General features: G+C 35.0%; 2 protein-coding genes across 2 annotated transcripts; both read right to left on the minus strand.

Annotated features, from left to right (window-relative positions):
* Nucleotides 1–35,054: 35,054 nt before the first annotated feature.
* LOC149572227 (protein NRT1/ PTR FAMILY 4.6-like) lies at nt 35,055–36,487 on the minus strand. The gene is made up of 3 exons (XM_089815793.1): nt 36,373–36,487; nt 36,039–36,262; nt 35,055–35,486 (listed from the first exon to the last, which is right to left on the minus strand). The coding sequence occupies exons 1-3, from the start codon at nt 36,485–36,487 to the stop codon at nt 35,055–35,057; spliced, it is 771 nt and encodes a 256-aa protein (XP_089671919.1).
* A 5,803-nt stretch (nt 36,488–42,290) lies between these two features.
* Nucleotides 42,291–43,661, minus strand: LOC149572228 (non-specific lipid-transfer protein 1-like). The gene is made up of 2 exons (XM_089810889.1): nt 43,182–43,661; nt 42,291–42,471 (listed from the first exon to the last, which is right to left on the minus strand). The coding sequence occupies exons 1-2, from the start codon at nt 43,535–43,537 to the stop codon at nt 42,465–42,467; spliced, it is 363 nt and encodes a 120-aa protein (XP_089667015.1). The 5' UTR covers nt 43,538–43,661; the 3' UTR covers nt 42,291–42,464.
* Between the last annotated feature and the right edge of the window lie 28,428 nt (nt 43,662–72,089).

A 72,089-nucleotide genomic window follows, 5' to 3' on the forward strand; every position in this document is an offset into this window, starting at 1 on the left:
CTTGATACTCCATTCCAATATCTTTCATAACAGCAGATAATTCTCGATATGAGTGAGGTAGAATATTTGATAATGGTAATAGAAACTCACCTATCAATCTACAACAAAAAATATAAGTTGTTAATATAAACAATATTAGTGGTACATTATTCACCCTTTGTTAACTATAAAGACATATATGACATACCTTAACATACGTGACATTGTTATGTTGGATAAACCATTCATAACCTTCAAGTTCAACAACAACAATACAACAAAGAGAAGAGTTGTTTGGGAGTCTTTGTATAGGGGCTTGTATGCCTTCTCAAGTAGAGGTACATCGAGGTTATCGTCATCATTATCATTAGATATGCTTGGACTAAATGTGTCATGGATCAATGTATTAATACCATCATCTTCAATTGTGTTTTTAGGCGCATGATCGTCATCTTCCATGTGATCATTATCTTCACCTTGGATATTTGCACCTCCATGTTCCTCCACTTCGAAAACCATATTCTTCGAATTGTTGTGGTTCATATCATGTACTTCCCTGGGGAGATCAACCTATATAAAATTGATTAACATAAATAAACCATGATCATCAACTCATCATCAAGTGATTTCATATGTATATAAATTGTTAAAATGATATAATGAACGACTTACCAGTGGGTGATAGTTATGCCCCCCTTCAATGTGACCATTCTCCCTACAATGTCTCTTAACTATTTTGATTAGCAGTCTTCTACGGTTTAAGCCCTTACAAATTTTGCAAGGAAAATAACATTTTTCATCACCTTTTCTTTTCAAGTTAGACCACAATCTAGCGATTGTCTCCCTATTTTGTTATTCACTTATATTATCTGACATGATCGTTCTTTGCAAAAATAAAAAATTGGGCTATGAAAACTTCAGTCTACAACTTTCATAAACTAAGAAAAATTGTTGAAAGTACACAAATCTTCTTAGACCTAGCTAAATACTTTAATATTTTAAAAATACTTTCTTTGACTTTATTCTTAAGACATTTAACCCAATCACCTTTTATAACATTCAATCAATTGCTCTAGGAAAATTTGTGGATAAGATTATTTGTAAAACTTTGACCAATCGCCTAAAGGTCTTATTTGAAGAGACCTTACAGGGCATATGCACCGAGTTGTGGTGCCAAAAAGATGACAAGGTTTTTTTTTCTAATTTTCAATAGCGCGTGCGCGCTATGGCTTGGGTCACCCAAGCCATAGTTCTGATATCCAAAAAGTTATATGATGGGCTGCAAACCTGCAGCCCATCATTTTCATTTTGCTTTTTGGCTCTCCAATAGCGCGTATGCGAGTTTGATAGCAAAAATTCACCACCATTTTCCAAAATGCCTCCTCATTGATGAAATCCAAGACAACGAGCACACTGATGACGATGAGGTAAGTGATATAAACTTAACTTTACATTGTTTAATATGTTTTTCATATTGTTTTATTGATTTTTGATATTCTTTTGTAGGGTTTTTACAAATTTCATTTAGATTTGTTTATTTAGTTGGATTTCAATTGATTTTTTATTAGGAAATGTCCATAATCAACTGAAAAATCCACAAAACCCTCAAGAACCTCAAAATCAAAACCCTCCTCAAGAAGAACAACAAATTCCACAACCCAAACCAATTGCAAGACATCCGCCAGGCACACAAGAAAATATAAGAAATGAAATACAGAGAGGCAAAATTGAATTAGAAAGACTCATTGCTCGGTTGAAAGAATCTGGACAAACCAATCTAATGAGGGCTCAATTGGCATCATCCCTCAAATCCATTAACACTCCGATAGGCTCAGTTAGTGGTCCGTAAGATATTTGGCGGGCTAAGAGGGATGAACAAAAAAGATTTTATGCAAATAAATTGTCATATGAAGATGTTAAAAAAAAAAGAAATATCAAAAGGTAGTATATGTGCATTATTTAGAAAACTCGGTGAGCCAAATACTGTTAGAGAGGGTACTAAATGATTCCCCATCCATTGGTGTATACATGATGCTTTTAGAAATAATTTTTGGGATAGATGGTGGATGGTTTTTCATGCCCCTCCTTGCAACAATCACGAGGTCCCCATGTATTTTTTGAAGAAATTATATTGTGAGTTTGTCCTTGGGGAGATCCCCAATTATTTTGATATGTTAGACTCCTAGGGTAGAGGTGGGGGGTCATCATTTGAGAGGCCAGGAGCACGTCGTGACCCTAATGTAGTTAGGGCACCTGTGGTCCATCCACATCACGAGCATGTGATTATTCCTTTAGTTGTGAAGGAACATGTAGAGACCAGCACTCTAGGGACCATTAATTCTTTGACGCAAACCCTCATCAATTCCACGAGCCCATTAGTTGAGGGGGAGCCTTCTATGCATCGTGGTCACATGTGCACTTCATGTGGATCCCTATGCACATTTGGCACTCATGTCGAAGATGTTGCGGATGATGGGCTTATCACCGATGAGTTCCTGAATGAGACATTTGGCATTGACACACAGGTAAATTACTAATTTGATCACATTTCATATGTATAGTGAATGATTAATTCATTATCATTTATTGACATTGTTCAAAATTTAGGGTCAAAGTGTTGCTGGGCCTAGTAGTGATCCTCCAGCCCCATTTTTTGTCCCTTCGACGAGTCCTGAGATATGTATCATTTTAATCATTTTAATTAATACATATATTTATTATGTAATCATATTAAGGATTGACAAAAAAAATTATGCATGTGCATCAGTTCTCCACAAGACCCTCAACCTTTACCACAGACATAGAGCAGAGACATCATACGAGCTTCACACAAGTACAGTTGTTTCATGTTAATTTAATTCATTTGATTATATTTATTCCATGTTTCATGTTAGATATAACGTGTATTGTATGACATGCAGCTCATGATGTCGGACACACCTCCTCATCTGCGATAGTCTGTTGATAGTGGAGTGGCCGCAACTGTGGCTAGCTCACAGCTACTAACGGAGGTATGAAAGAATTTTCTTCATTTTAGTTGTTGTCTATAATAGTTAATCTCAAAATTTCTAATGTTATTTATAAGTGATTATATTTATCGAATTGTTGTAGGGTATTGTCACGCCTGATCGTCTACGAGCATTTGAGGTGGACTTATAGAGTGACTATTTGTTGGCGGTAAGAAAATAATTTATTTTGTGTGTACATATATTTGATTTCAACGTATAATAAATATTGATTCATATCTACTTTCTTTGTATCAGTTGGACCTGGAGAAGAGCCTCAACAAGAGGTCAAGTGAGCATGTCAGGAGGGCCCTGTCATCTCTACTATCTCCCTCCACACGACGACAGAGGATGTCGAGAGACTTCTTTCCTTCCCCTTGTGGGAAGGAAAATATGTAGTTGAGATATTTGATACATATATATATATATATATATAAAAGAGAGAGAGAGAGAGAGAGAGAGAGAGAGAGAGAGAGAGAGAGAGAGAGAGAGACTTGTTTCGTTCCCCATGTATATATATATAGGCATCAGAGAGACATATTTGACATACATTTGATGTACATATGACATTATATATTTGATGTATGACATTTATTTTATTTATGACATTATTGGTTAATATATGATATGTTTGTTCATATATGACATTATTGGTTATTATTTTATATTATATGTTTGTTCATGTATGACGTTAAATTAGATATGTTCGTGTATGACATTAAATTAGATATGTGCATATATGAAATTAAATTCAATTTATAGAGAGTTTCCATTATGTCTACCAACTAGTAGATGTTATTTTTTGCTTTATTAGTATTTCTCAAAAACTGCAAAGAATTTGTTTCTGGTGAATAGTTGTAAACAATTGTGATCATCGACTTCATGTACTCATGGCTTTGGCTGTGAACACTTGTAACTTTGGCTATAAGCATCCATGGCTTTGGCTATGTGCATTAGTGGCTTTGGCTATGAGCATTTACGGCTTTGGTTGTAGGCACAATATAGCCTTGGCTGTAGGTTGTCTTTCTTGCTGCATGTCAAAGTTACCTTCAAGAATATCATTAGTCTAAGATCATTATAATTAAAATACTATGACATAATACCTTGGAAATAATAGTCTTTAACCCATTACTTTATTTGTTAAAACATCATGTAGTATCTACTATAGTGCTTCTACTCAAATATATTTTGAAAAATACTTAGTACAGCAAAGAAATGTCTATGGAAAGCTTGTCAAATAGGATATTGAAGAACTAAATGTGAACAGTCATTAGTACCCATCAATAAGAACACAGACATCTTTCTCAAGGAAGCCATATGACATTAGCTTAATTTATAAATTTCCTTTGCAAATAACTAGAAGATGCTATGAATCTTAATACAGAGTTAATCACGAACTCATTATTCCATCCAAGAAGAATATATCACCCTAAGCCAATTAACCGACAAGATAAAAATTAATTCAATTTCAACAAAATTTTGAGTATAACAAGCATCTTAGGGATTCTTACAAGAATTAACACGATGTTCACAAGAGCATTACAAGTTCTCGTAATGCTATTTCACATATTGTAATCATATTCAATTTTGAATGGCCATTTTTGTTACAAGCATAAATTTTCTTTAAGGTCTTTTAATTCTAGACATGAATTTTATTCTGAAGCTTTTCTATGACAACCCACTCAATGCATATATTTTTGTTCCACATTATGCTGATTTGACTTTCATTGGTTGATTTGGGTCTAGACATGACGTTATTCACTACCTCTTTATATATTATTTTTTTGTAGTGAGGTTCTAGCCTGAATGAATTTATTAATCATCGAAGTTGTGAACCTTGGTCGAGATCCTTACAAATATATTTTCAAATTGGACCTCAAATAGTTTTCTCAATCACCCCCTAGACACAGATACTGAAATTGTAGTTAATTACAAAATTAATACAAGTTTAATTGAGAAGTATTATGTACCTCAATAGGCTAGATTGTTATTGACTGGGAAGCTTTATCTTAGAGTAGTTCGTTTCCTAAATCTTTAGCGCAATGACACTCTTATGGAATGTGGAATTAGGTATGCTAGCTAAGGAACGTTCTTTAAAAGGCAGAGGAAACTCAAGACTCACATCTTTCCAATCAATATAAATGTTTAAATCGCTTCTCTAATTTTTTCTATTTATGATCTTCTTAAAACTTAACTTTCTAAATGCATTGATGGGGAAATAAAGATCTTCTAGGAACTAAAGGCTAATCATGTTTAATACTTACAATTCTTTGTATTTATCTAATAATTTAAAAAAGATTATACAAGTGTTTTCAAAGAGCAACACTTGTCACTAACATCATAAGAAGGAATATCCAAGGAGAATTACCACTGATCTCCCACCACCAAATTCAAGAGAAAACAAAAATCCACTACTAAAGAGATAGTAACAACGATCATCCCTAGTCTCTCCCTTATCACAAAATGATTACCATCAAAATTTGCATTTCCAATTGTGACATGTGCGTTGAAGCGATAGTAACATTTTCACTCTCTTACCTAATGTGGGAAGGACAAGGCCATCTTCTCAGTACTTCAAAATACAATGAGTTCCATTTTTTCCCATATTGATAATCGTTGACTTAAAGTATAGTCAAAGTATTGACAACCCATAGGAACTCAACCTTTGAACATCCCATCTGTAAATGACCTCATAAAGAAAGTTAAATAAACCTACATGAAATAGTGAAACAAAAGTTGCATACTTGTGAAGATGATCAGGCTGCAGGTGATCAATATGCCTCAAGTCTATATTCAGTACTTTTACTATGGATATAAATGGTTTGTTATATAAAAGACTTATATCCACCAGATAAATAATCATTTTCTTACTATGCTATCCTTATCCTTGGCTGATCTCTAGTCTCTGCAACATGCTCCTATAGGAACTGGAATCTCATCCGTATCTCGCACGAGCTCCGAGATATGCCCCGTCAAAGATTGCAGCCCTATGGCATTTAGTGACCTTTAGGGACATTTCAGTTGAGCGTGCCTGAGAACATTCGAGCACTGAAGGGGACAAGATGAGGTTGGAGATAGGGTTTACCTGGCCACCCAGAGATAATGGAGCAGACAGTTTGATCCTATGATGAAAGATGAGAGAGATTTGGCAGTTGGCAACTTTGTACTGGCCAACACTGCAAGTTTCAACATCACCCGAGATGGCATTGTAGAATGAAAACAAAATGTGATCTCCAAAAAGTGAGAGAGGTTATTGTAGGTCTTTGCAACACGGTCCTGTAGGAACTAGAATCTCATCCATATCTCGCATGAGCTCTGAGATATGCCCCGTCAAAGATTGTAGCCCTGTGGCATTTAGTGACCCTTAGGGACATTCCAGTTCAGCGTGCTTGAGAATGTTCGAGCACTAAAGGGGACAAGATGAGGTTGGGGATAGGGTTTACCCGACCACTCGGAGCTAATGGAGTAGGCAGTTTGATCCCACAACGAAAGATGAGAGAGATTTGGCAGTTAGCAACTTTGTACTGGCCAACACTGCAAGTTTCAACATCACTCGAGATGGGATTGTAGAATGAAAATGGAATGCGATCTGCAAAAAGAAAGAGAGGTTATTGTAGGTCTCTGCAATTTAGTCCTATAGGAACTAGAATCTCATCCATATCTTGCACGAGCTTCAAGATATGCCCCATCAAAGATTGCAGCCCTGTGGCATTTAGTGACCCTTAGGGACATTCCAGTTCAGCGTGCCTGAGAATGTTTGAGCAGTGAAGGGGACAAGATAAGGTTGGGGATAGGGTTTACCGGCCACTCAGAGCTAATGGAGCAAATAGTTTGATCCCACGATGAAAGATGAGAGAGATTTGGCAGTTGGCAACTTTGTACTGGCCAACACTGCAAGTTTCAACATCACCCGAGATGGCATTGTAGAATGAAAATGGAATGTGATCTCCAAAAAGTGAGAGAGGTTATTGTAGGTCTCTACAACATGGTCCTGTAGGAGCTAGAATCTCATCCATATCTTGCATGAGCTCCGAGATATGCCCTGTCAAAGATTGCTGCCCTGTGGGATTCAGTGACCCTTAGGGACATTCCGGTTCAGCGTGCCTGAGAACGTTTGAGCACTGAAGGGGACAAGATGAGGTTGGGGATAGGGTTTACCCAGCCACCTGAAGCTAATGGAGCAGACAGTTTGATCCCACGATGAAAGATGAGAGAGATTTGGCAGTTGGCAACTTTGTACTGGCCAACACTACAAGTTTCAACATCACCCGAGATGGCATTGTAGAATGAAAATGGAATGTGATCTCCAAAAAGTGAGAGAGGTTATTGTAGGTCTCTGCAACATAGTCCTGTAGGAACTAGAATCTCATCCATATCTCGCACAAGCTCCGAGATATGCCCTATCAAAGATTGTAGCCCTGTGGGATTTAGTGACCCTTAGGGACATTCCGGTTCAGCGTGCCTGAGAACGTTTGAGCACTGAAGGGGACAAGATGAGGTTGGAGATAGGGTTTACCCGGCCACCCAGAGCTAATGGAGAAGACAGTTTGATCCCACGATGAAAGATGAGAGAGATTTGGCAGTTGGCAACTTTGTACTGGCTAACACTACAAGTTTCAACATCACCCGAGATGGCATTGTAGAATGAAAATAGAATGCAATCTCCAAAAATAAAGAGAGGTTATTGTAGGTCTCTACAACATGGTCCTCTAGGAATTGTAATCTCATCCATATCTTGCACGAGCTCCGAGATATGCCCCGTCAAAGATTGCAGCCCTGTGGCATTTAGTGACCCTTAGGGACATTTCGGTTCAGTGTGCCTAAGAACGTTTGAGCACTGAAGGGGACAAGACGAGGTTGGGGATAGGGTTTACCTGGCCACTCAGAGCTAATGGAGCAGACAGTTTGATCCCACGATGAAAGATGAGAGAGATTTGGCAGTTGGCAACTTTGTACTGGCAAACACTGCAAGTTTCAACATCTCCCAAGATGGCATTGTAGAATGAAAATGGAATGTGATCTCCAAAAATAGAGAGAGGTTATTATAGGTCTATACAAAATAGTCCTGTAGGAACTAGAATCTCATCTATATCTTGCACGAGCTCCGAGATATACCCTGTCAAAAATTGCAGCCTTGTGGGATTTAGTGACCCTTAGGGACATTCTGGTTTAGCGTGCCTGAGAATGTTCGATCACTGAAGGGGACAAGACGAGGTTGGGGATAGGGTTTACTCAGCCACCCAAAGCTAATGGAGTAGATAGTTTGATCCCACGATGAAAGATGATAGAGATTTGGCAGTTGGCAACTTTGTATTGGCCAACACTGCAAGTTTCAACATCACCCGAGATGGCATTGTAGAATGAAAATGGAATGTGATCTACAAAAAGTGAGAGAGGTTATTGTAGGTCTTTGTAACACGGTCCTGTAAGAATTGGAATCTCATACATATCTTGCACAAGCTTCGAGATATACCCCATCAAAGATTGCAGCCCTGTGGGATTTAGTGACCCTTAGGGACATTCCGGTTCAGCGTGCCTAAGAACGCTCGAGCATGAAGGGGACAAGATGAGGTTGGGGATAGGGTTTACTCGGCCACCTAGAGCTAATGGAGTAGATAGTTTGATCCCACGATGAAAGATGAGAGAGATTTGGCAGTTGGCAACTTTGTACTGGCCAACACTGCAAGTTTCAGCATCACCCGAGATGGCATTGTAGAATGAAAATGGAACGTGATCTCCAAAAAGTTAGAGAGGTTATTGTAGGTCTCTATAACATGGTCTTCTAGGAACTAGAATCTCATCCATATCTCACACGAGCTTTGAGATATGCCCCATCAAAGATTGTAGCCCTGTGGCATTTAATGACCCTTAGGGACATTCTGGTTCAGCATGCCTGAGAACATTCGAGCACTGAAGGAGACAAGACAAGGTTGGGGATAGGGTTTACCTGACCACCCAGAGCTAATGGAGCAGACAGTTTGACCCCACGATGAAAATGAGAGAGATTTGGTAGTTGGCAACTTTGTACTAGCCAACACTGCAAGTTTCAGCATCACCTAAGATGGCGTTGTAGAATGAAAATGGAATGTGATCTCCAAAAAGTGAGAGAGATTATTGTAGGTCTTTGTAACATAGTCCTATAGGAACTATAATCTCATCCATATCTCGCACGAGCTTTGAGATATGCCCCATCAAAGATTGTAGCCCTGTGGCATTTAGTGACCCTTAGGGACATTCCGATTTAGCGTGCTTGAAAATGTTCGAGCACTGAAGGGAACAAGATGAGGTTGGGGATAGGGTTTACCTTGCCACTTGGAGCTAATGGAGTAGACAGGTTGATCCGACGATGAAAGATGAGAGAGATTTGGCAGTTGGCAACTTTGTACTCGCCAACACTGCAAGTTTCAACATCGCCCAAGATGGCGTTGTAGAATGAAAATGGAATGTGATCTCCAAAAAGTGAGAGAGGTTATTGTAGGTCTCTGAAACACGGTCCTATAGGAACTAGAACCTCATCCATATCTTGCACGAGCTCCGAGATATGCTTCGCCAAAGATATTTGAATTCACAGTGTTTAATGAGAATATAGTTGAGGCTTGCTTTACTTTTCTATGTTAAGTTTGGCTTTCAATTTTGGTTTCCCTACTTATCTATGTGAAAGTTCCACTTTCATAAGTAACATGGATGCAATAATACTAAATTAAGTATAGGTCCATGGTTCTAGAAGCTTCACATAGCTTCTCTTCAACTATGGATCTTGTAAGCATTGTACCATGACTATTGGTGTTGTGAGAATATACAAAGCATATATATTGTTTGACCAAATGTCTTCAATGAACATGAACTATATGGAAGAAGAGAAGACATGTTGCAAAGTCTTTGCAAATTTTCTTCAAGAAATGTAAGGAGCCATGGGTGATTCAACCAAATTATTTGGTAAAATAAGAGGAGGAATGAATCAACCTTGATGATAGAGGTAAATGTTGAATAATATTTATTTAATCACATTGTTTGAAAAAACTTTAATGACCTTTAAATACAATTGAAAGAAATAGAATTGATCTCCCTTACTCATGTAGATGAATAAAATTGGAATTTAAAAAAGAGAGGGACATCCACCATAAAACCATGCAATCATGCACTTCTTGATGGGAGTATCATAAGTTCATTGTTAGATGGATATGCCAAATGTGGAAGAATTAAAAGGAAAATATGTTGATTGATTGAATACAAGCATCAAACCAATGTGATAACAAAAAATCAAAGTTGATTCCATAAGGTCTAACAATATCATATAATTCATTTATCAATAATTTGAAACATCATAAGCATATGTCTAATAATGTCATACATGAAATATATGTAAAAAATGACATACATAGAAAAAATTATACAAAAGATATGTCCAATAATGCCATATAGGTGTAAAATGTACATCATCAGATATATACTCTTTCCAACTAGGGGAACAAAATAAATCCCTAATTGTCTTAAATTGCCAACAAGTGGGAGATGACCAGTGTATATAATGAGGTCTTCCTAACATGCTCACTAGTCCATTAGTCTAGAATCTTCTGTAACTCGACATGTTACAATCAAAATTATATATGAATAAATAACTATTTTATATAAAAATATATATATATATTTACACATAAAACTTAATATTTTCTTACAGCTAGCTGATAATTCCTCTGTATATACACCTCAGGGATACACTGATGGTCAGGAATAATAAGACCCTACAAAAACTATCAAAGTTACCACTCGATTGTGCCTATGAATTTTATTGAATTTTAGTACTAATGAAATTTTAATGTAAACTCTTTCATACCTTAGTCATTGGCTTAGAACTAGTGAGTGCAATAAGGACTCATTGATCAATACAATGATGAAGATGTAAAGGTATCTTTGATGTCAATAGCTGAAAATGATAATACATGAGACTCAAATGCACTTATGAAGAATACACATTTTCTTTTGTCTCCATATCAAATAAAATATTTTGGTACCTCTGTGAATGTAGTATGACATCCTTCATTTTATAGTGTTGATCCCAAAGCTACAACACTTATTATTTATTACACATGTATGTAAATCTATTAAGCATCAAATTCAACACCTTTGTCTACAAAATAATGTACTATATGTTAGAGTAATAAATTCATTTCCTTAGTAATTAAATTATATTGATATAATTAATAAGTTACTTATTATATTGATATAGTTTACTTATAATTCCTTTCGAGTTACAACTAATTGAAATGATTTCCCCAATTTTCCATCTAGTCACTAGAAAATTGGATTTTTTGTCTCTTTCTCTTAAAGAACCAGATCTACTAGTTCCTTTGGTCTAGAAGCCTTCCATTGAGATTGTGGTTTTGAAAGGTTCAAGGGTTGAGGAACTTTTTATAGAATATCTTGAAAAAGGAGAGGTCATGTATAATGGTTTTGAGGAAGGCTAGACTTCCATCCAGATGGTGTTGCGAAATGGCCAAGCGAAGGAGGAGGTAGAAGAATAAATAGAATAAATGCATGAGAAGGAGGGTCATGGGGGCAATGGATTCAAACCCACAACCAAGCTTTTATACCATTATACAAATTACAAATTATAAGATTATGCCTTTCATGATAGTCGCATTTTCATATTGGCAAATGAAGAATGACTTTTGGAACAAACATAATAAATACTTCCAAATAAAAATGAAGCCAATGTATTCTATTATAAGCTTTAATGGTAAAGACCAAGCCCAAACATTTATTAAGGTGTAGCATTTATAATTGTCAGGTTCATGTGAAGAAGTCATTATTCATATTCTCATTGTTGTGTAATTTGATGATAAGAAGAATACAATGATATAGAGGTTGATAGTGACTTAAAACTTTACAATATGCAATCAATGAGAATTTTACATTGAGGGGGGAGTAATAATCAATGTTTCATTCTCATTGTTTGAAAAACTCTTATATAAAGAGGAAGTAGACAGATGATATGGTTTAGTCTTCTTTTGAGAATCTTAGTCATATTGGTTCAGAAGGATCCATGATACAACTACTATACTTAGCATGACCAATTGATGCTAAAAACCTTAGTATTGATGATACAAACCTTAGTATTGACATAATTTAACCTCTGCAATTCCACGCATAAGATGATTATCATACAATGGTACTTGAACAAAGAACACTAATAAATATTGAGGATGTGAATTGATAATACCATTTTGTAGATGATTTTGGCATCTCACCCTTTATCACTTGTGTGTCAACTTTATTAGCCCTCTTATTTGGTGACCTACAAATGAAGAATTAGCATAGTAACAAATCTAAGATAAGATTAAAAAAATGGGTCCTACTAAAGAATCTAATATAAATTCAAATAGTGTATCTATATTCTAAACAAATCAAAACTAAATCTCATCACTTACACATCATAACAATATAGTCCACCTTAGTCATGTGATAGTCCTGGGGAAGAGGTTGTAACATTGTATTTGGATCCAACTGATCACTTTTTCTCTCTCTCTCTCCCAATTCAATCTAATGAGCCAACTGGATCTGCTTGACATTTTAATGTCTCAAGTATTGCCTCATGGTCTGACTCACAAACTTTCCAAAGAATCTTATTATGTGATTTTCCACCATATTTTATCAAGTGGACATTTTATGCGACAACAAGGTTTGAATAATGAAGAATCTTCCTCTCTATTTGCCAATCGTCAAATAACCACAAGTTAAGATTCTTCATAGGATATTGTCTAAGCCATGTGCCTGTTACAACCACCGCACTGACATGGTACTCTAAACCTTCACCATCTATAACTGAGTGATCCAATTTTTGTTTGGCTTCAACACAATGACACAAATAATAATCTGTCCCTTCTTCATTGTCTTCAGGTGCAATAACAACAAAAACATGGCCTGCAGTGACAAATGTACAAAATGCGGTCATTAATTCAGAAAATACTTGGGTAAAAGTTATAAAGTTACATATTGAAATTACAAAGATATATATATATATATATATATATATTACCAAGTTGCACTAAATCTGACAAGCAGTCAAAGTCAATAGATGAATCCATCTCTACCATTTCCAGTGCTTGTGGGGGATGATAGGTGTCAATTGGGTCCAAAACTCGTATATCCCATTTGTCCACCCATTCAATTGACTCACAGTCATCCCAATTTTCCTCTGCACATGATGGACAATAGCATGCCATTTTTTGTGTGTGGATACTCCATGAACCTACATCAGAGCTTCTAAAAGAGTGTAACTCACTAGATCCTATTAGTGTGCAACAATCTTGATATGGTGCAATGTTAGTATTCTATCAACCAAAAAAATCTATGAACTATAGACTCACCTTCCTTACCTAGACCCATTGTAGCATTACACCATTGGACGATGGATTTTGCATCTATCAACATTGCTCCATCTGTGTACTTTAGTTCTTCATGAGCCAAGGCTCTTTTAATGCATGTGCCTGCACCATCATGCTCTCCCTTACCATGACCAGCCTCTGTGAAATTCCACATATATTGAATTCTACACAACATGTGCATCCTGCTCAACCAATAGAACATCTGTGCATTCTTGAATTGAGATGCACAATTGTCTGACCAAATAATGTGTTGAAAATATGATATGCCCCTGTTAGCCAAATCTCCATAAAATAGTTGAAAACAACCATGTACAAACTTCGTAGAATGTGATCAATCATCGCTGATGTAAAAATGGTACTCCCTCAAAATCTTCCTGTCATCCTCTGTACTTGTAGGTGAATGCATGAATGTTATGTGAACAAATATAGAAACCTATTGAGATGTATAATAATTTTCTTGCACCTCATTTTGTGGTTGTAGTGTGTAGTTCTCTGCAAAATCTACAACCGAAATAATGGTATCCAATGGAAACGTATCCTTGCACAACTTGAATTGCAAATCCAACCATCAAGCTCTATGGGTATGCCTTGCATACTCGTACATAATCTTTTCACGAAAAATCTTCATGAACTCATACACTAGAATCTTTTCAATAACTAGATCACGTCTTTTACCATGTTTCCCATCTTTTAGAGCATATGTCACTGTCTTGAATTTTCCGTAATCTACTATTTCATTTCTAATTGCATGTGTACTATACATATGTTGACAAGTTGATAAAAGTTGCAAAGAACCACAAAATAAGCATGTACCGTCCAAGCATGATGTCTTGTAAAATTGTTGGTTGTCCCCTATTTCACATAAAATGTTGGATATGAATTCCCTTGAAGATCTTGGTGGCTCTTTAATGTCACAATCCTGCAAAACAAACTGAGAATGCAAAACTACACATATGTGCCTAAAAACATCAAAATGGTTAGAAAAATCAATATGTATCCTACAACAACAAGTTGTGCGTGTGTGATTTATTTTCACATAAAAAGGTTTACCCATCTCAAAAAATCTTTGACTTATTCAAATTTGAGGATACATACCAATAAATTTTGCAAAAAAATTGTGTCTAAGTTGAGTCCAAAAAATGTTTCGCATGTGGCTCGCGATTTTGGCTACCAATCCTCCTTCTTACAACATCTCTTTGATTAGGAGAAACACGTGTGTTATTTTTCCAAAAATCTTCGATCAATGATTTCAAGGCTTCACTAATTTCTTTATCCTTTCATGGTAGTCTACCACTAAATGTCCATAAATCATTTTTTGTTGGATCTTCTAATCTCTCATGCCTTAGCATGGCTCTCCTTAAGGTACCTCTACCAATTTTTAATGTTTTTCTTGTCTTTCTCATGAGTCGAGCTTTCTTCATTTGGCTACTTACTATTGTCGATGTGAGTACTCGTCTTGTGATATTACTATCTTTGGTGCATGATTTAGAACCCACTTTGTCATAAGCACTTCAACATTGGAAGATGGTGTAGTGGATGATATGACTCCAACATTCGAAGATGGTGTAGCAGATGATATGACTCCAACATTGGAGGATGGTGTAGCTTCAAAATTCAATTGTCTTCTTGAGCATAACAATCTCATTTGTTCTCTTTGTCTTTCTAATTCTTCCTCCTTGTTTCTTTGTACTGGTGGTTATTGATCCTGTTCAAAAGTTAATTCTTCATCATTGCTTTGCAATTTTATTTGTTCACGTATTAATTTCATTTTATCTCTTTTAATTGTCAAATCTCTCTCCCTATCTGCATTTGTTTAAATATTTGGTTTCTTCCTTGACATGATGATGATTTCTACATGTCAAATTATTCAAACATCCGAATTACTTAAAATGTGTAAATTACAAATTATTCAATTACATATAAAAATTATAATTATTTGAATGAATACACAATATATATCAAACAATTTGTCAAATTTCTAACCATTTCGAAATAACATTTCATTCAAACATACAATTTTTAATGAATTCACTATATATTACATAACATATCAAATTATAATCAAATTTGTATCTATATATCGACAAACAATATTTAAAATGGATTGCACTAACCTTTTCTATTAAAAGAATATTCAAAAATTCTTCAAATCACGTATCCAATGATTGAATTTAGTGTTTGCTAGCTTCCAAAAGTGTTGAAATAGTGTTTGCTAGATGTTGAAACCCGTGTTTTCTGTCGGAATAACAAAGAGCATAATAGACCAAAAGTTAAAAATGGATGAAATGGGCCCCAAGGTTGGTTTTTGACCATTTTTTGGTGATTTAAGATAGTGTGTATGCACTATAAAGTGTGTACGCACTATCTCAAAACACATCACTCTCCATCCTCCCTACTCTCTATCCTCCCTACTCTCTCTCCCATTCCCTCCCTCTATCTCTTCCTACTCTCTCCCATCATTTACTCTCTCTCACCCTCCCTCTCCCACCACCTACTCTCTCTACCTCTCTCACCCCCTCTCCTCTCCTATCCCTGACTCTTTAGATCTCTCACACACACTCTTATCCCCCCTATCTCTCTCACTCTCCCTCTCCTACCACCTAATTTCTCTCCCCCATCCCCTACTCTCTCTCTTCTCTCCCATCCCCTACTTTGTCTCTCTTACACACATTCCCATTCCCCCTCTCTCTCCCTCTCTTGCCGCCTACTTTCTCTCCCCCATCATCGTATTCTCTCTACCACCCCCTACTCTCTCTCACCCTCACACTACTACTACCTACTATCTCTCTCTTTCAAGTTCTCTCTCTCCCTCCCTACTCTCTCTCCCCCATCTTGTACAAGCTTTCTCTACCTCTCCCACTCTCTCTCCCATCACCTACTCTCTCTCCCATCCCCTACTCTCTCTCTCTCTCTTGCCTCCCATCCCCTACTCTCTCACACTCTCACACTCTCCCCCATCCCCTACTCTCTCTCTTCTCTCCCATCCCCTACTCTCTCACACTCTCACTCTCTCCCATCCCCTACTCTCCCACACTCTCACTCTCTACCATCCCCTACTCTATCTCTCTTACACATACACCCCCATCCCCCCTCTCCCATCGCCTACTTTCTCTCCCCCATCGTTTTACTCTCTCTCTCTCTGCCACCCCCTACTCTCACACTCTCACACTCTGTCCCATCCCCTGCTCTGTCTCTCTTACACACACACTCCCATCCCCCCTCTCTCTTTTCCTCTCCCACCACCTACTTTCTCTCCCCTGTCATCTTACTCTCTCTCTGCCAACCCCTACTTTCTCAAAACACATCACTCCCCATCCTCCCTACTCTCTCTCCCATTCCCTCCCTCTCCCTTCCTACTCTCTCCCATCCTTTACTCTCTCTCTCACTCTCCCTCTCCCACCACTTACTCTCTCTACCTCTCTCATCCCCTCTCCTCTCCCATCCCCAGCTCTTTAGATCTCTCACACACACTCTTATCCCCCCTATCTCTCTCCCTCTCCTACCACCTAATTTATCTCCCCCATTCCCTACTCTCTATCTTCTCTTCCATCCCCTAGTTTGTCACTCTTACACACATTCCCATTCCCCCTCTCTCTCCCTCTCCCACTACCTACTTTCTCTTCCCCCATCGTCGTACTCTCTCTACCACCCCATACTCTCTCACACACTCACACTACTACTACCTATTATCTCTCTCTCTCAAGTTCTCTCTCTCCCTCTCTACTCTCTCTCTCTCTCTCCCCCATCTTGTACAAGCTCTCTCTGCCTCTCCCACTCTCTCTCCCACTGCCTACTTTCTCTCCCCCATCCCTTGCTCTCTCTCTCTCATCTCCCATCCCCTACTCTCTCACACTCTCACACTCTCCCCCATCCCCTACTCTCTCACGCTCTCACTCTCTCCCATCCCCTACTCTATCTCTCTTACACATACACCCCCATCCCCCCTCTCTCTTTCCCTCTCCCACCGTCTACTTTCTCTCCCCCATCATCATACTCTCTCTCTCATCCACCCCCTACTCTCACACTCTCACACTCTCTCCCATCCCCTTCTCTATCTCTCTTACACACACACACTCCCATCCCCCCTCTCTCTTTTCCTCTCCCATTGCCTACTTTCTCTCCCCCATCATCGTACCCTCTCTCTGCCACCCCCTACTTTCACACTTTCACACTCTCTCCCATCCCCTACTCTCCCACTTTCATAGATACACACACTCTTATCCCCCCACTCTTTTTCTTCTCTCCCATCCCCTACTCTCTACATCTGTCAGACACACTCCCATCCCCCCTATTTCTCTCCCTCTCCCACTCCCTCTCCTACTGCCTACTATCTATCTCTCTCAAGTTCTCTCTCTCTCTCTCTCTCTCTCTCTCTCTCTCTCTCTCTCTCTCTCTCTCTCTCTCTCTCTCTCTCTCTCTCTCTCCCATCCCTTACTCTCACTCTCTCTCCCATCCCCTACTACTTTCTCTCAAACTCTCACACTCTCTCCCATCCTTTACTCTATCTCTCTTATAAATAAATACACATTCCCATTCCCCCCCCCTCTCTCTCTCACAGTCCTTGTCCCACTGCCTACTCTCTCCCATCCCCTACTCTATCTCTCTTAAATTCTTCCATTCCACCTCTCTCTCCCTCCCACTCCCTCTCCCACCACCTACTCTCTCTCTCTCTCTCTCTCTCTCTCTCTCTCTCTCTCTCTCTCTCTCTCTCTCTCTCCCTCTCTCTCCCATCCCTCTACCATTGGCTACTCTCTCTATCTCTCTCTCCCCTCTCTCATTCTTGACTCTCTCTCTTTGACACACACACACCCATCCCCCTTCTCTCCTCTTCCATCCCCTACTTTTTCTCTCACTTGCTCTCCCTCTCCGACTCCCTCTCCCACTGCCTACTCTCTCTCTCACTCTCACTCTTACTCTCTCCCTCTCCACTCTCTCTCTCTCTCTCTCTCTCTCTCTCTCTCTCACACACACACACACACACACACACACACACACACACACACACACACACACACACACACACACACACACATTTCTATTCCCCTCTGTCTCCCCCCTCCCACTCCCTCTCCCATCGCCTACTCTCTCTTCCATCCCCTACTCTCTCTTGAGATACTTTGTCTTCCCCCTCTCCCATTCCATACTCTCTCTCTTTCACACACATGCACTCCCATCCTCCTCTCTCAAGTTCTTCATCTCCCACTCTGTCTCCCATCACCTACTCTCTCTCTCCTCCATCCCCTACTCTTAATCTCTCTCTCTAAACCTGTACTCTCTCTCACACTTCCTCTCTCTCCCATCCCCTACTTTAAATCTCTTTCCCCCATCCCGCACTCTCTCTTTTCCACCCAAACTCTCTCTCACACTTCCTCTCTTTGCCACCCGTACTCTCTCTCTCTCATCCTATACTCTCTTTGCCACCCCTACTCTTTCTCACTTTCTCTCTCCCATCCTATACTCTCTCCCCTCTCATATCCCCTACTTTCTCTCTATCTCTTTCATGCACACACATAGCCATTCCCCTATCCCCCCCACCTAGTTCTCTTTTGCAACTTACATCTTAATAGTGTGTGTGCACTATAGTGCTTGCACCCTATAGTGTGCACACGCTATTTAGAGCTGAGGTTTAAATAGTGCATACACGCTATAGCGCGTGCGCGCTATAAGGCGCATGTGCTATTTAAAACTTAATCAAACCCAAGCCTAAGGCTTGGTTTTGCCTTGGATATCCAACCCAAAGGTTTGGATTTGATGAACAGGCCTGAGACGTGTTTTCCAGCAAACATACAAAAAATGATTTTTTTTCTTCTGTGCTCCCCTTCAAGATTTCTAGTGGTTGGGTATCAATAAGATCAGGTTACATAGCATTATAGGTCTCTATGTTAGCTATCTAACCATATAATTTATTTTTAATTTGAACTATTTCAAGCCTTTCATCTATAATTTCTTTTGAATGTATGTTCATTTTTTGTCAAAAACCACCACGTACTAATTGGGCTATAGATTTTAGCTCGTTCATCAAATTTTGTAACAACTTAGTTTTTTAGAAACGAGACTCCATTCTGCACACATTGAAAAAAAAAAAGTTTTGATATTAGATTAGTTTTCAATTATTTCTAGGGGGAGCACATAGATTTTCACATTTTTGGGATGTGTCTAGTTAAAAAATTCGTTAAAAAAAAAATAGACATTATAAAATTACTCAAAAAATCTAGGATAAACTACATAGCGTTAAGTAACTTTTGACAAGAGTGATTAACAAATTTCCAAAAAAAAGTTAAAATTTTAAGGGGGCCACACTTTGTATGGTGCTATGTTTTTTTGGAATAAACAGTACCACTTTTTGTGGCCCCCTTTTTTGAGGACCTAAAACTAAACCATTTTGAAAAAAAATTAGTAGTTTAGAAACTAGATTCAAAGGACTATGACTTTTGTTTTTGTCATATCTAAAAATTTTGAGCATAACTATCTTCAAATTCTTGTTGAAGTTCAAAATTTGTAGATTTCAGGAAAAAGGTGTCCACTTATACCCCCCTTTTGGCACCACAACTTTGTGCACTTACCCTACAACATTAAGCCACTAAAAGAAATTTCAAAACATATAAGCTAAAAGTCTAGTTAAAATATACATTAGATTAAAAAATATACAATTTTCATACCTGAGTGCGCGGCTATAACTCGTGCAACGGCCTTCTTGCTTAGCTATAGAAGCTCTCCAACAATCAAATTATACAAACTACAAGGCCTAACAGAAATTTCAAAACATATAAGCTACAAGTCTAGTAAAAATATACATTAGATTAAAAAATATACAATTTTCATACCTGAGTGCGCGGCTATAACTCGTGCAATGGACTTCTTGCTTAGTTTTAGAAGCTCTCCAGCAATCAAATTATACAAGCTACAAGGCCTAACAAAAATTTCAAAGCATATAAGCTACAAGGCAAGACATATTACATGACATGGCAAAAGGAACAAAATTTACAAGCTTTAGCAAGACATATTAAACGACATCATAGTGCTAGAGAGATCACAATTATATGAGTCAAACATAGTCATGAAAAAGCACATAAATTAGTTATTATATGCAATTAAAAGATATAAAGTTAGATAGGGACATCCATAGGGCATATTGAAGAAATGAAATGGTCATATAGATTTCATATGGGATTTTGAAGATGATAGTGTTCTAAGGCAAAGAACAAAGAATCCATTCATATAACCATAATGGCATTAAATGTTAAAGCATGGACAATCATCAAATACCAAAATAGAGCAGCAATAAATCATTAGCAATAGTATTTTCTTGAAAGTTTCTAAAGCCTTTTCAAAAAATCCATTTTGTTCTTTTAACTCTTAAATCATTTGCTTTCATTTCTGTAATGATACAATAGCAAGCAATGTTATTCAGAATTAGATTCAATAAACCTTAGCAGTGTAAATAGCCATCTCCTCTAAACTGGACTCTAGACACAAGGGGGAATTCACATACTCTTCCCCTAAAGGTATCCTGAAGAATAAAAGCCACTATTCTTGAGTTTGTGAATTGCACCTCGAGATGAATGAAGCTTAAAAGGAATGAAAATTGTTTTCATACATTTAAATTAGGATGTAATATTTATTCATAAGTATATACCTTGCAAGCACTTATAATTGCTATTATATGTGTTGCAAGAAAAGAAGAAGTTTCAAGATAAGTTTACATTGATGCTATATGTGTTGCAAGAAAAGAAGAACTTTACATTGCTTTAACTTGCCATTGATGAGTATCATCTAAGACTTTTAGCAAAATTTTCCTAGAAATTTTTATCAATTTTGCCTCTCCATAATTATACTTATTAAATAAAATAAACCACACAATTATCATTTAGTACAGGAGAGTTATGTTCATATGTTAAGAGACAATTCATTTTCTATTACGAAAATCTGGGGATGCCATATGCTCTCAAATATATTATATTTACTTTTGTTCTAATTTTATTACAATTAATTTCAATGTAAATTAAGGTTATGTTTTTTTTGAAGAATGATATTGAATGGCAAGTATGTGCTTCATCACTTGGTAAGATTTTTACTAAGGCTCAATTAGATGAGAGAGCCATGATTGAAGAGGCCTCAAATTCTGTAGCTGTTGATATGCCAACCATTCGTCCAAGTGCTATTGAGGAACATGGTGAAGTAGAGAAACCAGAGTCTTCAGAAAAACCAAAGGAAACGAATGAACCACTTGAGGAAGATGGATGCTAGTTAGGTAAGGTTGATTCTAGTGAAAAAAGATTTGAAAATTTTGAAACTCCCTTACAACAAGATATAAATGAAGAGGTTGAGATGCACCTAGTGGAAAAGTAGGAATCTCCAACCATAGTTCAATCATCAATTGAGATCCTGTCTCAGAGTGATGATATTGTGAAGCAGCAAGAAGAAGGGTTGCTAATTGTGGAGCTGGTTGCTGGAGCTGATGCTAATGCTTTTGCTTTTAAAGAACTCGAGTCTCAAGGGGTTTATTCTAGTGTTGATGTACAGAATGAGAAAAATTTAACAGATAACAGTGATATTCAATGGAACAGTGATATTCAATGTAATAATGATATCAACAGTGCTTTAAGACAGGACACATCTCTTAGATAGTGAGATATCAATAAAAGGCAGTGATGCTGAATAGATGTCACTGCTATGACAAGCAAGGTCTTTTATATTACAGAGATCTCGAAGATGATAAGAGCAGTTAGGTGCAACATTATGAAGAGTCATGACAAAAGGAAAGAAACTAAGAAATGAAGACAATATCAAGGGCATTGATGAAAATATCAAAAGAATGTGATAGCTATTAGAGAAGATACGAAGCAGATGAAATATATTTTTACACAAATGTTTCTAGTATAGGAGTTCTTATAATAGTTTTCCATTTTTATTAACTTTCATTATATAAATGAAGATCTATCTAGGCTGCATTGCTTGCAAAGCAAATCTTTATGATTCTGGTAAACTTACTATTGGTAGTTGGGTAAGAATGGCACCTTACATCAAATGTAGGATGATTAGGTTGATCTAGACATCCATGGAAAATATTGTGACTCAGAGGGATTTTACATGAATATTAGGTTCTAAATGATATTTACCACTATACAATTTTGAAAAAAAAAGTGATGGTTATGACAACTCTGTAATGCCCCACCAAGGGATCCAAAAGAATTAACCTAAAGTTTTACTAAGTTTGCTAAACATCTTTTTTTTTAAAGCAAGAAAGTATAACATACACATCAAACACATATTAGCGGAAGCAATAACATGTAATTATAAGCATACATACATAACAAGTTACATTCCTTAAGGATCCCAAGCCGTTGAGTCACATTTAAAAATAATTAATCCTAAGTCTAACAACTATCATATCCACATGAAAGAATAATAAGAAAGCCCAATGTCCATATAATATACATTTGTTTCGAATGCCTCTTGGCAAATTAAGTTCGGAATGCTCATTCATCCACTATACATGTCACAGGGTATGAAAGGCTTAAAAGAATATACATTTGTTAAATTAGAAATACATCACCCTCTAATCCATGATACAAAGTACAATAAAATAAATGAAACCATATACCATACATAATACATCCATCCATCATAAAAGATAAAACGTCCATCATAAAACCTAACCATCCATCATAATAATCCATGAACAAAATGAAAGTAAATGCCATGCAAGAAAGCTCCAGCCATGGTGACCACGGATAGATCTCAATGGTAAGAGTAAAAATCACTACCACCCGACCGCGTGGAACCTAAATGGCTCACTTCCACTACACTGAGGAGATAGTCTTAAGTCCCAAACAGGATATCAAAACACAAAACACAAGTACTCTCTACGTCTGGAAAATCCTAAAAGTATACTAACTCAAAGGTTCCAACATAGATAGACATCTAGACCCAGAGGCACACAAGACACGTAGGAAACCTACTATGCAAGTGGGAAAGTGTCATCACAGAAGTCATGTCGAAAGTTATATGAGCAATCCCTTAGGAATCTCGGGTCCCCTGTGATCCTTTGGCCACTAGTATCCTCTCGTACTGATGAGGCATACTACGAAATGCAAGGTCATAACCAAGTATTCTCTCTACCCCATCCTAGTTTGTACTAGCACTCAAGGCATGGGAGAGAACATACAGTTATCTTATTAGGTTCATTTAAGTCAGTATTTAGGTGAGATGTTTTCACTTATTAAAACAACTTACAATGGATTTCTCCAGGTAGCCTCTTAGGGCCCTGACCCCCATTGCAAGCCACTTCCTGACACTACACATAGATAACCTACCCTAGGCTCATGAACTCACAAATCAAAGAATCATAATAAAATCACCTTAGTCCTATACAAGCGACTGAAAACATCATAAATATAATCCACAATCATCACATCAGCTCTCCATGAGCAACTGAATAGCATCAAATAATAATCATAATGATCACAACAAATCTCTATCAGCATATGAAGGCATCAATGATAAATCACAATATCCAATGGTTCTCTAATCAACAACCAGAAAGAATCCCAATAATAGAACACAAAACTGATCGAAGACTCCAAAATGGTCAAGTCAAAACATGTCACAACATGACAACATCAAGAACAAATCACTTAAAACATCTCAATCCTCTCAAACAACTGGAAGGCAAATCAAATATAACTGATCGATGACTCAAAAATGGTTAAGTCAGGTAACTCGAATACATACACCTCAGCTTCACACAAAGAAACTGGAAAGCAATAACAACTAGTAAAAACATCAATATCATAGAGCACTGCATCACATTACCATGGTCGGGTTAAGAAAGATCAAGACCAAATCATCATAACATCACATTCACAACCCCAAGCCTCTGGGAACAACCTAAACTGGCCAACACTAGGACAAACCCTAAAAACTCCAAAACACAAACAACATACATAAAACAGAACGTAGGTATCAAGTTTGGTTTGATTGATAATATACTATTGAGATGTAACATTTCAGTTTTAGTTTCAAGGTATGATTCTAGTTCAAAAGATTTCTAGATTACCCTATAGGTTGACCCATTTACTTGTTCGAATGAAAAAAGAATTACCCTCCCATCATATTTTAAAACAATAATTCTACAATTTATTTTCAAATAGAATTCATCATTAATTAACTTTAATTAAATTAATTTTTATTAAAGTAATTAATAATTATAATTCTAAACGATCATATTAATATCTTCATTGATGATCAATTTATTAATATTTAATCAAAAATTATTAATAAATTAATATTTACATAACTATATTTAAAATGCATTAATAGTTAAATTATTAAATATTGATAAAACTAATAATAAAACATTATTAAATATTAATAAAGCTAATATATATTAAAAATTATATATAATATAAAAATCTTTTTTATATATATAATATTAATTCAAATAGCAATTAATATTTTTAATAAAAATCAATGCAAAATTTATATTATTACAAACCAAAATCGAATTCCAACTATATTGGAATGGGCACAAATTAATATATATAAGCAATTACATAAATCGTTGTCCCTGCAATCGTGTGAACTGTTGTCGCTGTCATACTGCGACCACAGTCGCAGGTACGGCTGCACAGCAGCCTCCAGCTTTTATAGCTGTCAGTCAATGAAAAAGGGAGTAGGGGGGGTGGCTAAGCTGCCCCTCCCTATTTTATTTTATATAATTTTATTTTGAAAATGTTTGTTATTAAATAAAAACAAAACTTTGCTATCATACAATTTTTTTTTTAAAATTTTAAAAATGAATTTTATTTATTTTATACAATTTATAAATATTTAAATTCATTAACAATATTTATAAATATATATATATATATATATATATATATATATATATATATATATTTTTAAATATTCTTTTTTCATCTTTACTCTGAAGGAGAAAGTATTTTTAACCATCCGAGTTTTCAATCTATAATTTTCAATTTTACATTCCAAACCCTTCCCAAAATAAATTCTAATTTTCTTTATTCTAGAAAATGAAGGTTTTTGATAACTCTACTATTCTTCACATATACAGAAATTATCGACAAGCAATTAATAATTCACTGTATTGAAAAGTTTAAACTTTCATCATAGAGAAATTGGATTTACAATCCACAAACACGAAGAAGACAGGAAAGAGTAATTGTGTATTTAATCAACAATCAAAGCACAAGACCCTACTTGGTCCTGATGGTAATATGAAATCCCCGAAAAACTATGAGAAAATTTGCTCCTCTTCAATTACTTTCCTTTGAAAATATTTCCTAGAATTCTTCTTCTGAAATTCGCTTCAAAAAGTTGTCTCCCCAAAATTTTGTGTCTCCAAAATTCACCCTCCCTCCAAAATGAACCCCCAAAGTTGTAATAAGGAGTTTTCTCCTCAAATTGGGGCACTAATTATGCATTCACCCGAAAGGACTCTTTGCTCAACTGAGCTAACTCTAAAATTAACTTGTATTAATCTTTGCTTTATCTCTTTAATGCACATTAAATGAATCATTAAATAACTTTATTTAAATTTTCCACTTGACTTCTATTTTTAATCATTATTACTTTTAAACTCATGCGCACTTCATGAAATTAAAATAACATTATTATTCCCACTTATTTTATCTTTTAATTATTTTATTTTATTTTCAACTCATGCTCGCATCATGCGATCTAGAAACTTTTAATAATTTAATATCTTTTCCACTTTAATTTTTATTTTAGAAACTTAATTGATAAAATATTTAATTAACTTAAATAAAAATAATATTTATCATTTATTTAGAAATGAACTCTAAATATATTATTATTAAATTAAATAAATATTATCTCGTTCTAAATTTATCCTTGAACTTTAATCTCCAAATTTAATTCTTTTTATTTAATTAATTTCTCAATTAATTATAATTAAATATTAAAATTTCATAATGATTTTTCATTAAATTAAATCATTAATTAATCTTTTAATTAGACTTAATTTATAGAAAATACACCAAAGACTCATAAAGACAACATACGAAAACCCATCATAGCAAAAGACATATTAAATCAATTAAAGGGTTATAATCATGAAATTACATCATTTGATGCACTTGGAGGGTACTTAACTCAGATACTTGTCCTAATTATCAATTAGGACAATTGGCTAAAGGGTTTAGGATTTGGACTTAAGAGTTTATCTCCCCTCTCTTACCATTGAGATACTGCGATAGGGTACGCTCATCCTAGCAATTTAGGGAAGTCGATACCCGATACCTGCAACCTGCATAAAATTCACGCATGTATAGACACAATATTCTAAGCTAAACAAGCAATGGCAGGAAGTGGTGCATCGTGTAGATCCTGACTAGCAGGTGACAACGACTCCCTTCCTTAACCACATCAGAAACACCATACATAAAGAAAACAAATACGCACACCATACACATGCAGTATGGGGTAAGTATCCATAAGAAAGCACATGTGATTATTAACCATCTAACTAATCATCATCAATAACTAAAAACACTAAATAATCATCATACATACATGAAATATAGAGTACCAAGTAATCTCACTATATAATAAACTAAATGTAAAATAATATCTGATAATCTGAAAGTAATGCTACTAAACATCAAGTATAAAATTGGCCTAAAAGAGTTTGGCAATTAAAATAAAATGTGAACTAGGGGTAGGCACTACAAACTCAGTCAAAAGGATGTTCAACAGAGCATAAGGTCTGGTGAATATTATAGCAGTAAGAAAGAGATAAAAAAGGCACGTGTCTTAGAGACAAAGATACAAGTTTGTCTAAGAGAAAAGCATTACATAAACTAAGACAAGAACATTGTTGTTGAAAAGAAGAATACTGAAATCTAAAAGGAAAGCCCAAAGAACGAGAATTCTAGTGCAAAATAGTGATCAACAAATTACAGGACAGCAGCAATCAAGAATCATGCAATTAAGATAGTAAAAAGAAAATTAATGAACAAGAGCCAAGTCATTAAATGTTGCTCATTCAAAGACAAACACAAGTGCTGCAAAAGACTAAAAACAATGAGAAGGAATTGGAGACATCTTGAGCAGAGATCAATCAGAAGTCATCAAAATCAGTCACTGTTATCTAGGAACAATGTTAAAGGACAGTGATAAAGAAATATGACATTAAAGGACAGTGATGAAGAAATGTTGACACACTTTTATATGTATGTTCAGTGAGTGCAGATCAAGAACAATGGTAAATGTTGAAAATAACAAAATAGATATGTCATCAAATGGAATCCATAATAGTGATGACGAGACAGTGAGATGGACTGTTATAGAAACTCAGAGATGATAGGACATGACAAGATGTACATTTACCATTGTCTAGAGGAGCATCATCATTAGAGGTTACAAAAGAGCTATCAACAATGATATGAGTAGATTTAATGACATTAAAATAGCATGATCGCAATTAATTTTAATGAAGAAGAAGAGAAAAACTATGATAAATATTAGAGAGCATGATTCATATGATGAGGGGCAGAAAGAGAGATAATTTCACCTTTTTGTTATAGGTATTTAGAGTGTTTGCAAGGCGATTCACTATCCTTGGATACATTCACAGCTTTTATTTGAAGGATATTCACCATATAATGATCATCAATTTATTGTCTTGTCTAAGGGGTCCAAGCACTAATGTCAAAGACCATTTTCTATTAATAATGATAAACACTTTTGGTGAAGATACAATATCTGCAATTGTATGAAACGATGTTCTTGGTTACACAAAGTAGACCTAGAAATGTAGTAAGAATATTATGATGGCCATCAGACAACAAAGAGCAGTGAGGTGGCCAAGGGTAGAAACAATGTGTGTGCCATATAAAAGCAGCAATAATATATATATAAGAGAAAAAATAGTGATCAAACAATGTAAGGAAACAAAGAGCAGATATGCATCCAAATAGCGCTACTGCAATGCAAAAAATAGTGACATCAGAGAGAAAGATAGTGGTGAATATACATGCAAAACAGTGATTGATGTTATGAATAAATTATAAAAAATGAATGTGAATAATAGTGACATGGAAATAGTGAATAAATAGGAATATCGATATCAGAGGATAGGAAGATCAAAAACAGTAGTCAGAGATTAGTAATACAGCAAAATTGGGTACATTATCCAGTTTTTGAAGTTCTTGATTGGAGGTGTTTAGATAATTGGCCTATTAAGTTTTATGCTACTTGAGTTGTACTTCCTAAGAATCCTCCTTTTAAGTTCCAACCAATGTGGCTTCATTTCATGGCTTCGTGGTTCTGAGATGGAGGCCTGCCATATGAGCATATGATAGAAGTAAGAAATTGCAATATGTTTAAATGCCATATCAAGAAATGGTCATGTACTGGTAATATTTATGCTAGGAAGAGGTAGGCACAAGATCGTGTGTTGTCACTTACAAAAATTCAAGATCTTGTCTTTTCATAGGATTTGAGTAGAGAGGAGTCTCAAGTTGTTTGAGAACTTAAGTAAGTAATGAGAACTATTTTTAGCAAGTATAAGGTAAGGGTTGATTGGCTTTAGGAAGGAGATACAAATATAGTCTTTTTCTATAATTATGTGCAAACTTATAGTTAAAATAGGATTTATATATCTACTTTGGTTAATTTAGATGGAATTTATTTAATATTTTCATATGTTTTGTCTCGAAAAAATCTATGTGGTACTATTTAGAAGATTCATCCCTACTAAGGATGAGGGGAATGATATAGAGATGGGTAAGGGCTCTTTATCAACTATTAGGCAGTCTTGCCAAAAGATCAAATTGCAATACAAACTGACAATGTTCCTTGGGGCTACTAATGGCTCACATATACAAATACAAGGACTCAACTTCACGAGGGTTCTACTATGGTTTCCAAGGTCCTCAAACACCTAACCCAACCCAAAAAGTTCCCTCACCAAGTTAATGGTTATAAAGATTAATTTGAGCTTGAAAACATTGTTTCAGGTTTACAATTTTTTGTTCTCTAAATAAATAAACCCTCTATGATCAGGTAGTTGGAGCAGGAAAACATCAAATGCTTGGAGTGTATTTGCAGCGTTCATGTTTAATACTACTAGCTACATTAGTGCTCTTGAGTTCTATTTACATCTTTGCAACTCCAATCCTGAAGCTACTATGGCAGGAGGAGAATGTATCAAATCTATTAGGAGAATATGCACTTTGGATGCTATCAAAATTGTCTGCCTATGCATTAGGTTTCCCAATGCAAAATTTTCTTCAAGCACAAAGAAAAGTCATGGTAATGGCTTGGATTGCCTTGGCGGTGTTGATGTTTCATGCATTTCTGAGCTGGTTATTAATCTTCCAAGTGGGTTTAGGGTTAGCTAGAGTAGCTATTACATCAAACATATCATGGTATATTATCGATATTAGTTAGCTTTTGTATATAATTTACTTTTTCCAAGAGGCTTGGAAAGGGTTCTCTTGGCTTGCTTTTCATGATCTATGGGCTTTTCTTCAAATGTTAGTGGCTTTGAGTGTCATGATATGGTTAGTAGCACAATCACTCTTTCTATTTTGTGTTCTAAACTCAATTTCTAGTATAAAACCTAATTAGGATATGCAATGATGGGTAGTTTTAAAAATACAACAATTCAAGTTTGATGCGCTACCTATTTGGTAAGGAACTCCTCCACAAGTTTGTTTCAAAAATCCAAATTTTTCCTCAAATGCAACTTATCTAGTAGCAATGGACTTAGATCTGGGTATTTTATAGGTGTAAATGTTTGTTACCAAATTGGGCGTCTCATGGTGTATATGATTGTTTAAACCAATAATAAGTTACAATAAGTAGTTAAATGTTCTCCTTTTGATAGTTCACTCTGTTCTATTTACAACATGATTTTTGAATGGATGGAAAACCATGATCTTCGTCGGTTTCAATGTTCGAATTACATATGAATTATTCTTATAGTATATATTCTGTGATGAGTGTTAGGTCATTGGGCGTTAATAACACGATACTGGCTATAATAGAAATAATTACACTGAATTCGCCTGACCAATCAATCAAAATATATTACTGGTGGTGTTGTATACTTAGAACCTATGTGTATGAATGTAACTAATTTATCATTTAGCAATAAAACTTCCACCCACACAAATTGCTAAGTTGTGGACATTTCTCACCTGCAGAGCCTGATAATATACCCTTCTTCAAATGAATATAATGCAAAATGTCGATGCACATACCCTTCTCCAAATGCATATAACGTATGCGACAGCCCCTAGTTTTGTAGGTAAGTTTGAGCATTTTTGAACGCGGAAGAAGTTGGAATAAAATCCACGACCTAATTTAGTGCCAATTAAGTTTTATTTGGGTTTGGGAGATTGTGAATGCGGATGAAGATGAGGATGAGCCGGCATAGCTCTCCCTTTCCCAAAGTTTGCAAAGAGATGTTTCTCCTTTTGTTCTTTCTAATAATTCTCCCTTCAGTCTTATGTGATTATCGATGGTCTATCTGCAACAATGCCTCAACTTTCATAGAGGGGAGTGCATACTCCACAAACTTGGATCGAGTAACTATCGATTTGTCTTTCAATGCACCTCAAAGTTCAAGTTTTCAATGTTTGGAATGGCATATAACACGACTTGATATGCCGCAGAAGAAAACTCACCGAATGACCAATGCGGGCTTCTTTTTTTCAATTATAGCCTGACGACGTTGCAATTGCAACACCTATGTTGCCTGATGTCGCAATTGCGACGTCGTCGGGCTATAATTGAAAAAAAAAAGGCAAAAAAAAAAACATTTTCCCACCATCGCAAATTGACCCCTAATATATTAGTGAATGGGAAAGTGGATCCTAATGCATTGGAATGGTACCAAGGGATTTGGCATTTTGTACACTACAAATAATGATTTCAAGTTGGTTGGGTACACTATTAGTGATTGGGTTGGAAGCCTAAATGATAGGAAGAGCATTTCCAGATATATGTTTCATATGGGCTCAGGTGCAATTTCATGGGCATCCAAGAAGAAACCTATTGTTACTCAATCTATAGCTAAGGTTGAATATATAGCAGCGAATGCAAAAACATGTCAAGCTATTTGATTAAGGAGAATTTTGACAAATTTGAATAAAAAGAAAGAGAATGGAACCACAATCTTTTCTAACAACATTTTCTTAATTGTATTGTCAAAGAATCCAGTCTTCTATGGGAGAATCAAGAATATTGAAATCAAATATCACTTCATTAGAGAGCTAGTGAAGAATGGAGAAGTTAAGATAGAATTTTGCAAGTCTGAGCAATAGCTAGTAGATATATTCACTAAACCATTAGACATAGAAACTTATGTGCACCTAAGAAGTAGTCCTGGCATAGTTGATTTGGATCAGGACTGATCCTTGCATTGTTGCTTTGGACAAAGAGAGAGTGTTGAAATCTATTGGTTGCCCTTTGAGCCAAGTGCCCACCTACCCATCTAACACATTTAACTCGTTAGGTGAGTTTGAATTTGAAAAAGAGAGGAAAAGTTTTTGAGATAAGTCAAATGGAAAATATGCTCATTTCATTCAATAGAGTAGAATGAGAAGAAGTAGGAAGGACAAAGAATATCATAGCAGAGAACATTGCATTAAGAAAATAGAAGGAATAGAAAGATGATCAGAGTTGTAGCATCACAAGATGAGTTCTTTTGTTCTATCTAAGCTCATTTTTGTCTGTCCTAGGAAGTAGTGATTTCTCTAGGCATTATTGTGTGTAGCCTTATAGTGTTATAAGTTTGTATTACAAATAGAAGTTGTAGGTTAAAGTATTTTGTTTTTGGTTGTAGCCCTATGTTCCTAGTTTTGTAATAGTTGAATTAGTATATGAATAGAAAGAAAGCAAAAGGGCATATTAGTTGATCCAGTTATTTTGGCTCATTGTTATCTTCATTTCTATTTATTCAGTATTGTGCAAAGTATTTGTGGAAGTCTCTATTATTACCTCTGCATTTTAATGGTGGAAATGACTAGACAACATGTTTGTTATTAACTTGCTTGGTTCCCTTGTTAATCGAGTCCTCCTTGTGCTAACTTGGTCTACAAATTTTTATGTTGTGTCCACTAAGATATAGTTGAGTCCACTAAGTTCTTTTCCATTCTTACCAACCTCACTCAATCTCTTCCCTAACTGAGCATACTGAGCTCACTCGATCCCTTCGTCTACCAAGTTCACTCAGTGTAGTGTTGACTAAGCACATTGTTGCTATCGACCTCTCTCCTTTGGCGAGTGAGTAACTCTACACCCATTTCTACACCTATTGGTGCCGAGTAACTTGACATTGTTGTCACTCATCTCCTTCAAGTGTCGAGCAACTCTGCACTCACAGCATTGTGCTGAGAAAACTTTTGTGAAGTCATTTTTCTCATAGGATACATAAAAGAAGGTTAAAACATAAGTAATCTTACAAAGTTTGTCAAGTTAAGCAGAACAATCAGAGGCATTTTTTGCAAAGAGATGGTGTTTTGTTAGTTTATGGGCATTAAAGTCTCCACATAAATAACTAGTAGATTGATCAACATTTTAATCCTCTTTCGGTGGGTCACATGAGTTTTTCCTTCACTTCGTTAATGATTTTCTACTATGCTAATTGTTTATCATGATGTCTTTATGCTTACAATCCTTGTTTGATTGATTTATTATTGTACTTGCCTTAGACAAATACTATTGCATTCATATTCCTGAACACTTAATTAATTTCTATCATTTCAATGAATAAGATGCAACTATTTTTCAATAGTTCAAATAAGTCTAAAGTTATATTGTTTATATTTCATTTTTTTATATTAAACAAATTATATAATTGGTTGAATTATTTTTGTGTTATAGGAGCCCTTTTTTTGGAAGCATTTCTACATTGCACATTTTTAGGCTAAATTTTTGGTAATGTGACAATTTCTAATATTTATTTTTATAAATTTTTATTGTTTATTTTACTACAAGATTACTTTTATAATTTTAATTTTCCTATCATGTACATGATTTATTTTTTAATTTCTTTTTTAAATGAAAATCATTACTTTATATTCCAAATTTTTTAATAAAATAGTATAAATTTATAAAACTGAATTTTAAAATTTAAATTCAAGTACATTAATTATCTCATTGTTTCGCTAAACAATTTTAAATTACATGAGCTCCGTATTAAAAGATATCATACTTCAAATAAAAGAAAAATTTTAAAATTAAAATAAACAATTATTGTATCAAATTTTGACTATAACAAATAACAAAAATTTAATCTTATAATAAAAATTATTTCATACATTTCAATTCACTAAAAAAAATTTAATCTTGTTATACAAATCTTTACTATGCTCACACATTTCTATTTATATTGCAATTCACTAAAAAAATTGCAAGTACACACCACTATGTGGCACTTGTTTTTATTGTGATCATAAATTCAATCTTAATGTACAATTCAATTTCATTGAACTACCCAAGTTAATTGTTTTGGAAAGAAATCAGAATGAAATATCCATGTTACACTTTAATCTTTAATTTATTTTTTAAAATCATTATTATTTGATATTACAATTGTATTAAAAATTACATTTATTACATCAATTCTATTAAATAACAAAATTCATCATTAATTCACCATTTTTTTCATCTATTTAAAAACATCTACCAAAAAAAATCAAAACAATTATCATTCACAACTATTATACCTAATAATTCTCATCCTTGCCTATGTGAATCACATGACAATTGTTAAATAGTCCATATGCTTGTTTGAAGCTTACTATCAATTCATGTAATTCTAAACATCATTTTTTTTTAAAATGGGACAAAGATTGTAATTATGTTATTGACTATTTCCTAAATGTTCAAATGTAAGATGGAGAAATCTATGTTTACTTAAAGAAAAAGATCAATGCCCCGAGTATTTACTTAGTTTTCATGTTATATTATTTTTCAAATTAATATAATATATTTATTGTAGATCATGTCATTTTTTCTGATTATGTGCATTGTTTCTGGTATAAGATGCTTTAATTCATTTATTTTTAAAATTAGACTATACAATCTATTATCAAAAAATAAAAGGTAAGAAAAAAAAACATTGAACTTATTTTTATATTGCTATTTTGATTTAAGTGTGTAGTTTTGAGTTAAACTCATTGACCCATGTTTCATGAGTAGTGATTCACAAGAATCCATCTCTCATTAAAATAAATGGAACACTTAGTACTCATTGGATCTAGGTGATTCTTTCAATCCCAATACTACTCCAACCCTCTATGGTTAAACAATAAGTGTGCTCAAGCTGGAGTAGTGTCGGATTGGGTGGCCTCCAGGGAAGTTCTGGTGCTTCACCTCTATGAGTATCACCTAAATCCAATGAGTGCTAGATGCTATATTTATTCTCATGAGAGATGGATTCATGTGGTTCACTACTAATAGAATATGGATCAATGAATTTGAATCAAAACTACACTGTTAAATCCTAATAGCAATATCAAACATTGACTTACTGTGAAAAATGTCTCCAACTTATCAACATAAAACCTGTTGTCTTTCTTCTTAATAATCAGTCATAGAGTTTAATCTGAAACAAAATATAAACTTACACAACTATTACCAGAAATTATAAATAGTTAAAAAATACTTATAAAATAAAAGGAAGCAATCATAATGATGGTAGTTTAACCTGTGCAATGCGGAGACGGGGACTGTCCTGAAGCAGCTTGTAGCGGTGGGTTTTTATACCAATAATAATACAAGTCATACCAAGCAAGATGCCTATTGCAGAGAGCAAATATCCAGAGAAATAGTCTTGTTTAATGATTTCAAGCCAAACTAAAAATGTGACTCCCACACTCGCTCCTAATACAATGCTAAACAATAACCAGTTAAAATAACTAGACATGTGCTTCCTCTCCGTTGGATCCTTTTCATCGAACTGATCTGCTCCGAGTGTTGAGCCTGTAGGTAACAAACCACCAGTGCCAAATGCAATGAGATATAAATCCATAAACAGTATTGTTTCCTCTCGGCTGTCCACTTCCTCTTTTAGGTTTAGAGAACGGATATAGGCTTGGAAGGCCAATACTGTATATCCCTGGAAAATCCAATCATATGTTAAAGGATTAATTGTGATGGTAGACAGAATAAGGGTATAAGTTTTATTATCAATTGAAAAATTGATAGTTTTTAAGTAAAAGATACAGTAAATTATGTCTATGTATGTGACTAGATTATATACTATCTTTTTTCTATTAGAAACGTATGTGCTTCTAAAATTAGTTAAGAATAATATATTGAAGCTTAAGTCGCTTCATATCTAGATGAAGAAAACGGTCTTTCTTGTAGGTAGACCACTTGCATCATATATTACGTTTTCTTCAATTAGAAACTTATGTACTTGTAGAGTTTGACCATGTACCACATTTTTCTCAAATAGAAACTTATATACTTGTGTTTATTAACTAGTTAATATAGTAAAATTTAAATCGTCTCATATCCTATAGCTCTACTATAATTGATAAAAATAACATGCTGAGACTACGTATCATATTTTTTCTCAATTCCAAACTTATTTACTTATAAACCTAATTGAAGATAATATATCAAAACTTAAGCCACCCAATCTTTAAAAGAAACTAGCTAATACATATGCCATGGAAGCTATAGCTGCGGAGATGGTTAAGGTGCGCAATCTGGAGAAGTATGTATCTGAAACAAAAGCACCCACTAAACAAAGCAGATAGGTTGTTCCCACGAAATTTGTTACAGTTGTTGCAGATTTGGAAATGTCAAAACACATAATCAACATTAAATATGTACTGAGATTGCATGCAAGAGAAACAAATGCCATGTTTTGGAAGCCCATCAAGACTGCACCATTACACACACCTCAAACATTAGTATATCAAAATGATCGAATCTATATACATCTCATAATAATATATATACACATCTAGAATATAGTCTTGGCATAACATTACCAAAAGTAAACATTGCTGCTCTAAATCCGCCATGATTATCTCTGCGAGCAGCTTCTCCCTTCCAATTGACATATCCTTGCACTGTGTCGACGAGTTCTCCCTTCTCTAACTCCATAGCCAAAATGATTTTCTACGAAGCCAACGATATTTCCCTGAGTAGGTAATCTGATATTATTCATTTGGGCCTGACGCTCATGGTTGACATAAGACTTCAAAAGGATATACCCGTTAACAGCGACAAATTTGCACGTTGGGATTAACAAACTGACGACAAATGAAACCTGGAAATAGCGAGTTTCGTCAATAATAATATAGCATTGCTGCGGTTTGAACCGTATGCAGTCGTTGTTATCGGTATGGTCAGGATTTGGTGTCTTGTAATATAGATGATCGCTAGGAATCTATAGGGGTGACTATTTGATTCAAGATATTTACCAAGTTTTAGATGCTTTTGGTAGAAGAATTTATCATATAAGAGGAATATCTCTTTGTATTTATGATTGTTTTTTTTGGGTACGTGGGGTCATATATATATGATTAGATTTATGTGCTTTTGTTGTATGTGGTGTCATATATATAATCAGATTTATGTGTTAGAATTTCTTGTCATTTTGAAAGAGTTTTTGATAGGGGAGATGGTCTAGTAGTTGTCTAGGATAATTTTGGGTATCTAGAATTCCAAATCTGTACATTGAAATCTGTCAATTTTTTTGGCGAACCTTTGTAGGTTAGTGAAGAGCTTAAAGCTAACCTTTCAGTTTTTCTGCATTTATGGAGTCCTCTATATAACTTGTACAATGTGAGGTGGTCTAAAAGTGTCATTTTAAAACATTCACTTGGAACCCATTATGTTTACACCCAATAGCCACTCACCAAATAAGTAGTACTTTTGCACAAATGGACCAATCAACAACCAAGAAAGCTAAAAAGTGATAAACTATTAGTACAAGTGTTATCATTTTCAAGGCCTTTTTTATTAGTGGTAATTGGGGGGGTGGGGGGCGAGAGGCGGGGGGGATCTATAATGGTAGATGTAGTGCTCATTGGAGCAATGGGTGGCTACTAGGCCATCTCCCCTACAGTAGATAACTTGAACATCATATTTTTAACAGGCTTGATTCCTAGGCTAAAAGTGTTAAATAGTTAATTCCTTATTGTGTGATGTTTAAGAGTGGTCTTGGTAGAGAGGTTCAAAGTGGGAATCCTTTTCAAATATCACTTCTCAATTTTATCCCTTACATAATGTTGTCATTTTGTACATTGCCTTGCCAAATGTTGTTACTTTGGCTCCTCCTCAACCTCTCTCATTTCTCTAAAGTAATGGGTAGTCAAGAAAAGAATAAGGATACATAATCTCTATCTAAGACATAATTTCCTTTGTCAATAAGCTAGTTGAGTTCAAAACTACACCAATGAAATCAATAGTTCCATTGAATATTACACTAAAGGTTTGTGAATTGGGTGGTAGTTTAGAACTTTAAGTTCCTGATGATTTATTGAATAATGGCTTGAGGAAGGTTTGGATCTTTTCATTAGTAAATTAGTAAATTTTAGACCTAATGTTCACCAAGTTAGGAAATGGATTCAAGATGTTTAGGAGTTAAAACAAAGCATTAATGTTAGTTTTATAGCCAATGACTTGTTTCTCTTTTGTTTTCTGACAAAAGAGGATCTCAACAAAGTTCTCACTTGGGGTTGATAATATTTTGACAACATCTTCAAGAACATTGTCTCCCTTTGTAAGTTGAACTCTAGCTTTGATCCTTCTATAGATATATGACATGATTTATGTGCATAGATATGTCTCTTGGGTTTACTCATTGACTTTTGCTTCCAATTTTTTTAGGTCACTACAAACTCATTTGGTCATGTTTGAATTTACGATCTTAGGATACTATTCATTATAAACAAGATATAAATAAATAATATGCTAATCACATATGCATAAATGTACACATTAGACAAGATATAGTGGCACCAGGATAACCATTTCAGGTAAGAAAACACACAAATAATCATTTTTATTAAAACATTAATAAAATAGTCTATTAAATAGATTGAACATACAAACACTTCTCCTTACTCCCACATGACCCAAACTACCTTATTTGCATAGTGATATGTTACTATAAAGTTCAAAATTCATATATCTTTCAAACATGAGGGAGAACCTCCTTAAATATAGGAGGAAGGGTGACTCACCAATCACACCTTTCTAATAACCCCCATTCATAAGTAATTATTAATCCAATCATCAATAGATTATAATTGTTTTGGTTGGGATACGCTTACAAGGCATATAATATTTAGGGTTTTATAACCTTATATGAAAATATTATATATTGACACAAGGGAGGATGATAAATAGGGCCAATGGCTCACCCGACTACCATTCAACTTTTCTTATTACATTAGAAACTAAATGTTGTAGCACATAAACCCATTACTCTTGTGAGTTTTGGGCACTGTTCAACTCCCTCATGTTGGGATGGGTATCTTTCATGCCTTGAAATGTTCTAAGGGAGCATAATGACTTTGTGTTACTGTGATAAAGTGATCTACCAATTCTCTCACCAACCTTATCTTTTAGAGATACAACTTTTCATGAGTTTTTTTTTGGGTCTTATTACATGGGTCCATGCTATTCTCATTATATTTGGCTTGTGGTTTAGAATAAGGTACATGATTCCTTATGCATAGAGTTTTTATCAACATATTTTCTTTATCTTATTGTAGAAATAGAATTACATGTCACTAAAGTTGTGTATTGAACACATGATACTGAAAATATTTGACAATGTGTAATTTTGTGAATTATTGAATTATTATTATTATTATTAGTATTATTGGTATTATAATTATTGTTATTGTTGTTGTTATTTTACTATTGTTGTTGTTGTTGTTATTGGTCCTTGAAGTTGTGAAACCCTAGTCAACATATAGTTTGTCTATAATATAGCAACCACCAATTATTTGTCGATCTAGGGTAGTCCATATCTTATTGTTGTTTGTACCAATCTTCACAATGTTTGGGACATAGTGAGTTATAAATACTAAAAAAATATCTTGGCATTATACTAAGACTAGATTGGAAATAACTTCTAACAAAAATCTTTTAGCCAATCTCTTTTAGATTTACTTTCAATTTAGATTTTTAAATTCTCTCCCAAAACTCTCATGTATCATGATCAAATATCCCCTAATTTTCATAAGATATTTTCCAAAAACTATTTATACTTCATCTTTAATTTTATCCCAAGAATAATATCTTCAAATCTAGAAAAAAGTTTTGATAGAGTATCTCCTTAGTGTCTCAGTTTAATGTTGAGAATCAATTAGAAGAAAAAAATATTGTGAGTGTGGGATTGATTTGTGAGAAAGGAAAAAATATATATTTATGATTGTAATAAATATTTGTCTTGACCTCTACATGTTCTCTTTCTTTAATTCTTCTTCCTGAGGGCCTTATTTCCTTTTTTATTGCTTGCAATTTCCTTTGAATCTTCCTTTTGTCAAGCTTTAAATTTACCAACCTCAACTTTGAGAATCATAAATGCAACAACGCTTGATACAAATTCAATTTTTCTTTGGAACATGTGTCAGGTCTCTATTCTTCAAAACTCCATTAAGGACCAATAAAGGTTTTGAAAATTTAACATTTTAGATCATATGTTGACTATTGACAAGGTTGTGGAAACTGTGTTGCATCCAATGAGGTTCTCACAAATTTCAAGTTCTCCACTTTTGAAAACTTTCACAACTTATCAACTGGCCAATACTTGAAGAGAGAAGTAGTTTACAATAATTTGAAACTAATTTGAAGGAACAATCATTTCATCAAGAATTGGAAATATTATGGGAACCTTGTCAAACTCCAACATGAGTTTCAAAACTGTGGATTTGAGGTTTCACAAAAAAAAAAAAGTGATTGCTTAACCTTATCAAGCCTTGAATGACTCATGAGAACCTTGCTAGGGTCAATTTTGTAGCCACTTGTAACACTTAAATAAGCATAAAAAATTTCCAAATGTTAAGAACACCCAAGGGTGTTTAAGGGATGGCATTATTCAATGACCACTAAAACTTTTAAATATTTGATTAGACTAATTAATGAGAAAATTAATTGTTTGTAACTAGACCTTGACCATAAACATTACACATTAATAACTAAATACTTGGCCAAAAGTATAAAGTTGCAAAAGTTTTAACTTACTTTTTCAAGTTTAATATTTTCCTTACTGTGTGATGTTTACGGGTGGTTGTAATTAGGATTTAGAGACCACCACTTAAAATTCCAATTCAATATGTCACATGGAGGATTCACATATGAATCTCAATTAAGAACCTTCATAACCTTGTCACTAAACACAATCTCTCTCTCTCTCTCTCTCTCTCTCTCTCTCTCACACACACACACACACACACACACACACACACACACACCCATAGAAATAAATAATAAGTAAAATACAAAATAAATATCTAAAAATATAAGTAAATTGATGATTCAAAGATCCAAAATATATTATTTGGTGAAAGGGCCCTTGGTCTACCAGTGAAGTTGAAAGGCTCACAAAGAGCCCACCAGAGATCAAGTCTTGGTCTTGCTGAGTGCAAGGCCCCCGACATTTGGAAGGGATGAGGCCAAGATTGTGCCCTGGGCAAATTTGGCGGAATCCATGATTCTTAACCAAAAAGACTAGGTAAAAATGCTGAATTTCCATTTTATATATATATATATAATTTGTTGATAAATCACTACATTAAATCATTTAAAAAAATAATTAATGTATGTAGTATACAATAAGAATTTTACTATATAATAAGAATAGAAGAGAGTCGTTGATTTTAAGAATATGCATCATGGGCTTGGAATCGTTAGGGTTTTTGGGAGGATAATGATATGAATATCATTTATTTACAAATCATTGGTGCTTTATACAACTTTATTAAGAAAACTAATCGTGAATTGAAAGAAAATTGCAAATGTAGAAAATGATAACGTATGTACCTATACAATAAGGATGGAAAACAGTAGTTCGATTTTATGAATCCGATTGATATACGTTTGAGAGATTATTACACGAATATCATTTATTTATTTACAAAGTATTCATGCTTATACAATTTTATTAAAGAAAACTAATTGTACATTGAAGAAAAACTACAAATGTAGAATATTACCATTCCAATCCACTGTACTAAAAGTTATACAGATAATCTCGTTAACATTTTTATCAGCTTAAATTAGCTAGATCTAACTTTCCATCATATTCTTATTCTATTGACCTTATACACAACTAATCCATCTCCTTTATTATGAGGGCTTTAAATTATACTAAAAAAAATGCACCAAATACAGTCTGAAATACAAAGTGATTGTCAAATGAATAATTGTAGTTTAATTTGTTTCACATAAATAAAAGTGTCAGTTGGTCTCATCTACTATTAATATATTCTGTTGATATTAATTCACCAATATCATGAACTATTAAGAAATTCAATATAGATGACATTTACAGTAAATATCTGAAGTCTGGCGAGCACTTGATGATCCTGATGATGTCAATTTGCAATTACTTGTATCAGAATATCTGCAAGGCTTAAGTTATGGACTATTATTCTAGAAAAGAAAAATTTACAGGCAATCAAATTGTGTTAGAAAACGAAGGGAATAGTCCAACAGAGATACTAAACACACTATATATTACTAACTGAAATGAATAATTTATGCTGTTAACTGAAAAAACTACGTTCGACACATAAATAAAAGTGTGAGGTGGTCTCATATAACATAAATTCAGTAACAGATCGACAAATCATCTAACATCATAAGACTTTAAACAAAACCCATCTCCATTCGCTGAGAGGCAAGAGAAGCCATCAAAGGGTCTCAGAAAACGAAAGGAACACTCCAATAATAACAATAATATAGATTTAATATATATTTCTCCAATACAAAACTCGAACAACATACATAACAAAAGATGATGGATTCACTGAGAGACCATCCGTCCCCAGAGATTTATTTATTTGGAACAACCTACATATAAGCATAATATTAGAAAACTTCACGCCGCAAGGATGATCACCTACAATCTGCACATCAAACATCAGATAGGAAAATATCCCTCGTTATTAAGTATCACGCTATATCATGGAAAAGATAAAAACACATACTCTTATCATTAGTTTGTACGGAAAGGGTCCGAACCTACTAAAAACTAAGATTTAAGTCATAGAGAGAAGTCAATTCAACCAGTTCTGTAAGATTAAACATGCAAGTTTTCTTACTTAAAGAAAGATCAAAATTAAATCATGAGTTAGTTGGAGGATCATTCTTAAATACCACACGGTTAAGCAAAACAATAAGTTTGGAGAAATAAGTCAACTTTGACTATTTAACACTTTTAGTCTAAGAATCTGGACAGCTTAAACATCACACACTAAACTTCATTCTAAGACTAAAAGTGTCAAATAGTCAAAGTTGACTTATTTTGTCCGAGATTAATTTTCGCCTTAGTGTGTGATGTTAATCGGACGACTTAAACATCACACACTAAGCCTTAGTTTGTGATGTTTAAGCTATCAAAATCAATTCATTTGAGAAAGTACACCTACTAGCCGTCCCATCTCCCACATTAAGTCATAGATCATAGACAATTATAATAGCCCCAGTGGTAGATCGTGTTGGGAGTATATGTTGTCATAAGAATACACCTTAATATTTGGTTCTTAACTAAAGAGGCTGTCAGAATCACTGAATTTAACCAACAAAAAGGCCAAAAAAATTATGAAAAAATTCTTACTTGTCGCAGTTGATATTCTTGCTGACTTTGAAGCCAAGGCCAGCCTTGCATTTGAGAGGAAGATTAGTAATAGCAGCATCATTGGCTTTTAAGCCACCACTGAGTTGGGGTTTGAGACACTTGCAAATCTGCTGTTTGGCTAAGGAAGTTTTGGCCATTCGCGCCAAACCTTGCACACCATTACAGCACTCCTTTGTGGGAATTCCCTGTCCATTTGACTGCAAAAATGACAAACAAGGAGCCAAGCTCCTCACTGCAGTAGGACAGTCCACTGCAATTGCCATTGGCATCAATGTTGTCATCAACAACATTGCAAAAGCTCCCACTGCAAAAATATTCTTCATGCTTGCAACCATCTTCTCTCTAACAAACAAATGCACCAATTTGCTCACTCTCCAATCTCTGCGATGAGCCAAGGAATGATGAAGTGAAGAGAGGGAGGGAAAAGTATATATAGAAAACGCTAGGCAGATCCTTTGGGTAAACAAAAACACGTTACCAATGATATGCAAAGGTTGGTTAAACAAACCATATTGCTTGGGTTAAACAAGAAAAAGTTGTTCATGTAATATATTGTTGCGTGGGTAAAGAAAACATATTGTTTGGTATAAAAGAAAAAGAGTTATTCTTGAAACATATTTTTGCTTCGGTAACTCATGATATATGTGTTATTGACCAGTGGATATGGATGATTGGGATAATAGAAATTGGGCTAAGGATTACATGTTTTTTTGGTGACTTTGCCTAGAGCAATTCATGGAACCCGAATGTTCGAGGGATATTACCACGTGTAACTTTTAACTTTCCTTGGTATGTTCTCTAGCATTATTGGCCCAGCTACCAATTTAAAGTTTTAGTTGTGCTTTTAAATGAAATGATGTGGATAAGAGTGCAGCATTGAATTGGGCGAGGTGCTTTATGGGCAGCTGCATGTTCTCTTCTGAATTTGAACGTGATTGTTGCAGAGCTATGTGTCTTTTAATGCAGAGGGCCACGTACTAATCAACTGGTATTATTGCCTTAAATAGGACTGGCGTTTTCTATGACATGGCATGGCTTTAAACGTTCCCCAACTATACACATTTATGAGTTAGGATTTGATGTGTTTTAGTTTCAAGAGGATCTGTCATAGGAAGGGTGTAGATTGGTTCATGGTGTTTTGGGTCGCATCTACACCGTCGAGTACCTGATCTAATCGAGCCAATTTCTGCATGTTTAAGCGGTGGACATTGGTTGCAACAGGCTTTAACATCGATGGTCGTCGTTTTCATCAGAAATTGTTTCCAAATTAATGAAGTCGGTAGACAGATTTAGGGAAAGATCTAGTAGCTGTTTAGGCCAATTTCAGCTAACTAGACCTCTCAAATTATAGGTCGAATTTAGTCAAAAAAAAAATTTGTGTGCTTTCACAGATGAGTGAAGAGCTTAAAAAAGGCTCCATATTTATATAAAGTCGGTGGACAGATTTAGGGAAAGATCTAGTAGCTGTTTAGGCCAATTTCAACTAACTAGATCTCTTAAATTATAAGTTGAATTTAGTCAAATTTTTTTTGTGTGCTTTTGTAGATGAGTGAAGAGCTTAAAAAGGGCTCCACATTTATATATGTTAGCCCTTGTTTTTGTGTCCCATTATTTCAAAATAGCTCTGCAATATTTTTGAAATTTCAACAGTCATATCCCTTGTATAGGACTGAAAATTTGAAATAAACCCTAGGTGCAAATGTGAAGTATCTTGATAAAAACCCTAGTATTACTTTAAAAAATCTTTGGTAGGGTTATTTCCTTGTTAGCTTTAAATTTGCGTAGAATAAAGGTTACTTCTTTAAGTCATGTTTTTGCTCAACCCATGGTTCGGTCCTAGTTAAGACACTTTCTAGTTATAAATGTTGTCATTTAACCCAAGTAATAAGTTATTATTGATAACAATTGATCTTCCTCAGATCTACTACTCTCACCTTCTTGCAATTTGAAGATGTTGCTTGTTTAAGAAATGTGAGAATACGAGCTTTTGACACCTGTCCTATGGGACTAGAGGAATGTAGGGATCCTTACGTTTGATCTTAGCCCTTAGATCCTGTTAAGATCAATGCATGTCGCTTTGTTGTTGAATAAAGTCATGCATGGTTTAACGAATGTGACATAGAGACATTTTGACACATGGACATCGTGGGCCCATAAACAAATTTCAGAATGCTTCGCCATCATGTACTAGCTATCACACCATGATTGGTTCTCAATTCAAACTAAGCTTTTTCTCTTGGTAAGCTACTACTCATTGATCAAATTGCAGACCACAGGCTCTCGCTATCTCACAAAATAGAAGTCTTCGATGTTTAAGAAATGTGAGAATACGAGGGATTACCACATGTCCATGTGGCTCCTTAAAAGGATGGAATAATATGCAACATTTTTGACCGTTGATCAAAGACAAGATCAATGATCCTCACATTGTCATGAAATCAAGATGCAAGATATTTAAAATGTGTGAAAATGCAAACTTTCGACACGTGTCTTGGTGGGCCCATTACATTAAACAGTTTGAAGAACAAGCACTTTTCTTAGTCATAGATTAAGATGAAGATCTACTGTACTTGTATTCTCGCAAAAGAAACATGAAGGAATTTTAACCAAAGCGAGAATGCGAGGGAGTGACATGTGGAGTTGAGGGGTCCAGTTTTGTGTTGTGAGTTTCAAAAGTAATGATGTCAACATGAAGTACCATGTGGCATGTTTTGATTCACTCTAAGTGTTATGCATAACAACACTATCATCTTTTTCCCAATCATCAAATCAAAGGGTGATCTATGCTTCTCGCTATCTTGCAAAATAAATATGCAAGATGGTTAACCAAAGAAAGAAATCAACAAAATGACATGTTTCTTAATGGGCCCATTTTCTAAAAGGAATATTAAGAAAAAATGGTTATTTCATGATCGTTCGTTGCAAGGTTGATCAAGGATTGTCGCAATTTGACAAAATTGAAGTGCAAGTTGTTTAACGAAAGTGACAATGCATGAAGCTGATGTATGTGTCCCACTAAACAAAAGGGTGACGCAGTATCAAGTTTGAATCATAGTCATCAGATTTCTTGCGCATCAACAACCAATTTTCAGGTTCTTCGCATTACATGCACAATTTGAATGTTAGAGCATTAGTGGTGTTTCAAGGCAACCTCATGCGAATGAATTTGGCATAAAGTTTTTAGTTCATTCCATGATTTGGTACAATGGGAAATATAATTGAAGTAGAGTGAACAGAGCCTGGATTTCTTAGCCTTCATATTATGAATTGTTGTAAATGAGCTTTCTTGCTATGATCAGAGTTTTCTGAGTAACTGCCCTGACATTTACTTTGAAGATTTTTTCTGTTTAAATTGTCTGAATTGATAAGATGCCTCCTTAAAGGGACTTTTCTGGAAGAATAGACTATCAACATAGGAATGTGCATGATGATTTCCTTGAATAATTGCATGCTTCCACAAATGAAACTGCAAAGGGATAAGAATTGGTCCCAAATAGCCCTAGACTGAAAATTGATGAGGGTTTCTATGTCAACGACAATTGGTTGAGAGATGTGGAAACATCAATGGGTGGTTTGGAGTTTTTTAGTAAATGGATTTCTCAAAGAAAACATGATACACCACTAAGCAATGTTTGGGAATTTGATATTGGAAAGCTAGTTTCGCTGGGAGTCTTCATGGATGACGATTTGCTGACAATGTTAACCAAGAGGTATGACTCTATGTTGCAAATTGTGAAGAACCATGCTAGAGACAATCTATTTAGGGTAACAAGTGAGGTGATCATAGAGGTTTTTATGTTAAACCCTAACCTTGCTTTGCATGAGAAACTTTGATGATTTGCAATCCAGGTATGATGCTTAGAGAATATATCTTTGAGAGGGACCACTGCAAGAGCATTTTGTAAAGATATGACATCTCGCACTAGTAACACCTTCTACCCTAGAGCCCTTATTGAAGAAATATTTCAACCCTAGGGCACATGCCATCTATATTTCCCTTTGCAAGATTTTTGGGCTAGATGAGTAGGAGCACATCCCAGGGTCCTTAATTTTTATGATGGCTCAAATTTTGCAGTATGGAATGAGTTATATATTTTTATTTTGCCTCCTATTTGGCTAAAGAAATACATAATGGAATAATTGGCATAAGCAAGTGTAAGGTTGACAAACCCTTTAGATGGTATTTTTTATTTATGTATATGTGTCTATATAAGGGTGTTTCTATCTTTGCAAAAGACATGGAAGTAGAGAGAGAAAGGGATGGAGAGAAGCTACTAGTCCAACTTTGGAGTGCAAATATGACTTGGGAAGTCACAGATGCTAGTTTTGTTCATTTTGACAGATATTTTACATCCAAGATGAGGACATTGTTGACTCATGACAACCCTTGAATTCCTAGACCTTTACTGGAGCTGATCATGCCCGAGGATCATGCTAAGGGTCTAAAGGTGAGCCACAATTGGGGAGACATCATCCCATATTCAGTGTCTACTATTTTTAGAGTGTATGGTTTTCAAGGGAAGCCCCATTTCGTGCCCTACCAAGTGCCTTTGAAGGTAGGAATTGCTAAGTTCTTATGGCAGATTGGAGGACTTGAAGAGAGAGAGTTGGTGGGAAGATCTAGGGGGACAACCTTTCCAAATTTTATAGTTGTCCACAATTTTGTGCTAACCAAAGGAGGATGGAGACACTTGGGTAAATTCCTTGATAGGTATCAAATGACCCAACCAAATTCTCATTTTACAAATCTAGGGGGATTTTTTGAAATGTTTAAAGAAAGAACTAAGGCCCAAATATTGTGATCATATATTTTAATACTTTCCTAAGGATATAATTAGGAATGATTTCTCTTTACAAGAACATGAAGTAAAGAAAGAAAAATGGAGAGTTTATAGTAGAGTACGGGAATTTATTAATGCTCTAGATAAAAAAAATATGATCCTTTGGGTGACATCAAGTTTTTCGGAAATAAGGTAAATAAATTGATGGCACCTTTTGTTGGGATAATGCAAACCTTGAATGAAAAGGTGACATTGATAAAAGCATACCTAGACCAGGCCAAGGAGATAGAAAGAATAATGGTGAATAAGAATATCATCAGTCTAGGACAATATACCCTCCAAAGGAATGTTGAATATGTAGTTTCTAGGAATGTGGGGGCACATACCATGTTAGTCTATAAAAGGCCACATTCATAGAGCCCCCTCTTGAAGCTAGCAACTAAAAGGAAAAATTTGGAAGAGGGATCTTCATCAAAGATGGAAGAATACTCTCCCTCCCATACCCCCATTCATTTTTATAATGAAGACTCTGTGAGGGAGAAATTGAAACAAATAGGAGGCCAAGATGATGTTCTAATTTAACAACATCAAAAATAGAGGAGGGGATGCTAGGAGAACCCTCAATGTCATTCTTAGCCCTCACTATTGAGGATTTCAAATGAAAATGGATGGACCTTGTTGTAGATTAGGCTACTAGGAAATTTTTGATTGATGATAATTTGTCTAATCTAGGGCTTTTATTCAATTTTTATGGAGATGCAATATATCTAATTTTGAGGTGAAGTGCAAAAAGGTAAAGGCAAAGCAACCTAACAAATAGGACTCTAAAATTGACGAGGAAATAAAAGCTGAATTGATGTAGATCTTCAGTCAAAAAACCCTAAGGGGGGAAGGCAATTATTAAAATATTCAAGTGTCTTTATACTCTCAAAATGGGACATTGCTAATCCAATGGTTTTTTATTCTATTAGGAAAGAAAAGGAGACCAAATTTAACACAAAAGAAGAGGTCAAGGAAGCCCACATAGGGATAAAATATAATGATCAGAAGGCTTTAGTTATATGGCCTATTCAGAAGAAAGATAATTCCATACTCTAGAAAGCTTCAAATGTAGAACATATAGGAAGCCTAGTAGTGTATAGAGTGGGAGATGTAGACAGTGAGAAAGTTTCTCGCACAAATAAAGAGGTAGATGATTTTGGTGTGGAAGTGGTTGTGAAAGATAAAAATAAGTTTTTGGAGCTAAATGCTAAATTTGAAAATGTATTAGAGGCTTATGATGATAGGGGAAGGAAAATTTATGAAATGTAGCAAGTCATTTCAAAATTGAAGAAGCAACAAGGAAAGAGAAAAGTGGGGGAGAAATCTCGCCATCTTATGATTGCAACTTCTCCTACTTTGATTCCTTTGACTAGGAAATTGTTGAGATTCCTGATACACCTCAGCATCAAGAATTTTATACTGCAGATGAACCGAGTGAAGAAAAGGCCAAACTCAGAGCAACACAAGTAGAGGTGCAAATTCAATATAAAGACACAATTAGAGATGTTGGAATTTACAATAGGAAAGGTAAACTCTAGGGGGGGTGCTAAATCAGTAGTTTAAACTTATACCCCAAAAAAACATTCACCACACATCCATCTCATACATTTACTAAGTAATTTGAAATATCATGTAAAGGATGTACATCTAAAACATGAAAGTAAGTAAACATTCACACATGCATGACACCAGATCAATGATTACTTAGAAACCTCCAATGAGAAGGTAAAATTGGGGTGGGGATGTTGACATTCTAGTCATGTTTTTTATTAGTGACATACACTTATTCAGATTGTAAGCTTATATCGAGCATATTGTATAGTTAACAATGTTAACCAATCATTTCAGTTGTTATTGAGTTCTATAGTTGCTACCAATTCCTTTGGATAGATTTCAGTTTGCATTGAGCAGTTACTACAAAGTTGATGATCAGTAGTGTAAACTAAGCATCTCAATGTATGTTGAGTTTACCAGTGCAAAGCGAAGTTGTGTAGTGCTTACCAAGTTCGTAGTTGATGTGATGTGAGTCTAATGTTAACCAAGCTATTCAATGTTAACCAAGAGACTCAGTTTATACCAAGCTCGAAGTGATAGCATTGACTGAGCTATGCAATGTGAATCAAGTGACTCAGTTTATATGTTGATTTTTGTAGTATTCATTGAGTAACCAATGTAGACCAAGTTCAAGACTACTTGGAAGTGATCAATATAGACTAAACTTCTACATCTACCAAGTGCATGACAATGTCAAGCATTGATAGTGGATGTTGAGTATTAGAACCTCACCAAGTTAGTCTTCAAAACCTGAGTTTCTACACTTTGGCTGACTTTGTAATATTTGTTTAAACTTGTATTGTGGCCGGCTTTGTAATTATGTAATTGGATTGATATATATATGTAATGTATTGTATCACATCCAAATCATCAAAAAGAAGTAATGTAATCATTAGAGAAGAGCAGAAGAGTGAATTACAAAGGCTACAATAGTATAAGGAGCAACAAAAATTTATCTATAATAGCAAGGTGATTTGTACACTCAGAGGAATCTCATTTAGCAAACCAAGTTGTAGATCAGAGATCAACTACTACTTGATCCTAACAGGTGGATTAGTCAAATCCTTTAACAAGGTAGACCTAACAGTCTTATGTAAATCTCTTTACCAAGTGCGTACTTCATTGTATGTTTGTAAATCCTTTTGCAAGGTGGATGTAGCAGTCCTTATTGCTCCTAATAGGGCAGACCATCAGAAGTGATCATTGTAAGCCTTAACGGGCCAACTTTATACTATAGTACTAAAGCTTGTGGGTATCATCCCCATCCCAGTTTTACTTTCCATTTGGAATGTTTCTGGGTCACCACATCTTGTGTCAAAAGTGTCGTGTATGCTTTTATGTTTTCAGTTTCTCATGCATACAACTAGATCAAAATTTATATAAAGGATTAATTGCTAATTAAGATAAAGTTTTGTTGGTTACTGATTCACCCCCCCTCCCTGCTCTTAGTAACTTAGCCTATCATAATAGTTTCAACAATTGGTATTAGAGCTTTGTGTTTCTCAGTGAAAACTTTAACAAATTGAGAAAACATCAAAGGCAATTTGGAGGTATTTAGACTTAACAAGGCTATTGACAATGAGAAGCTAGATTTGGAATTAGCTATTGGACAACTCAAGAAAGCAAAAGAGAAACTCTCTCAATCCCTAAAAAGAAGAAAAGATCTTGCAATCCAAATGAATGATTCACTCTACATTGAAGAAAGAATTGAAGACATCCTTTCAAGCAATTCAGATGAAGCTAATGAAGCAATCAAAGAACTATTGGAAAAGAATAGTACTCTTCAAGAAGAAGTAAGAAATTCAATTAGTAAGATTGTGTGAAGTCATAGAAGAGAAAAACAAGATAAGAGAAGAGATAAAGGGAAGATCAATGAAATTCAACACATATCCCTTCAGCAAGCAAACTTCATTGATCAACTCACCATTTCAAATGAAGAAATCATGAATCTAAGATTAGAAAATGAAAGATTGTAGAATGATCTAAACATTGAAAAAAAAAACCAATGAAAGAATGATTAAATCCCAAGTAGACATGAATCGGTTGAATGAGCAAAGCCATTTTAGACAAAAAGGAAAAGTAGGAATTGGATACACAAAAGAAGGTGAAACATCCAAGCAAGGAGCTCAAAAGAATAAACCTACTTGCAGTCACTGTGGTAAGATAGGTCATACTTCAAAAAAATGTTGGAGCAATGGGAAAGAAAAATTCAATGATAAATGTTACAATTGTAATCAACATGGTCATAGAGAAAGTGAGTGCAAAGAAAAACCAAGATTTGTAAATGTCACAAATGTAAGAAGCATGGACACAAGTCATCAAAATGCAAGACTAAGATATTGAATCCAATAGAATAGATTGTAAAAGCTATATTTGGTTGGGACTATAACACTTGGTGTAGATGTCATTACTGTGGAGAATTTGGACACATTAGAATGAATTGTGTAAAGCATCACATGAGGAAAAGAGATACTACCAAAAGATGTTTCATTTGTATAGAACTTGGTCATCTTTCTAAGAATTGTATGAATACTGGAAGAATTGAAGATGAAAGATAGGTAAAAGTTGATAAGATCATAAAGTAAATGAGACAACAATGGGTTCCAAAGTCTATTGAGAATACAAGTCCGAGCAATGATGATCAAGTCACTCAAGAATTGGGTGACTCCACCATTTCCACTTGATTTCTCAAAGGAAGACTGGAACTAGGCTACTATAGAAGACATCTAAATCAATTCCAATTGATAGGAAAAAAGATCCATATCAACATTCAAGATGCAAAGGGACCACTAAGTACAAAGTACCAGTTACTACCAAGTTATGTAACTTACCAAGCAAGGTTGGGTTATAGACTCTATCTAGCGAGGTTGGGAGTGACTAAGTCTTATGTGGTTACTAAATCATGGAAGACTCTACTGAGTATTCAATGCTAGTGAAGTGGATGATAGTCTATCAATTTGATCTAACATTCATACCAGGCATATATGGAAAAATTTGACAAAAAGGAATGAAATTGAAGTCATTTCTCACCATGAATTTTTGAGAGGTATTTGTGCAGAGAAATCTTTAGGAGCATTCAAGAAATTTGAGCAAATTGTTACCAAAAGTTTTTAAATTCTCTCAAATCCTACTAAGCGAAGATGGAAACCACTATCAACAAGGTGAAAAGAGGTTCAAACATGTTGGTTCAAGGTGTGGAATGGAAAGCACTAGATTTCTAGCTTACTCCTACCATTGTAGAAACCCTAGATATGAGCGGAATGCAATTACAAATCCCTCCAAAGGTACTCTTAATCAATGACATCCATTCTGATTTCAAATGTACAATTCAAATATTGGTTCATTGGAAATGGATGAAATCGTAGAGAAGCTATGTGTTAATGGCATGTTGAAACCGAAGCACCAACATTTGAAAGCTAAAGGATTAACACATATTCCACATATGCCACAAGATTTTCAAATTAAATGGATAAGATACATCCTCAGCCATGTGCATAATGATCAGTTGTGGTTGAAGCAACCAATTTTGATCACAAAGAAGATGATCCACTAGATCATTGATTTCCCCATGTTAACTAAAGCCAAAATGACTAAAACCCTAAGCTAGGTTGAACTAGAGAAGAAAACCCTAGTCGAGTGGGATGGAAGGGGAATGGAAATAAGTAGTGCGAGCGGCATGGAACTAAAGTTGGGCATTCACATCATCACACAAAAAATATATAGCTCTAGCAGGTTGAACAATATGTCATGTGAAGCTGTGGATTTGGCCTACAAGGTAGTCAAGAATAACCTATCTCTTGACCTTGTTGAGTTACTATTGAATTAGTTCAACAAAAACATGGAGAGCATATGGACTTCAAAGAAAAATCCATGTAAGTTTGGTTCACTCTTGACATGTTTATTTTTCTATGTTCAAAAATTCTTTCCCATCAAAAGATACTGTTGTTTGGAGAAAAGATGTGCTAGTCTTTTATCAAATTAATGAATATGTTGTTGAAATGGGAGAGAATTATACAAGTATCATGGACAATTATTTTGATGCATTTAAGGAGAAAATGAATAAGATATTCTAAATCCACAGGAAACTAGTTGAGGATTATAAAGATGATGTTTGTTTTATAGTAGATAGTGACAAGGTGTATATTCAGGTAGTTAGGCCTAGAATTGCATGGGTAAAACCTCTAGGATATGAGGTAAATATTGATGAAACAAAAGACATAATTGAGACATTAATGAATGAGTGAGTAGATCCAAAGGCTATTGACTTTGGCACTTGTGATGAGGCAAAGGCCATAATAGAATTGGCGATCAAACTTCCTCAAGTAGTTAACAAGGGCAAGAAGAGGATTGCCAAACTGAAGACTAGTTCTACTCTTTTGTTAACTGAAGGAAAAGGTGAGGATGAAGAAGCAAAGGATGAAGAAAAATTAGAAGAATAAGGGCAAGGTAGTCATTAACAATCCTACCAAGACATCCACTGCTATGTTCACCAGAAGATCCTCCAGGAAGAAAGGAGAAATAGAAGGAGGAGACATAATTTTCAAGAGGTCTCCACCCACATTTGAGGAGAGACTAAAAGAATTGGAATCAAGTTTTGGAATTATAAACTTCAAGGAATTGAAATATGAGACCATAACTGCTGATGAGTAGAAGAAGATTGAAGATATATTGATATCCAAGATGGGTAAGTGGAAATACTCACCTGACTAGCTTACTCAACAGATTCCTAATGCTTTAATGGACAAAATCAAGCCAAGATGGGAGCATACCATGAAAACTACAAAAGATATACATGAGAAAACCTTGAGGTAGCTTATGCCAAATTTGAATGACAAGGAGGTGAAAGAATCTTTAAAGAAAAATGAAGAAAAGTTAACCTTAAGATTCAATACTTGTCTCATTTTATTGAATGAAATAGAGAATGTTGTGAAGAATGCCACAAATACATGGAAGAATGTCTATCTTCTTCACAAACTGAGTGATTTTTTTGTGAGTAAGTGATGAAGATGATGATGATGATTAGGAGGAAAAAAACAAAGAGAAAGATGATGAAGAAGCAACTCATTTTGATAATGTAGATGATGAAGAAGAACAGGAGTAGGAGGCTACCGAGGAAGATACACAAGATGTTGAGGAAACCAACCAAGTTAAGATTGTTGTAGTGGTTATAGCATCACTTTCTCATTCTCCTAGAAAAACAATTATTAACATCAAGCTCGGAGACAGCCTCAACAGGATTGATTGTAACCAGCACTGCAAGTATAAGCATTCAATCAATTTTTGCACTAGTCCATCTTAGTACTCCACTGATAATAGTGCCTAGCACTTCATCTACCAAGCTGCAAGTTCTACCCTCTACATCAATTTTGGCTACAATAGGTATTCCCACCACTAGTATTTCAATGAGTGCAGTATCTATTTTTGCGGTGAGTCCTATTATTTCAAAAATTGTTTCCATTCCTATTACACAAGCAATAAGTACAAGGATAGTTGAGACCAAGCCTCTAACGAGCACAAAATTTTTGGGTAAAGACAAAGAAAAGGAAGAGGATGTAGATCTTGATGAGGAGATTGTCATTCCCAAATGGGACATCTCAAATCTAAATCTAGATTAGATGCAAACTTTTGGTGAACTTCTTCAAAAGAAAGCCAAGCGGAAAAGGTTGAGAGAAGAAAGAAACAAAGAGTTTAAGGTCATTGAGGATGCCAAGAACATTCTAGCAGAGGCTCTAGGCATAGAGGTTGATACTTCTCAACCAATTTTGTATAAGTTGGAAGAGGCAATCCAAAAATACAATGAATATTTGGATGAATAGGATAAACAATTGCAGAAAGCTAAGAAAATGTTTGAGAATAAAGTTTTAGACTTATTGCTCAACAAATTGCTATTCATCAAGTAGAATTGTCTACTATTTTAGGTTCTCTAGAAACCTCCTGCAGTAATGTATCTTTACTTTTTGGTAAGTTATGTGATACATCAATTTTCAAAAAAGAAATAAAAGATTAATTATCAAAAATTGATGAAGATCTAAAGGCAAGTGCACAACAATTGCAGCTTGACCTGAGTTCTAGCTTTGCTCACTTCAATAGGATTAGATTTCTGATAGATATGTAGGCAAAACTGCTCAAAGAAGAAGCAAGAATCAGATCAACATTAATAGATATTCAGAATATGATTCTCCCTAACATGGATGCACTGCAGAATCACATTGCACATTAAAAAATGCTCACCCATGACAATAATTTCTCTATTGTAGACCACATGATTGAATTGTCAGTAGAAATGCAGGTTGCATTGCACACATGCAGGGTCTTGGAAGAGAATCATGACAAGACTTTTGTACTTATCCTAAAGGTACACTCAGAATTCTTGTCTCATTTTGGCATTACTTTGTAAATATAGCATAAATCTTTGGCATTAACGTTAAAAGGGGGAGAAACTATAGGAGAAACTATAAGATGATGTAAAGGAGGAGAAGAGTGGATAAGATGTAAAAATAGAAAGGAGGATAAAATTGAAAGAATATTGCAAATTGTAGAGAAAATGTATATTATATGTATAGTATACTATATATTATATATGGGGGAGCATTACCATGTATATAAATGTATCCTTTACAAAACCAATTTTGAAAAATCTCAAAAATAGTATACTCTACTGAGTTGGAGACATAAGGTGATGGATAAAGATATTATTGAATTTAGTTTTGACTGATAAGTGTTTTTGTCACTAATGCCAAAGGGGGAGATTGTTGACATTCTAGTCATGTTTGTTATTAGTGACATACACTTATTTAGATTATAATCTTATACCAAGCATATTGTACAATTAACAATGTTAACCAAGCATTTCAGTAGTTATCGAGTTCTACAGTTGCTACCGAGTCCTTTGGACAGATTTCAGTTTGCACTAAGTAGTTACTAAAAATTTGATGATCAATAGTGTAAACCAAGCATCTTAGTGTATGCCAAGTTTACTAGTGAAAACTAAGTTGTGCAGTGCTTATAGAGTTCGTAGTTGATGTGATGTGAGTCTAGTGTTAACTGAGCTATTTAGTGTTAACCAAGAGACTCAGTTTATACCGAGCTCGAAGTGATAGCATCGATCGAGCTATGTAGTGTCAATCAAGTGATTCAGTTTATATGCTGAGTTTCATAGTATTTGTCGAGTCACCAATGTAGACAGAGTTCAAGACTACTTGGAAGTGATCAGTATGAACTGAGCTTCTATGTCTACCGAGTGCATGATGATGCAAAGAATTTACAGTGGATGTCGAGTATCAAAACCTCATCAATTCAGTCTTTAGAACTTGAGTTTGTACACTTTGGCCGACTTTGTAATATTTGTATAAACTTGAATTGTGGCTGACTTTATAATTATGTCATTGGATTGATATATATATATATATATATATATATATATATATATATATAATGTATTGTATCACATCCAAATCATCGAAAAGAAGTAATGTAATCATCAAAGTAGAGAAAAAGAGAGAATTACAAAGGCTACAATAGTATAAGGAGAAACAAAGATTTATCTATCACAGCAAAGTGATTTGTACACTCAAAGGAATCTCATTCAGCAAACCAAGCTGTAGATTGGAGATTAGCTAATGCTTCATCCTAACAAGTGGATCAATCAAATCCTTTAACAAGGTAGACTTCAAAATCTTATGTAAATCTCTTTACCAAGTGCATACTTCATTGTATGTTTGTAAATCCTTTTGCAAGGTGGGCCTTATAGTCCTTATTGCTCCTAACAAGACAAATCATCAAAAGTGATCATTGTATTGATCATTGTAAGCCTTAACATGCCAACTTTATACTGTAGTAATAAAGCTTGTGGGTATCATCCCCACCCCATTTGTAGTGAAATATTTGGAAGGTTTATGGGACACCAAATCTTGTGTCAAAAGTGTTGTGTGTTCTTTCATGTTTTTAGTTTCTCATGCATGCAGCTAGATCAAAATTCATATAAAGGATTAATTGTTAATTATTGTAAGAATTTGCCTAAGGGAAAAATTCACCCAGGAACTAAGAGCTCAAACACAAGCAAAACTATAGACCAAAAAGAGAGTATGATTAGAATGACAATATATTCAATATGCCATGCTAAGATTACACTAGGAGTGCCTGTATATAAAGGCCTTTGAGATACATCTAGAATGCCTCGTAATCAACATCATGATAAGTCATACAACCAGGCACATGCCTACTAGATATGGGTTATCCTCCATTAAGCACAGAAGTAAGTGCAGTGATGAGAGGATAAGCCTACAAGGGTGTGACACACAAATTAGTGTTGTAGACACCATGTGCTAAAATAGAGTTTCCTACTCTAGTGTTGTCAACATGACAACTCAAAAAGGTGCACAAACTCCTAAGTGTCTCACAAAATAAAATAATATAATGCATTAACCTAAGTAAACTTAAGTAAGTGTAAATAGTGAATACATATTTACACCAACACCCCCCCTTAAGTGCAACTTAGGGGAATGCCCTTAAGATTACAAAAACTAGGATGAAATGCAAGATGGGTCTTGGCTACTAGGCCATGTTAGCTACCCATGTACATAATGAAGATGAAATCTCTCATAAAGCAGAGAAAGAGGGAAAACTTCATGGGAAAAACCCTCCCCCAAAAAGAGAGATAGGGATGCATGGATGGATGGAGTAATCAAGACCCCCCCCACCCCCCCAAATGAAAAATGCCGACAAGTGAAAGTTGCTCAGATGAAGAATCTGGTCCACGAATGTAGAATGGTGTTCCTCCCCTTTGGAAGAAAAAAAGGCAATAGTAAAATCCTAAAGATGTATGCTATCCCTAAAACCTACTCAAGTATCCGTGTACTGATGCTAATGTTTGACCCTTCCAATTGTATTAAAAAGAATGAGTGCAGATCTGGCAAGGATGTTTGTTGAACCTGTTCCAACGAACCATCTAGCTCCTCAACTAAAAAAGAGACCTCCACCAATTGATGTACATAAGTATCCACAATCACACCAACCTATAAAGATTGATCATGTAGAGAATGGATATGAGGGTTAGAGTGAGCCCTCACAACAACTATAGAAGGATCACCTTCATCAAAGAGAAGATGTAAGTCCTCAAGTATGTCTCCCAAGTCAATTGAAGCTAGAACTAGAAGATGACATGTACCATGTTGTGTTGGACCTTTCATTGTGGCAATATACACATGTGGACTTGACTGATGATGTGACCTCTTACTACAACTGTCAATAGAACCCCACATGTCTGAAACTGTTGAAGCAGTATCATTGGTGTCACTATCAGTTTCCACTATGTATGATGTGTAGAGAGGATTAAACAACAAGCTGGGTGAAATTTCCTCAAATTGAACATCCTTCTCCACAAAAATCTCATGAGTCTCTAGATCCATAAGTCTATAAGCCTTTGCATTGTCTTCATAACTGATGAAGGTACAAGGCCTAGGTGTTGGTGGCTTGCAACCTCTCGAAGATAGGTTTGCCCATGCTAGACAACCGAAGACTCTTAAGTGACTCACAACTAGTTTTCTACCGCATCATGCCTCAAAAGGAGTCTTCTCATCTAAGGCATTATGAGGAGACCTATTAAGTATGTGAGTAGCACTACTAATGGCTTCAAGTTCAAGTGTAGGATCAAGAGACGTGGCTTTTATCATGCAACTTGCCATGGTTTTGAGAGTCCTAATCCTTATAGTTGCAACATCTGTCTTATGCGGACTAAATGCTGGTGAATTCTAAAGATCAATGCCCTCAATTTTGCAAAAGTCTCTAAGTCTTGTGTCCACATATCTATTCTCATTGTCCACTCATAAAATCTTGATAACTTTCCTTGACTTGTGCTCAATGTGAGTCTTGAAGTCTTGAAGCTTATGAACCACTTAAATCTTATGATGAAGGAAGTAGACCCAAGTGAATCTTGAAAAGTCATCAACAAATATAAGGATGTAGCAGCCTTGGCTGATTGAATTCATTGCAAAGTGTCGTGCTAAAACCATGTGAACCAACTGAGGAACAACTGGAACTCGAGAAGACTTGTCGTTATCATACTTCTCCTTGAGATGCATATCCACTAAACATGATGAACACTCTCCCTTAGAAAATTTGATATTAGGAAGACCTTTGGCCATGTGTTTGAAGAAAATTTGTTGAAGAGAGCGAAAGTTAAGGTGACCAAACCACTCATGCCATAGTGTAGATTGTGAAGTAGAGTGAGTCAACAAGGCTTGAGAAGGAGACTTAGGCACAAAGTGGGAGAAGGAATAAAGCCTCTTGCCATCATTGAATTTCCCCACTGCAACCAATGAATCATCTTTAAGAATATGCACCATCACTGAATTGGGAAGGAACTTAACTTTATGACCATCTCCAAGGTGAGTGATTTGGTAAACTGATAGGAGATTGGAGCTAAGGTTTGGAATGTAGAGAACATCTTTGAATTCCCCATTTTCCATTTCCACATGTCCTTTTCCTTCAACTTCCATTTTAGTATCATTTCCCACAAAGATGTGTGCTACCTTTGATTGCTTCAATGAAGAAAAGTCTCCCTTTGAAGAACCCATATGGTAAGAGGCACCTAAGTCAAGCATCCATTCTAAAGAAGAACTTGTGTTTGCCATAATTGCTTTCCTTTTACCCTTTGAAGAGGTTGGAGTTGAATCCTTGGAAGTACCTAGCACTTGAATCTTGATATTCTTGAGTAGGTTTTCTAACTCATCGATTCTTTTTGTCTTGCAATGATGCTCATCATGATTTGGTCTTTTGTAGTATGCACAAAAAAGTCTGTCTGTCTTTTCATTGCTTCCCTTCTTGTTGGAAGAAGAATTTCCTTGTTGTGAGGAGGATTGTTGTTTCTTAGACTATAATTTCTTCTTCCACTACTTCTTCTTGTTGTTGCTTTTCCCTCCTTGAATTGATTGGTGCTTATCACTAGCCACCAAGGCTTTGGTCTTTGATGACTTGAGAAGTCCTAAATCCATCAAGTGAGATTGTTCAACAATCAACATCTCTGCAAATGCATCAAATGAGGGGTTCTAATAAGCAGATCCCATGGTCAACCTGTGAGTGTCAAAACTTGAAACAAATGAAGCATACTCAGAAGGTAGCCTCTTTAGGATGTGATGAATCAACTTTTCATGCTTCATGGGATTTCCACAATCTTTAAGTAGTGCCCTATACTCATTGGCTTTGGTGATGTAATCTTGAATTATGTCAAAATTCTTTGGATCCAAGAGAAGTAGATCATCCTCAATCTGAAATCCCTTTTCTTCATCCACCTTACCATACAATTGTTCAAGTTTATCCCAAGCTTCTTTGGATTCTGAACAACTGGTGATGTGAAAGAGGAGACCCCTATGTACACAACTCCTGATAGCTCCTAAATCCTATTGGTCTTGTCTTTGTCATTCAATGAGTTCTTTAGATTAGTAGGTTTGGTAATTGTACCATCAACATAAAGACTATATCATTTTTCCATTAATCTACTCCATGCAATATCTTTCCATGTAGAATAGTTGCATGAAGTTAGAGGAGGACAGTTAAAACCCATGATGTAGAAAATGAAAAGAGCACAATAGAGAGACACAAAAACACAGTACACACCCCCCCCTTTTCACTCAATCAAAAGACCTCATAAAAAAGATGCTTTTGACACTTTATAAGTAGTGCATGTACAATGGGCCAATTGTCAAAATGAACAAAGTGGACTTTCTAATTTTTCTTTTAAAACTGCCTTATGAGGCCCAAATTTTTCACTCGACACTATAGCTCAGATTTACAACAATTCTAAAAAGTAATCAAGGCTTTACAATATAGAAAAAGGCCTAATTTTGAAAGTGAGATTTTGGTCCACACAACCCTAGAATTTTATTGAAGATCTAGAAAGTAGATGAAAAAATATGCACTTTCAAAAAAAATGGAACCTGAAAAAGTGACCAGATGTTCCTGTACGGAGCATTTGAAGTTGCAAAATGTAGGATTATGCAGGTATAGTCACCAAAAAATGAAATTTTTGCAAAATCCTTACACCAAAACTAGAAAACAACACTAACATTAGAAAATTTAGGAAATTCTACCCAATTTCAAAAAAAAATACACCTGAATTAGAGTATGGATGTCTGAGTTATGGGCTCACAAAGTCAGGATGCCAATTTGAAAAGCAACTTAGAGAGGGGTTTGGAAGGAAAACTACGATAAATTCGATGGTTAAACAGTTGTCACTATAGTTGTAAAATGACTAGGTTTGATGCTCAAATGGATATCAAATTTAACCTAGTGACTAGCTAACATCAGCGAAAAAAATAGTCCCTTGCTAACGTGTTAGATGACGTGTCTATCTGTACTATATGGAATATGACATGGAAATTTTCTATACTATTGACATGGCAAAAAATATGCTGTCAAGGTGGCTATATGGTCAAAGGTGATGTGGCTCATAGTTGGCAATTCAATGGGGTATTAGGTGGACTCCATGTGGATATCACAGTGTGGTCTGTGTGTCATGGTGTGAGTGGTGGTTTCTTGGCCTGTGTGTGGGTACGCTTGTCACAATGTCTGAGGCACTATGTGGCCCAATGAAAAACTATCAAATTTCAAATAAATAGTATCTAAGGTTAAACACTGCTTGGAATCTATGTTTCTATTCGTTGAAGAATCAAAGCAATTGTCAAATTTAAATGTCGATGCTATGAATGAAAGTCTATGCCATCGGGGAGGTTCTCTACTACTGGAGCCAAGAACTATAGTGTTGGAAAGTGGAAATTCATGGTGGTTTACCAATTGAAATCCCACATGTGTGGTGGTAGAGGTCACCCAACTATTTAAAAAGAAGCTCACCAATATATGTAACAAACAAGCCTTGCCATATTAGTTGGGGCTTGGCTGAGGGTTGGCAGGCCAAAATTTGTACTATTATTGCCGGAATGTGTAGTATGACCTGCGATGGATTTATATACAATATGCCCTTGGATTTAATAAAGTAACTTGCAATTAAATAATATCTCCAACTGGTAGAGCCGGGGTGTCACTGCTCGATTTTGCTAAAAAAAAATTTGTCTGCTGGGTGCTTGAAGGGCAAATTTTTTTTTTGCAAATATAGTTGAAAAATTATAGAGAAATAAAAAATGCAAATTTGAAAATCAATTAAATCTGCAAAAAATGACCATACTTGAACTACAAATTGGGGCCTCCGAATTTTGATTTGCAAATTATTTTTGACTCACGATCAACTTTGGGCCAAGGTAGCTGAGTTTATAGTTGAGCTTCACTGAATTAGCATTCCAGACACAATGGCAAGGTCAGATCTGACTCTAGATTCTCCCAATTTCTATAGTACTCCAGATTCGGGTTGAGGTGTTGAAGCAAGGATGGTCTTGAATGGCTATGTGATGAGAAAATCTCCAATCTTTGATACCATGTAAGAATTTTCCTAAGGGAAAAATTCACCGAGGAAATAAGAACTCAAACAAAAGCACAACTGTAGAATAGAAAGAGAGTATGATCAAAATGATGATATATTCAGTATGCCATGCTAAGAGTACACTAGGAGTGCCTGTATATAAAGGCCTTTGAGATACATCTAGAATGCCTCGTAATCAGCATTATGATAAGTCATACAACTAGGCACATGTCCAAAAGATATGGGTTATCCTCCATTAAGCATGGAAGTAAGTGTGGTGATGAGAGGATAAGCCTACAAGGGTGTGACATGCAAATCAGTGTTGTAGACACCATGTGTTAAAATAGAGTTGCGTACTCTTGTGTTGTCAACATGACTACTCAAAAAGGTGCGCAAACTCTTAAGTGTCTCACAAAATAAAATAATAAAATAATGCATTAACTAAAGTAAACTTAAGTAAGTGTAAATAGTGAATATGTATTTACACCAACAATTATTAAGATAAAGTTTTATTGATTATTGATTCACCCCCCCCAGTAACTTAGCCTATCATAATATTTCCAATAGGGGATGACACCCACAAATCTTCACTACCACAGTAATAAAGTGTATCCAATGAAGGTTACAATGTTTGATCATGAGACATGATCTACCCTATTAAAGGCTTACAAAGATTGTTAGGTCTTACCTTGTTAAATTATTTCAACACCCTGTTAGAAGTGTGCTTGGTTAAAGGACTTCAACTTACAATTAAGGAAGTACCCTATTAAAGGATTTTAGTATAGCCTGCTAGGACTACTATGTTAAGAGATTTAACTGATTCACCTACTAGAATGATTCGACAATGATCATGTGGTTAGCACTTGATTGCCCAATAACAAATCACCTCTATACGGATGTATTCTTGATCCTTCTAATCATAACTCTCACTACTGTATCCTTTTCCTTTCCTCTATTCTCCTTTAATTGATTCTATAATTTTGTCTCTCTTTGTAACTCCTTAGCCAACATGAATGCTCTGTTTGCACATGCAAACTTCCCTCTTTGCAACATCCACTCTCTTCTTCACATCATAGATAGTTTAGGGTTTGTCCTCCTTAAGAAGACTTTGGTGACTTAAGGTTAGGTATGAGTCAATGACTATGATTCATCCAATTTGCCACTTAAACCTTCCCTTTTTATGATTGGCTACATGTAATGCATTTGGAATTCAAATTAAGATTTGTCCTTATCTCCAAATATCATAATTCAATCCTCAAGTCAACTAAAAAATGCTTTACATAGTTGTTTGTTCCATTAAAAACAACTATGAGAAAATTGTCTTACTCAGCATCTGATGCTCAACATATACTATTCTTTATACTTTGGCTCAACATCTATATCAATTGTCATCCATTGTTTTCTTAGCTCCTAAGTCACTCAACATACATTTTTTGCTTAGCACATGAGTGGCTTGGCACTCACTATGGACTAAACAGGCTCCATTATATACATGTTGTGCTCGATATGTACTTTACTTATTCAACATGAACTAAGCAAGTGGACACTCACTTGTCAAATCCAATCTGAGACCAACAATCCCCCCCTTTGACATGACTATCAAAAACACTTTGTCATGTATTAATATCCTTATCCTTATGAGCATAACATATCTCTTGTTTGGCTTATATCAAAACTTCAAAATTTCAAAAATTGGTAACAACTTGTACCTCAATATTTGATAACTCCCCTTGAGTTGATAAGTCTATTCTGTATTCAAAATTATGTACTCTTGTTGAGTAAATGTGTCTCTACTAATGCTCTTTGACTTCATGTTGTTTGTGCTTGCTTCCCCTTAGCTTATTATGTCTATTCTCTATCCCTTTTCTTACTCCCTGCTTTGTATCTTCCTCTTTTTATTTCTCCCCATTGCTAATTTTACCTTTTTCTCTTTACCTTTGATTTCCAAAATTTTAGATCTCCCTCAAAATCTATATATCTCCCATGTCTATTTCTCCAAAATCTATATATCTCCTATTTATTTCTCCCCCTTCTTAACACTTATGTCAAATGGGCTATACACTTATAGTGTGTTTGTCCAAAAAGGATTTATGGAGCTCTAATATAATCTTGAGAGATGCATCCAAGTTTTCACATGCTACATCTAAGGATTTGATTTGGATAGCTAGCTCAACAGCAAGGTGAACTAGGCCCTCTAATGATGAAAGATTTGGATCTTTCTTCATGAGAGCTTCAACATAGCCTAATTCCTTATGCAAGATCTCCATATGTGGGGTCAATATTGATTAGATGCTAGTTAGTTTACCCCTTATATTGACTTCTTTTGCTAATAGTGCAACTAATTGACTTTGGGTTTGTTGTAATGTTCTGAAGTGTTGTTCACTTTAAGCTAGTGTCATAGGCAAATTTGCACCTGATGCACTAATTTGACTTTCTAGACTCAAGATATGATTTCTAGTCTCTTGTGTGAAGAGTGTAGGATTACAAAATTTTGTGTACAATGAGAAAATTTTCTCAAGTACCTTCTTTACAATTTCTACTTTAGTTTCCAATGCAACTTGTGTCAATACTATATCACCTAATATTTTCTCATTAACTTTTCTTTGGAATTTCTTTTCTGACCATTCTAGCAATTTAGCATGTGTCTAGGTTTGTATCACTAACCTTCTCCACTATATGTGTCAGTTGTTCAATTAGTGGCTTGGTCTCATTTGGATTTAGTAGACTAAATGCATCTAAAAAGATGTCTTTGATGTCTTGTAATGCTTGCTTCTACCCATGCTCCTTTTTGAGCAGTTCTTGTCTTCTCTTTCTTGCTAGGGCTTCCTAAAATATGCCCATCTTTTCAATTTTAATTGTATCATAATCATATTTTGGCAAAATAATTTCTTCATCAAGGTTCACATCTCGATATTGTATCACTTCTTCAGCCTTTGATGAGCTCAAGCTTGACACTAAGATCTACAATGGTTTTGCATCCATGCTTGGCTTTTGAAGAGTGTGATTATAAGGAGTGCCTGGTTCTAGTAGTGTTACTAGGGCTTGAATGGAAACTTTCTCCTTCACCTTGGGTGTCAATTCTATCTCTTTAGTCTTATTCTTGACTTTTATGATGTCTTGTGGTGCACCTTATACTTGTGTTGTGGGTGTAGATAAGTCTATTTGATCTATTCAACTCTATTCTTTAGTAGTGACCTGAGTTTCCATTGTATCCTTGCAGTTGTATTAGCCTTCTCAGATGTAACTTCAGGTACCTTATCCAAAGGTTTTAAATTAGTGACTTGAGGGGTAATAGTAGGTGGTTCTTGTGTATTCACCTCTTCCCTTGTTATTTTAGTCATTGCTTTCTATATCTCATCCACACTTACTAATACTAGATTATCACATAGTTTTGCCTGCAGTGTGGACTGATCAAGTATCTTCTTGAGATCTTCCTCTATAAGGGGATTGATGTTTTGAGCTATGACATTAGATACATCCTTAACTATAATTGTTTGAGTAACTAGACTTGTTTCATGATGGGGGCTAATATTATGCAATTATGTATCCTATACACTCTATTCCTCTTGTTGCTCTATCTCAGCTCTATCTTAGTTGTTGCCTTGTCATCTTCTTTCATTTCTATTTCACCCTCCACAGTTTCTTCATTATCACTATCTTCTTCATCATCTTTTACCTCTATGGGTTCTTGTTCACCTTTCTTTATTGTAGCAAGTATATACGTTACCTTCCACATCTATGTGGACTTCTTAACTACATCTTCAATATTGTTTTGTAGAATGCTAAATGCTCTATATTTAGGTACAAATCTAACTGCATATTTCTTTATGGCCTTAGAAATTTGTGCCTTATTGAGTTCAGGTGTCATTTGTGTAAGTGAAGTCTCTCTTATTTGTCTCTCCAAGTTTAAGAAATAGATCCATTTCTGCTCTACTCTCTCATATAAGCTCGTTGGCATTGAGTTGGCAATTTCTCATGGGGCTTTCTTGAAATTTTCCATCATGGCATAAATAGCTTCCTCTACTTGATTTTTCTCAACTTTGCCAAGATTATCAAAATCAACATGAGAAAATCCTGATCAATCTGCACTATTCTTAATATTTTCACATAGATTTTCTAAGTCTGATAGAGAATTGTGACTCACCACTTTGAATTGGCTTTAATTCTATTTTCTCCTTGTCAAAATTTTCTCGTGCAATGTACTTCCTTCTTGGTATTTTCTATACTTCACCTCCTCACTCTATTGGTTTTGTCTTTTCTTTTTCCTTTTGTGCATTAGCACATGCACTAGCCCTTGTAGTAGGTGTAGAAGGTTTGGGTTGACTCGACTTGGCTACCTTCTTTACTTTTCTCACTAGTTGGGCCTTAGCCTTCCTCTTCTTTTGGTTTTTTGGGGTAGGTGCTTCCTCAAATTCTTCTCCCTTAGCACCTTTAGTCTCCTCCTTTGGTTGGTCTTCACCCATTCCTTGTGTTAAAGATAGAGGTGCTTGTGCTTGGGTGTCTTCTTCCTCTTCATCTTCATCTTCTTCTTCCTCTTCTTGCTCATTTCCTTCATCAAATTTAGCTTTTAGCTTCTTCACCAATTTCTCTTTGTTCCTAATAACTGATGCAATTTTCAATTCCATGGTGATTTTGGATTTGTCAATTTGAAAGTTTCCAAATGCTTTTGCATTTTTTTCAACTTCTTCTACTAGTAAAGTTGTTATAGTTTTTGAGGCCTCATCTACATTGATCTCATATCTAAGTGGCCTTAGCCATCTCACCCTTGGTGTTACTACTTGGAAAAATGTATAGTCAGCATCCACTAGAAAACATATATCATCATAATGCTTTTCTACTAGTGACACTAGAGTTCTCAATCTCTTTTCCATTGATTTCTTGAAATCCTCAAAATAGCTAGTCATAATTGATTCAAGGTTCTCTCCCGATTGTTCAATGAATTTGCCAATCTATACTGCCACTGACCTATTTTGTTTTCCATGCAACTATGCCAAAAGTGGGGAAAGGGTTTTGTACATAAAAGAAAATTCATATCAAAATAGAACGAAAATTGCATTGTGCACTCTTTATCTTCCTTATTGCTCCCAGGTTTTCAACCAATTGTTGTAGTTATAGCTCTACTAGATCATATATGTGATCTTTCTTGACAATTTTGTATCAAACATCTATTGCAATATAGGGCACACTATTCAATCTACTAGATTGATAAAATTTATGTGAGATACCCCTTACTACAAACTCTATCAAGGGATTTGTAATGGTATCAATAGTCATTCCTTTCTTGTTCCATACAGCTACAGTGTTTTTCTCAATAATTTCTTTTGAGTCACTTCTTAGAGTCTTAGGCCGATCTAGGGTTGGATACTTTGTAGCCCTATGGGGGTAAAAGTACAAGCCTATGTCACCCTCTTATAAAGGAAAAGGCTCACAAAAGTATAACTATTCATCTTCAATTACATTAAACTAGTAGCATTATTTAGAATTTGATAATGAAGTAAACTAATGAAATCTGTAGAAATGGATGAAGTTTAGGATTATAATTTTTAATAATAATTTTGAATAAAATTGATATATTTTCGACTATTTTTTAAAGATAATTTTTTACTTGCTAAAAAATGCTAATAATTAGGGGTCTAGTTCCCACCACAAAACTATATGGAAATAAACTTATTTCCCTTTGATCTTAGATTATGTTATAGATAACATACATAGCTAGAACAATAAAAAATAAAAATTGGCTTTAGACCTATATTTTATCTTTTATAATGATTCAAATTTCAACTCACCTAAAATCGATAGTTTTCATCTCCCACCACATTTTTCAAAACAAATCTATTCTAATCGAAAGAAAAATTATACATTCTTGAAGAGGACTCTCTCCTCTAGAACCTGATGTGATTTTAATTTCTTTTGATACATATGATTTAATATTTTTTCCTTTCTCAAAATTGACATCTTCTCGAGTGTTAAAATATGTACTTGTACAATTTTTTAAGTACAATATAAATTATATCTAATTAAAACACTATAAAATCCAAATAAGAATATTCTTGACTTTTTACCTCATTTAACTGGAGTTTATATGTTATTAAAAATAATTATAAAAATAGAAAAAGTTATTGAAACATCATTTTTCATAATTTTTTTTTTTTTGGTAATTGGATACAAACTAGTATAAAACATGCATTTAATAGACATTTGTATTTGGAAAAGTGTGAGACCATACATAACTTAGCTAGAATGAATTTTTCTAGACCATATGTTTCATAAAATTTATTTTTTGATAGAAATACTCAAATTTAGTCATTCTGATAAGTCAACCTGAAAGGTGACAAAACTTTGTACTTTTACCCATGGATTATCCTTTTGGTTAACTTGATAGGACCATTATCTAACCAAAATGAGTTGTCATGAATTCTACATAGTACCAACCTAATCCATTATGTTTTGAATACATTTGGGAAATCTAGGGCTCATGTTAACCCTTTCTTTTCTACAATTTTGTATGCTTCCTTCAATACAATGTTCTCACACAGTTTGTCATATGCTTGCTTGATTTCCATATCACCAATACTTCCAATTTTATAGTTATAGCACTTCCTCCATTAATTATAACACACCGAAGGGGTCTTGTTTGTAAGCTATATCTAGTATGGCTTTGAGTATTGGTTGCTTGACCTCCTTACTAACCAATTGAACATTCAAAACTTCCTTTCCCTCTACATTCTTTGGACTTGATGCCATTTTGTGAAACTAGGGTTTACAAAAATATAAACAACATAACTCGACACCTAATAAATACTTTGTAAGATTTGATGAAATGATGTAGAATCACTACTAAAATCTTCTACAATTTCTTTGGATGTATTTTCTAATTGCCTTATGCTTTCCTTGCTCTTTCTTGATTTTGAAGTGATGAAAATGAGTGAAAAATTGATCAATTACCCTTTGAAACCTTGCAATAATGTTGAGTGCTTACACAACTATAAGCTTGGCATAAACTAATTTCAAGCTCACTTTGGATCTATTACCATTCCATTTGTTCAAAAACCATTCTGAGCTTGACATCAACTAGCCAGTCTATTAGCTCAACATCATCTAGCATTCCACTTCACAGTCATAGGAAGCATTTCATACTTGGCAGTAACATGAAAAACTTAGAGATTTTCTTGAATTCCAAATGACATCTTGCATCTTTGTTCATGCTTATGTAGTCTTTTTTAGTACTAAATCTTTTTAGGACTAATGTATGAAATAACCTTTAAATATCAGTCCCACATACCTCTTGATTTCTTAGTTTGATGAGGTGTGATCACCTGACCCATTGGATAAAGTGATCTCTTCACCATTTGATGTGCTACAACCATCTTTTTTCTTCCATGTCTTGTTTCTAATCTCTGGCATTTTCAACATTTGCCTTGCCTTTTCTTTTATCAAATTCACAACTTGGTGCCTTTAACCTTGTTGGATAGTAGTGACTAATGTGACCAATCTTCAAGTAGCTAAAACATGTGGTTTTACTCAACCACCTTTTGTAGTCACCTCTGAAGTGTGTCTTAATACAATTCTCAAGAATATGTCCATATTCTTGATAATAATGACAACTATATCTTGTGTTATAATCTAAGTTATAAAAGTTTCCATTGTTCCTTACCTTTGTTTTCCTATTTGATGACCACATAGGTTTGGATTTGCACTCAAAATCTCTATGTCCATACTTCTAACACTTATAACAATATCCTTCAAATCTTTGTGTGTACATGGTCTTGGTTCTGCATTCATTCGGTAGATGTCCTTGTTTGTTGCACTAATGGTAGTGAACCATGCTCTTTTGCTTGACATTCTGATTTATAGTCTTGCTCCTACACACATTAGTAGTATGTCCTTTCTTACCACAATTATGACAAGTAGGTTTAGAGTTCTTACCTTTGTTGTTCCTTTCTTTAGCATTTTTGGATGACTCTCCTTCTTCAGTGCTTGTGTATCCCAATCTAGATGTGTCATTATTGGATTTAGGAGATCTCAATAATTGCTCAAAGTATTTGATGGCTTCATTAGGCTTATTGAAACTTTAAGCAGATTCCTTTTCCCTTTTTAGGTCAATTTGCAATTGCTCATTCTGCAACTTCAATGTTGTTATCTCAATGTCCTTTACGTTCAATTCATAGTTGGTATTGATCAGTTGGTTTAGAGTATCCAATTGCATCTTGAAAATCTTGGTAAGCTCTGATGACTTCTCTTCCAATCTATTTGTCAAAATTATTTTCTCATCTTCAATCATGACTTTGTCTATCATATCTTTCTTTTTTAGTTCAGTCACCTCGCATAGTAGAATGGCTTGTGATTCTTTCTCTAACTTGAGATTTCTGATTTCCTTAGCTTGGGCTCTATTCTTTTCCATTAGATCCATAATTTTTGCATCAAATTCATAGGAGTCTCCATTAGAAAATAGCTTAGTAGTCTCTATCTCTCTATATTGTGTGTCATTCTCCTCAATAGCAATTTCTTTCCTTCTCTTCAAATATTTTTTTAGTTCTTCTCTTGCTTCGTCCAATTGATGTAGAATGATTTGTATTTCAATCCCCTTATTCTCAATGATCTTTCCCAACTTGTAGACTTCCATTTTCAAGATCTTTCCTCAAAGTTGCAAAGCTTCTCCTTTTGAGAACTAGGCTCAAATACCAATTGTTGGAATTTACAATAGGAAAGGTAAACTTCTGAGGGGGGAAGGGGGAGGGGGGGGAGAGGGGGGTGAATCAATAGTTTAAACTTCTATCCAAAAAATAGCTCACCACACATCCATCTCATACATTTACTAAGTAAAATGATATACCATGTAAAGTATGTACATCTAAAATATGAAAGCAAGTAAACATTCACACATGCATGACACTAGATATGATTACCCATAAACCCTCTAATGAGAAGGTAAAACTGGGGTGGGGATGACACCCACAAATCTTCACTACTATATTAATAAAGTGTATCCAATGAAGGTTACAATGTTTGATCATGAGACATGATCTACCCTGCGAAAGGTCTGCTCTATTAAATGCTTACAAAGATTCTTAGGTCTTACCTTGTTAATGGGTTTTCAACACC

The sequence above is a fragment of the Cupressus sempervirens genome, chromosome 2, assembly GCF_028749045.1.
Source record: "Cupressus sempervirens isolate cs-2001-9-10 chromosome 2, ASM2874904v1, whole genome shotgun sequence".
In the NCBI taxonomy this organism is placed as follows: Eukaryota; Viridiplantae; Streptophyta; class Pinopsida; order Cupressales; family Cupressaceae; genus Cupressus; species Cupressus sempervirens.

Coding starts and splice junctions, on each gene's coding strand:
- LOC149572227 (XM_089815793.1), bottom strand. CDS start 36,487: ATGGAGTTAGAGAAGGGAGAACTCGTCGACACAGTGCAAGGATATGTC. Junction 36,263..36,372: donor AGCAGCAATGTTTACTTTTG/GTAATGTTATGC, acceptor GTAATGGTGCAG/TCTTGATGGGCTTCCAAAAC. Junction 35,487..36,038: donor CTATAGCTTCCATGGCATAT/GTATTAGCTAGT, acceptor TGGATTTTCCAG/GGATATACAGTATTGGCCTT.
- LOC149572228 (XM_089810889.1), bottom strand. CDS start 43,537: ATGGTTGCAAGCATGAAGAATATTTTTGCAGTGGGAGCTTTTGCAATG.